This window comes from Pteropus medius, unplaced genomic scaffold (assembly GCF_902729225.1).
Source record: "Pteropus medius unplaced genomic scaffold, Ma_sr-lr_union100, whole genome shotgun sequence".
Classification (NCBI taxonomy): domain Eukaryota; kingdom Metazoa; phylum Chordata; class Mammalia; order Chiroptera; family Pteropodidae; genus Pteropus; species Pteropus medius.
Window position 1 is genome coordinate 8,702,054 of NW_024340692.1, and position 72,089 is coordinate 8,774,142.

General features: G+C 33.1%; 2 pseudogenes; both read right to left on the reverse strand.

The window, feature by feature from the left end:
- Nucleotides 1-24,878: 24,878 nt before the first annotated feature.
- LOC120595500 (uncharacterized) lies at nt 24,879-24,997 on the reverse strand (annotated as a pseudogene).
- Nucleotides 24,998-32,176: 7,179 nt separating this feature from the next.
- On the reverse strand, nt 32,177-32,295 carry LOC120597192 (uncharacterized; annotated as a pseudogene).
- Nucleotides 32,296-72,089: the final 39,794 nt, after the last annotated feature.

A 72,089-nucleotide genomic window follows, 5' to 3' on the forward strand; every position in this document is an offset into this window, starting at 1 on the left:
TTTACAGGTCCTAACTAACACTTCAGTCTTGGCTTGTTTACTTCCTCTCAAATTCTTGCCCAATTCCCCTAACTCATGCTTAGGACTTGGGAAAGTCATGCCTTGTCAACTCGGCCCCTCTGCTTATTTGGTCTCTCCCTGTGATATCTGCTTCATTTGTGAACCTGTTTTTTGCTGCTAGTGTTCACAGTTGTTACTTAAACTTTGCTTCTTGGTAGCTATCTTAGGCAATTCCTCCTTGAGAGATTTCATTTTGCTATTTCCTACCTACAACTTACTTGAGAGTTTGGGCTGCTTGTTTAGTTAGTTTGAATTTTTCTTTAAAAAAGTTTAGAAATAAAGTAGAAAATGCAATATAGCAAACATACCTTTAGATTTGAGGTTTCATTTATACATAAAGAAACATAAAATGAATCTCATTAATAAATTCAAGCATTATCGGATTCAAGTCCCAACTGGTACTTTAGGGAAGTCTCTGAACTGCCCAAAGGTGTTTAGGTCTGAGTGCTCTCCTCTCTAAACTTTTGTTCTGCCTCTAAATATCTTTAATGTTTTACCCCAAAATTAGCCTCTATAAAAGATTTGCAGATAGACTCAAATATGTCAAAAGGAAATTATTTCTGAACATAAATATATGTAGATATATTAAATATGTATCTTAAAATATATTTAAATATATAATTGAAAATTCTTTCGTAAGAAACATAAATGGTAATTAGGAAAAAAAAATCCAACTCTCATAAGTAGGAGGACAAAGAAGGAACAAAAACCTTAAAGACATTAAAAGATCACCAGATGTAATGTGTGTTTTTTTTTTTAATTATTGCAAAATAGATTTTGTGCTAAAACAAAGAAAGTGATATGCAGAGGACACAAAATGAATGTAAGAAGTGTTGAGAACTGAAGTGGGTGTCAGAGAAACCTTTCAACTTAGGGTTTCAGGAGCCCTTAATTTGAGCTTCCAGTTTAAATTTCCCTTGGGGAGCATGAGGTAGGATTTAAAATCTATAGCATGCTCATGTTATGGAGACTAATAGGAAATGTCCTATATAAAGCTAAGGTTGCCCTCAAAATGTAGGTAAACAATAAATGAACCCATTACTCAGAGATATCCTGCCAGGAAACTAACATTTCTTGACCTTGGCATAGGATGAAGGGGAAGACAAGTCTCCACTGAGAATTTATAACCACAAGCCAAATATTATTTTTAGCCCACATTTATATTATACCTATATGGAAAAATAATTTAAGTAGTATTTTATAGGTGGTATGCATATAAGACTGGCAAAAGTAAGAATAAATAACCTTAGGAGAATTGCATATTTAACCCAGGCTTCAAAATAAGAAAGCATAGTTGATCTCAATACACAGAAAAATAGCCCCCATATCTAGACACATAAGTAAATTGAAGAAAAATGAAAAGAGATCATTATAGTAACCAAAAAGGAAACAAGCAGTTTTCTTCCAAATGACCAATATTCTATTAAATGATTTTTCAACACTTTCCAACAATAGAAATTGGAAGACAAAGGAATAGTATTTTAAATGTGCTGAGTGAAACACACACATACACACACACACCTACCTGTCAACTCAGAATACTGTGCCCTAATAAGATTCAGTAAAAATTCATTTCAAGAGCAGAGACAAGATAAAGACAAATAAAATTTAAGGTTACCAACAATAGACCCTCTATAAATGCAATTAAAAATATGTAATTTAAGTAGAATTAATATTGTGCCAGATGGAAGATCTAAGATGAAAATCATCTTGGTAGGTAAAGATAATTGTAAATATTGCGTCTAAATATAAATTAAACATGAACTGTATTCTAAACTAATGCCAAACAACGGCAACACCAGCAGTGATTACAATACCTCATTTATGAAGAGAAAAACATATTAGTAAAAATGCTATACAAAATTTGCATGTAATTTTGATGGAAAGTAGTTGGCATTAAAATACACTATATTCTATTTTCTTTATATTATTCAGGAAAAGGGTAAAGATATGAGTGTTGAAATAGTCAAAGTTTAGCATTAAAAGATTAGATATAGAGAATATAATTTCCAAAAAATATAGAGGGGAAAATGGAATAATAAAAGGAAAGAAAATACCATTGAGTGAAGGCAAGAAAGGGGGACCATCTAGGTGGATCTGATTCTAAAACTTATGCTCTTTGTAGGTCATTTTGAAGATACCCAAAACTCTGGGACATATTATGGCTTAGATTCTCAAACTAAAAAGCTAAAATGCTAATTAAAATGTTTTGATTATTTAACATTTTATTCAGGAAAATAAAAACATGTATGTAGAGAAACCTGATAATTTCTATAATGCAATCAATCAATCAATCAATAAAATCAATGCCTACATTACCCTTCCCAAATTAAAAAGGGAGTTTAACATGAATCAGGCATTCTCAAATTTTGGAATGCAGTTAGCATTAATACATCGGCTAGGCGGAGTGTCAGGGGAGGGAGTGTGCAATTCGGGGGATCATTTTATGCACTATATAGATGTCTAACCAATGTACTGTATACTTGAAACTAATTAAAATAAATAATTTTTTTTAAAAATTGTATTTGTTAAAAACTTCTTAGATATAGAAATTATTATTCCCATTTTATACGTGAGGAAACTGAAGTTCAATGGACGTTAAGTAACTTGCCCAAGGTCCCATAGTGGAAGAGTCAAGATTCAGACCCAGCTTTACAGAAAACTATACTCATTATTTTCATGACTCTACAGCTGAAATACAAGAGAAGGATGCTTTACTGGTTTGTAAATCTTTATTCACACCAAGTAATTTGAAAATGATAATTCTGAGAGAACAACCTAAGCACAGGGGCAAAGATTGTACTATTATCATGCATGAGCATATGGGATATTTGATTTCTGCTATATTAAATCAACTAATACAGAAGCCCAGACAAACCAAAAGCTTTGCTGTTTCCAGATTCCCTTCTTTTTTTCCTCCCACCTCCAACTATCTCCTACCACTTGAAATTGTCCTTTTTCTTATGCAAGGTAAATTCAAAGTGCTGAGAGGGTTAAGTAAGGCTACAAAAATACACACTTTCTGCTATTCCAAAGAAATCTATATAATCATTTTATGAATAAAAGTAATTATCAATAACACTTTTGTATTCCTTGAATAAAGTGGAATATTTATATATATTTAGGAAAAAAAATCCTTAAAAGACTAGCATTTTGAAAAACCATACCCTTGCAATACACAAACTTTGTATTAAATGAATGGTTTTGGCAGAATTGCTAAGTAGACAGAATTTATGCAATGGCAATAGTTGTAGAATATTGAAATGCATATGAGTTTCACTGATACAATATTTTAGCAGACAATGCTTAAAATTAAAGCAACATTGGATCCAGAATAAAACATCTATTTTAGAAAAGTAGGATTTATTGTGTTTGGAAACTCACGATATGAGTTTTGGGGAAAAGCAGCTTTATATTTTACTAAAAGGGACTATTATCTAAGAACAGTCATTCATATAGCTACTGATTTGGCAGTGATCCAATTATATCATTATGATAGACAAAGGAAGTGAGGCTTTTCAGGCTTTTTAATTTAGAAAAATAGATTTTGTTAGTTTTATTCTCCTTTCTATTTTCTATAATATGTTTAAATGAGAGGATAGGATTGATTTTATAAGGCGAGGGTGCAAAGGAAAGATCTGCTATCGCATCCATCAACCATAGTTGCCTAGAGCACTTTTTGCTTCCTTTATGAAGAAAAATATTTTCTTATGTTCAACCTGCTCATTCTAGAATCATCTCCACTATAACAGGTACAGATGAAAAAGCTATTTTCCTAGCAGTCCTGGAGTTACAAATCCAATTTGACTTTAGTAATTGTTCTTGTTTTAATGTAACTCCACAAAGCCTAGAACATTCTATGTGGCTGGTTCTGATTAAGTATAAATCCATGATTTTACATGTTTCACTCTGTCATCAAGATACCATTAGAACCCTCATTGTATGATTTCCCTGTATAAAAATCTCCAGAACTCTGTCACACAGGGTTCTGCAAAAGACATTCTAGACTACATGGTCTCAGGAACGCATGCCTCAAAATTCTCTGAGTAATTAAAATTGTGAATTTCTTAGCTGCTTTCAAAACCTACCAATTCAAATCTCACATGGGAACCTACATTTTAGCAAGCTTCTCTATATATTTTTATATATACAGAAATGTGAAAACCAGTATTCTAAAGGTTTGAGAAGAGTTGAAGGCAGCTTAAACTTACAAGATAATGGATTTTGAAGTCTTGCAGGCTCAGAGTTGTCCTAGGGCAAATTACAGAGTGCTTCTACAGCATACTAGCTATGTGACCTTAGATGCATTGCTTGAGCCCGGTTATCTAATATGTAAAATGGAGATAATAATACTTGTCTTACAAGGTTGTGTCTAGGATTCAAGAAGCAAATGCTGTGTGTGTGTGTGTGTGTGTGTGTGTGTACACACACACATACTCAAGACACTATGTCTTGCATTGTTTAAAACGCAGTGCTTATTATTTACCTCTGTGTGCGATTTTTTTAGAACCCATACTTATCTTAGTAGTAATATAACCTACTCTCTTTACTTTTATATAGAATCTTATCATTTCTAGTTGTGAGGCTGCTAAGTTCATGGGGTTAAAAATGAATCCCTTTTCCATCTTTGCCTGTGCATCATCTCATTTGGAGAAAGGTTTATGGAAACTTAATGGTTTTTTTTTTCTTTTTTTGCAAACCCTTGGAAAGATTTTAGCCTATTCTGTCACTTAGACAACTAATTACACCATTACATGCTGCAATTACAATTAAAGATTTTCAGCTGATGAAAGGCATGTTCACTGCATTCTCATTACCTGACGTTTCCTTGCCAACACTCAGGAGTATCATGATTTTGATGAAATGAAAACAACTCAAGGAGCTATATTTGTTCAGTAACATCAACAGAATAGTTCAGGGAGCCCATTGCAATCCCCTTCTGCCCCATTGCATTTTTGCACCAAGCTATTTAAAGCTATAGTGTTTGTTATTACCTCACAGAACATGTTAGCTTCCAAAAGCACTAGTAAATTCTGCTGATCCAGCATTGTCTATGGGAAGCATCACATCCTGTTGGGCACATAGAGCCTTTTTTTTGGCAGGAAGCCAGTTGGATTTGGTCTTAAGTTAACTCAGACCAGATAAGTCAATTCAAATCACTTAGTGCCAGCAGTGCCTGGCATATAAGGTGCTTGCCTTAAATATCCATTATTTACAACAGCCTCTTAGCAATAGCAGAATTGCCTAAGGCCAAAGGACACCTCCTTAAGATTTTCTTCTTGTTCCTTTTTGACTTATTGCTGCCTTGGATCACCCTTCAGCTCCCAGTCCCATAAATGTGATAAAGATCAATCACCATTCTGATTCTTGGTCTGTTTTAAACCCTCCCTTTCAAGTAATTTGTTAATGCTAGAATAAGAACTTTTCAATGAAACTTAATACCTCCTGAGGACTTACCTTCTGTGTGAATATGTTTAATAATTTTAAAAGACCTTCTTCATTGTATCAATTACAAGTTATGACTCTTCTCCAAGTAACAGAAAACCTGATCCAAACTATCTTAAGTGAAATGGTGATTTATTGCCCCAACTAAATGAAAAGTGCAAAGGCTTCAGGGATGGTAGAATATAGAGATTAAAAACGATGTCATTGGGCCCTTGTTCCCCTCTCATAGTTTCGGTTCTGCCTCATTGCTTACAGACAGGCTTTCTCCTGAATCCAGAAAATAGTTGCATATGCCCTAGGATCTCACCTAAGCTCAGCTTCAAAAACTGCAGGAAACAGGGCAAACTACTGTTTGAGAATTCCTAGCAAAGTTGATATAACACTTCATTGGCTGTATTTAGATCACACAGACTTCACTAATCCCATTATTCTGGAGAAAGGAATAGAGTGCTCTGATTTATTTTGACAAACCACATAAATGTCTTTGGACTGAGATTTGGTTATTTGTACTCATACCACGTGGACTGAGAGCATTGGGACAGGTCTCTAAGAAAAAATCGAGGTTTAGTTACCAAGAGAAGAGGAAACACATGACAAAAATAAATGTCCTTAATAGTCAAACAAAAGTTACCTTCTTAGAGGCTCCTGTCATTAATGCACAATTGATTCCTCATACTCTGCAGAACAAAGCCTATTTCTCTTTCCTCTGCAACCTGTAGATTCTTGAAGAAACAATGATGCTCTTTCTCCAAACTGTAATAAATTTAGAGTGATTAGTTAATGCTATCAGATCCCTTAAGTATTTTTTTTTTGCAAATTTCAGTAGTTTAGTATGTAGGACAATGGATAGAATGAACAGTAGTTTAGTATGTAGGACAATGGTTAGAATCCATTCATTGAATGAACAGTAGTTTAGTATGTAGGACAATGGATAGAATCCTTGGAAGTGTCTCAGAATTACATTATAGAGCAGAGAAAAAGTTGAATGAACAGTAGTTTAGTATGTAGGACAATGGATAGAATCCTTGGAAGTGTCTCAGAATTACATTATAGAGCAGAGAAAAAGTAAGCATGCCTGTATATAAAATACACCAAATCTACCACCCCAGAGTTTCGGAGGATGCTGCATAGGTATATACATTTTCAAAAGCATCACAATGATTCTTATATGCAATTTTATTTATAAAGCACTGATCTCTATAGAATGAAATAAATGATATATCTATTATTATTCTCTATCTGGCTGGAGACTAGCTAAAGGATGTCCATAGTAATAAAGGTCATATTTCAGAAGGACAAAGATAAACATAGCTTACTCATAGGGAAATGACCAGGGCAAAATTATGCCTTTTGAGAAACAGAAGTAACTGACCATATGGATAAGAATAGAAGATAGAAGGGAAAAAAATTCAGCGTGTCAGGAGTTATTTCAGAAATTTTTTGGTATTCATCCATCTATCCCTTCATTCAAAAAATATTGAAATGGCAAAAACTATATTCTAAGCATTGAACTAGATGCTAGTGTTAAAATGATGAGTAAAAACAATTATTGGATCTGATCTCATGGACCTCATAGTCTAAGACTGAAATGGATATTACATAGTTAGGATGCTTTTGCCTGAAACCCCTAAACAGACTGGTTAATTCATAAAACTGTTAGTATAGGTGTGGGAAAGGTTTTGAGGTTAAATGATTGAATTGTTCAGTGACATCACTAAATATTTAGAATCTTTCTGTCTCTCTGCTCTTCTACCTTTGGTGTTGGTTTTATTCTTAAGCTGGTGGTCTGTCTACTGTGCTTTCAGAGATTATATCAAAATATCCAGAGGAAAAAATAAGACTGTTTTTCTTTCTACCTATCACAGAAGTGGACGAGTTTTCCAGAAGCTCCGATCAGATTTCTTACATCTCACTGGCTAGGTTGAAGATACATAGATACCCTTGCATATCCATCATTGGTAAAGAGTGGATTAGTATGATTGGCCAAAAAATATTTTTAGATTATGTGGATATTGAGAATCAATCAAAATGTCTGCTACAGAAATTAATAAATTGAAGAAACAAATAAAAAGTTATAAATATGGAAGAGTCCCATACCATGTTAGAAAGTTTTTACTAGAGAAATGTGATGTCTGGAAAGATTTTCCTGAGGAAGCTTAAGCAAAGACCAAGAAAATGAACAACATTAGAATGAGTAAGGAGCAGACAGAGAAGTGTTTTAGGCAGAGAGAAGAGTAGTTGAAAAATGTACTGTGGCTAGACAATGAAGAGTCATAGAACAATGGAGAGTCAAAGAAATATCACCCCTTTATAAATAGGACCAAAAATGAATAAGGGCAGAAAAATAAGATTTTTTTTCCAAGTGAAAGATGATACTTTGACTTGATGGAAAAAAATGTAGAAAAGTGGACTGATATTTATTTAGAGGGAAAACTTGACATGAGATGGACTGGATATGATTTGGAGGAGTTTTTCAGGGAGCAAGGAAATTGATGCTGTGACAATTACTTCTGGGTTTTGGGCTTTCTGATGTAACTTGTAGTCAAGGAAATGGTTCATGTTATGATTGTATAGTAAGAAGTAATAGAATATCAGCAAAGAAGCAAAGGCAGAGCAGGTTGCAGAGATAGTACATCAATGTTCCTTAAATCTGCCAATGGCTCCAAAGCCTAGAGAATATCTTTTCTCCTGTGAAAGCATAATCAGGAAGCCCATCACTTTTCCCAGAATTCAATGAATTTAGATGAATAGTCTCTTTTGGCCCAAATGAAATCATTAAGTGCCCAGACATGAGCTGTTTTCATGCAAAGCACAGGACTTTATAATTAAGCTCAGGAGCACTCAATAGAGGAAAATTTGACTAACTTGAGGTATGCATAGCCAAAAAAAGCTTCCTAGTAGAATGCATTTCATTTGATGAAAAGTTTCCTAGTAGAATGCATTTCATTTGATTGGACAGAATCTTTTTCCATTAACAAATTGCTAGAAGACACTTAGTGAAACTTAGTAGACCTTCAATATTATTCGAAAGCATAAATTCCTGAATAATAGCATAAAAATTTTTTTCAAATTTTCTGTTGATGATCTTATATCTTGAAGAAAAAAACTATTTCAATTTCCATGGCTATGGTTGTCACTCTTAGCTAGGTAGAAGAACACTTTAATTGGTCTAATCCATCCTTTAAAAAAATAATGAAAACATTTTCTCTTGTTCAAACACTAAATATCATTTACTCAATATATTGTTAAACATCAGATAATCTCTAATCCATCCATTCATCTGTGTCTCACATTTCCCGTTAATTTTAAATCTCTTTTTATCCTACAGCTTTATACCATCTTACCTCTTAACTGGTTATACCACAACGTAGATAACATTTAAAATCACGCAACTACTCAACATAAAAGTAACTTGTAATCCCCACTCTGTGGGAACTGGTACTTAAGAGTTCTCATTAACGCAGTAGAAAGTAATACACTTCACTCTACACCCATTCAAATGAGGGTATGTATTAGGTATGCACAAAAATCCACTCTAAAATCAAATATAATGATTTTTGAGCTTTTAGAATTGACTGCTTTTTAGGTTATATCTTAGATTATATCTTTTGATTATATAGAAACTGCTGCTGTGAAAGATATTTTATTATGTGTTCATATTTTGGTGGTTATATTATGAAATATGAATTTTATCTGGGAAATATATGATGAAACATTTATTTCCTTCCTCTCATGGTAAAGCAATTGGGTGAATTTAAATAGCTAGCAAATCGATTGTTCAAATAGTCTGCAGAAACACACACACACACACTCTCTCTCTCACACACACACAATTGTATTTTTAGTAAAAGATCACAATTTGTATTTTTATTACCTTTATTCTCATCTATTGCTTAAGTCTTGTAGTTGCTCATATATTCCTAGCATAGTAAAAGATCACAATTTATCTGATATAGTAAAAGATCACAATTTGTATTTTTATTACCTTTATTCTCATCTATTGCTTAAGTCTTGTAGTTGCTCATATATTCCTAGCATTAAAATTAATATTAACAATGACTTCTTCATCTACATCTCATTTCTTACCAAAAAATAAAAGTTATATAAAGGCATCAAAACAAGGTTAACTAATTAATAAGCTTGGGAATTTTTCAAAATTAAATTGTACTGTCTTCTCTCTATGCTGGAGCTATATTGAATTCTAGACATTTTTTTTTCCTCTTTTTATTTTCTTTCTTATCCCTTCAAGATTGAATATCTGGTATTCTAAGAGTTCCCATTTGTAAGCAGTTTGAGATCCCTTTCATATCTGGTCCTATTCGTTCATTTGCTTAACACGTATTTATTAAGCAACTTCATACCAATTATGGTTCTGGGTGCTGAGGATATAGCAATAAACAAAACAGAAAAGAAGATTTTGGGAAACTAGTCTCACATTGCAGGAAAAAAAAGGCGGGGAAGGACAATGTCAAGAATATGGAGCTCTGATTCGTAAAAGTAGCGGACATTCATTTTATTTAAATACATTATATTAACAATATCAAGAAAATGAAGAAAAGAAACTAACATTTATAGATTAGCTATGATTTATCAGAAATTATATTAGATGTGTTCACATCAATACCCACAGCAATTTCAGTAGTCAACCTAGGTTTCTGATATGCAGAGTTTTGACACATATCAATTTGATAAGGAACATCATTCTATTATGATCTAGACTTTTTAGCCACACAATTGAAATTGCTTTTGTCAGAATGAACATATTACTGGCTGGTAATATCTAGCATTCTTTAAATAAATAAAATTAAAATAAATTAAAAATATTAAGATCTGATTACACTCTGTCTCTTAGAGGTTCATATTCACATGATGTGTTTCCTTCTTCAGGGATAGTCAGATAAAGGGGAAAAAGTAACAATCATGTAAACTTCCAGTTTTGACTTAGTAATGTGTTTATGACTAGTTATTTGGGTGGGGAATGTTGTGTGTACATGAAGTGTATTTATGCTAATGATTTGCTCTGGAGAAGATAATACAAATTATCCTGATAATATTCTTAAGGGAAATGAACTTTTGAATTTCAAACATATGGTCATACAAAAAAAAAACATGTCTGTTTCATGTAAGAGAGTTTATTGAACCTTATCCTTTAACTATACAAAGGGTAACCTCCAACCTTCAGGAAGCATTAAGAATAACATTTTTTTTTTTTCCAGCATAGATAACAAAATCACCTAAACCAGATTGGGCTCAGGAAGTGGGGCAGAAATCTTTTATCTGGAAAGGATCAGGCACTTCTCCCTTTTGATAGCTGTAAATAATTTATATCTACCTTAATCTCTTTTTTTTACCTTAATCTCTTAGAAGTTTACTTTTACATTCTATATGCAGTGCCAATGAAAGAACTTAATATATATGTTATTTTGAAATAATGCATATTTTGGAATAGTTTGGAGAGATTCAGAACACGTTATCCCAGAATATACTGTTTTAGCTTATTAATTATTTCAAGGTAAGGTCACCTGAGAAATTTCAGATGCAGGGAAGTCTTTATGACCAACCCTTTCTAATTAAAAGCAGTTCATAAAATTTCCCATGAGAAAGATGCTCTCCTAGTACCAGAAAGAGAACATTCTTATCACCAGAGACTGGAAGTGGACACCAAAGTGGACCTCTACAAATAAATCTACTAAAACAATCCCTAATCTTCTATTAATTTCCACCATTTGTTTTCTCGTCACTGTCCCACAATTTACTGTTCCCAGTCGAAGCTCTTTTGTCTTATCAATCCCCATAATTTATTGTTCTTTGTTTTAAAAGGTATATAACCTTTGGGGCCTCACAACTTCTTTGGGTCATCATTTTCCTTCAAAGACTCCCATGTGCACATAAAAACATGAAATGCAATGTGTACAGTTTTCTCCTATTAATATATTTTATGTCAATTTAATTCTTAGGGCCAGTCTCATAACCTAGGAGAGTAAAAGGAAATTTTCTTCCCTTGCAACTACATTTTTGATGAGATTTTGGTAACTCCTTATCATTTACTGAATTCCTCAGCAAATGTGATATTGGATTTCCTTACATACTGACCATAACCTTTCTTTCTAATTTCATTTTTTCTTCTATACCTTCCCAGTTGATCGTGCTTCCCATGGACTTCTTCTGTTCCTTGGCTCTTCTTCCCTCTCCATGAAATATTTTCTTTACTTTAGACCTAACAATTCTTTCTCATTCATTCATTAAGACTTTGTTCAAAATCACATCTGGTAAATTTTTACAAGCTTCTTGTCTCCCATAGTGCCACATTTATATCTTCATCTATATCTATACCTATACATTGTCTCATTTATGCTTTATCAGGCATCCTTTTGAGCCTTCTGGTGTGAAATCCTTGAGTTCCGGGTCTATGTCCAATGTACTGAGAGAGGTCCAATAACAAGAGGTATATCAAAGCAAAAATTGAGACAAGCCAACATTTTAAATCCTTTTTGTCAAAATGTTAGTTTGTTCCTAAGATCTTTTTAATTTTGGAATGATTTATTTACCATGATCTGAGATATTCACTTTATTGTTAAACTCTATTTACATTATAACCTTAGTTTCTATATCATTTTGATGAACTTCTTGAAGAAGATTAGTGTCAATATTATACTGTTATTGAGGTGAAATGATTTATTTTTTTCCAATTACTTGTATTTTCCAATAATTAAAAGCATGTTTTAACTGACCAGCAGTTGGCTGAATCTGGCTGTTTGTTTTTGTGGTGTAAATGAGGATCTGATTACAAGTGCTCTGTTCTTGATCTTTGTAACAGGCTTTTATTACTTTGAAATGATGGCAAAGTTATATCTGCTTCTTTATAGTCTGTTGCCACTTTCACTAAAAACATAGAAAATAAAAAGGATTACATACTCTGCATCTATTTCTATTCCAGTATTTTACTCTTTAATAATTTATTTTCTAATTGTTATGTTTTAGTTTATTTTTAATCAATAAATATTTATCAAATAGTTTTTATATATAAGTATATTTTAGGTTCTATAGGGACAAAATTATGCAAAATCTAATTTCTGACCTCAAAAAGTTTGCAATCTTACTGAAGATATTAGACATATATTCAAATAAACAATGCAATGCAGTGTGTGAATATTGTAAAATCAATTTTTTGAAGTCTCTACTGTTTGGAGTATGACAGTGAAGTGCCTTTGTTCTCCAATCCCTATCTTCCTCCCAGGTTTAATATATAGCCTCCTTGTTTTTCAACAGTTCTTTTAATGGCATTTTGCTCAGATTTCATATATTATTAGCCACTTTGGGTTAACAAAAGTTTGTTATTCAATTGGTTGAGCCTAATCCTAGTGCATTTTAAAATTTCGAGGTCTATTCATGTCTCTTCTCCTCCCCTTCCTCACCATGCTCTCGTGCTATGGCTTCAGTGACTTGAAGTGGAAGGTATGGAGAAGGTGGGGTGTGGGCTGCATTGTAGACACCATTTGCCTCTTGCTTTCTCTTCTATGTTAAATGACAGGGGAAAAATCAGGAAAAGAGCAAGCATCTTGTTAGGTAGCTGGTAAAAATGAATTCTTCTCTTTCACTATCCAAAACTGAGGACCAGAAAGTTGTCTATGACCTAAATTAAAATGAGCATTAGTTCCCAATCTGTCCCCATGAAAATGAGCTCACTTCCACTCAGTTCTCCTCAGAATTTGTGAGTCCTGTAAGATACGGATCCCCATGCCCTGGTCTGTGGACCAGTACAGGTCTGTGGCCTGTTAGGAATAGGGCCTCGTAGCAGGTGAGTGGCAGGCAAGCACGCGAACTTCATCTGTATTTGCAGCTACTCCCCAGCACTAGCATCATCGCTTCAGCTCCACCTCAGACCATCAGGCATTAGCTTCTCATAGGAGCACCAGTCCCTAGTGCCAAAAAGGTTGGGGACCACTGCTGTAAGAGACCAGGCCACCAGTTCTGGCTGACTTTATGCTGGCGCATCTCTTCTGATGTTCATGTCTCCTGAGAAGACTGTAGCCCCTGTTTTCAGCCTCCTCTTGCAATAACTCTGAGATCCAAGAGCACAAACAGGAGCAGTCTTCCTTAACTTCCCAGGAACTAGAAACTAAAGTCAAGAAGCAGCCTTAGCCACCGTCTTCTTTAGCCACCCTCTTCCTGCAAGACACTCACTTTGTCAGATCTTAGTCATTCTCATTTCCTTGCTCTTATGCTACTTGAGGAGACAAGAACACTGCCTAATCAGACATCTACTAAGATAACATAACGCTATCTTCTTGTAAGCCTGTGGAATTGTTTTGAATAATTCTCTCAAAGTACCCTTTCTCCAATCCTATGAATTTGGGAGTGGAAGCAACCCATTTTCCCCACCAAAAGGCATTTTCCTCTTTCCTTTACCCTCTCTGTTAATTGGCATAGAGAGAGAGACAGGGATAGGGAGTTTGTAGATAGTATGAGCTAAAGCCAGTTCCATCACCTCACAGTAAGCCCTTTGCAAAGTAGACTGTCCCCCAGAATTAGTGGGTCTTGGAACATAAAAGCAAAAGTATTCTGTCCTCTTAATTTCTCAGCTATAGACGTTAGCTGAAAGCATAAAAATCTCCCAAAATTCTAATCAATATCCTAGTACAAATGCAATAATAAAGATGCAAAAGAAGTTCTTTAGAATTTTTTAAAAAAGAAATTTCTTATTAGAGAAACTAAGAAAACCATCCTGAAATAAAGGAGTGGCATGTATGGTAGTTCATCATCACTCATATATAGTTTATAAAAGTTTAAATAAGTAAATTTAGTTAAATGAATATATAGATATAGGCACATACAGATATGTAAAAGTAAATAAAATTATATCTATAATGTATCCATAGAAATCTCAATCTCTCTATACACACATACATATCTTAGTTCGTTTTCTTATATTTTTTGAATAAATTAATGCATTCTTTTTGTAACACATTTTTAAATGTAATTAGTGGTTGTTTCCCTCTCTCCAATGTATCTTTTCCCCTCTAACTTTTTTGAAATCCTCCCCATTTCCTGCAGTCTCTATTGGAAGAAATAGGTGCAGTTTGTTTATTCAGCAAGTACACACAACAATTTAAGTGTTAAATGTCAAAATAAATTTTGTCTTTCATTTTACTAGCAGATACCTCACTTTCCAACCACATCTTACTGAGAAGAACTAAATAAGCTATGAATTTCTACTGTTGCAAAATAGTGCTTACTTTTTAGAGGAAAACCCTATCAATTTGATTCAAATTGATTTTATTTATCTCTAGTTCTTTCATCACAGCACCAAATAGTAAATTATCAATATAAATAGTAAATAATTGAATACAAACAAATCAGGCAGAGGAATGGACTAAAAGTCTACAACAATCCTTGGCATTACTTCTGTAAAGGGGAATTTAATTTTCTTGAACTTGAGAAAGCTCTAAATCATTGCATTCCCTAATTATCCTGAAATTAACATTAAATTAATTCTTAATGATGACAACTTTGTCATCCAACTTGTTTCTTCCTTTGATTCCTCCATCTCCTTCGACCCAACATCAATATAGTTATGATTTTATAGAGAGAATAATGAACTTGTAGTAAGACTGTTTCAACTTGTATCCATATGGATACTTATTAGATAATTAATTTGGAGCAAGTCATTTTATTTTACTTCTTGAAATTGATTCTCATCGCTGCAATAAAAATTGTAGTCCCTAACTCATAGAACTTGATTTAGTTTCAAATTAAATATTATGTTCAAAGCACTTAAGAATTAAAAAAATTTGGTTCTCATCAGTGAATTTAACATACACATAATTTCATGTGAAAATTTTAAGAAAAATCACGCCTTTATTCTTTCCTTCCTCCCTCATTTCGTTTTTCCATCTCGTTTTCTCTCTCTCACTATGTCTCTTTCTTTTTCGTTTTATTTTTAAATCAAATAGTTCAGTTGTAAGTACAAATACCAATTTCATATTTGAAGTTATTTGAGATAAATTCTTCCTCAGTTGTTCTGAAGTATGCATTTGCATGTATGTGAATGGCTTTCCTATATAAAAATTTATAAAGCCCTATGACTTATGAGGCACTGTGCTAGGTATTGAGAAACAGCAGGGTATAAAAACAGCAGAGCTTTACCTTTTAGTCTGCTTTGCAAGTTTCATTATAAAAATAGCTGTAATTTTCAGCACCCTACCAACACTGATGCACTGCACTTACACATGCAAGTATTCTCTGAGTTACATGGCAAGGGTTTTATTTCATGAAAAATGCATGTATCCCCATGATCTTGGAGGAAGGGCACTAGAAACATAATTAATATTTTCTTATTTCGCACTTTTTTATATTAGAGCAGGGGTGGATAAACTACAACTGGTTGTCCTAATCCAGCCTTCTGCCTGTCTGTCAAATAAAAGCCCTATAGCAATGCAGACATACTCACTCATTTGCCTGTTGTCTATGGTTGCTATTGCACTACAAAGGCAAAACTAAGTAATTGCAACAAAACCTTATGGTCCACAAAGCTGAAGATACCTATTGTCTAGCCCTTTACAGAAAATGTCTGTTGATCCCTGTGCTAGAGAAAAATCTCCATCAAAATTCATCAGAGTGCTGGCTCTCTAAACATGTTATAATTGGCTCCATTCTCTCTACAATTCTCTCCTTTGCTCTGCTGTTCCTTTAAATAGAACCTATCCTTCCACATTGCATGTGAAGAAGCTTCCCAAAATGACTTTGTTAGTCCTATGTCTCTCTTGTTTAGCATGACCCATGCTATTTGTACAAAATGAAGAGATCTCTTATAGTCACGAAAAATGGTAATTATCCTGAGACTCATATGTATTTAAATTTCTCTTATTTTTCCCTATTGGTTCTTTCTTCATCCCCCAATACTTATTTATTTACTTATCTGTTTTGTTTTGTTTTGTTTTTCTTTTTGTCTTTATTTATGTTACAAAGAAGCAGTATTTGGTCAGAAAACAACCTCATTGATTCAGAGGAGATTGTGCGGTAGTGGAGGCTAACTAGGAAGACAGAGCTGCCTACAGTTAAAAAATAGCAGTAGCTCTCTTGCAGCCACAGGTACTGCAATGCCATGGCCTCCTCCTGGCCACTCTGACAGCATGCTCCAGGCTTCAGGCTCCGGGTATTCACATTTCTGCAGAGCCTTGGACACTGAAGCCAGTAGGCTTCTCTTGTTCAACCTGAGGCCAACTAACTACAGCATGTGCTGCTGCTTCCCCGTCCAGTTCCACATTACCCACAGCCTTGTGTGTCCTGCCTATAACCCCAAATTCCTTCCAAGGAATTTGGAAGGAGGTTTTGTGGAGCCAAAACCATACTGTGCAGGGTCCAACTACCATGCTTTATCCAGCTGGGTAACTTAAAATAATTTCATTTACGTTTCTAAATGTCATCGCTATGTATTTAAGAGTCTTTTAACAATAGTGTTTTTTTTTTTTTACCTTATTAATCAGTAGGCAATAGGCCAGTATTTGTCTTTTCTCCCTTGTAACAATTCTGTAATATCATATTGACCAAATTTTAGAGAAAAGGAAACTTAATAAGCAACCCAAGCCCACATGGCTGGTTATCAACAAAACTGAAATAAATCCCAGCTCCTCTTGAATCTAAAATCCCTACTTTTTCTCACTAATCTATCATGCTTATCTGTAACAACTGACCTTAAAGCAACATGATCAGAGTCCTGAGGACTGAAACTGCTGGAAGATCTCCAAGTCTGATTCTCTTAGCTCGTACTGACTCAATCCCACCAAAACATGTTTGAGATTGGAGGTAAACTGGGCTTTGTAACTCTGGAATAGGTCTCTGAACTGAATTCTGACAGTTATAAAAGTACCAGTTACTTATATATGGTGTAATGAAAAATTGTCAACCAGCAGAGAAGAAGAGAGTAGCAGAGTTAATGATACATTTTTAAAATGTATTGTAAACCAATGATAATCTATAATTTAATTGAGATTTGCTTTTTCCATTACTGAGAATAAGTATTTTCATTTTCTACATAACCATAGTTAGATAAGGACACAAATTACTGCTTGTTTTATGACTCCATATCATTGGTGGATCCCTGTCTGATTTGCTGTGATGATCAATACTTTTCACGAAGATGTATTTCCAGAAATGCAGTTCTTTATGAAGTTTCAAACCCATTAAACTAGTTCACTATTTACCTTTGTTTTGAACTTTCTCTTACATGTTAATTTGCCATTTCCCCCAAATTTTAGTTTTATCCAATCTATAACTAAGAGAAATTACACAGAGGAAAAAAATGTAGAATAGCTGTAAGAAGCACTGGTTCTTGATATGATTTTTTAAAAACCCATTGGCTTGTTTTTACAAGAAAATTTTCAACTTATTATGCAGTGCTTCTCAAACTTCAGTATGCGTGAGATTTTAATTCAGTAAAGCTGGGATGGGGCCCAGGAGTTTGAATTTTTCACAAGCTTCCAGATGGCAGCAGGTGGATCGTTGGACCATACTGGAGAAACCTTTAATTGATTTTTCTATCATTTATATCCTAGAATGTGGCACAAAGTAGGATATTTAGTAAGAAATTATTTGAATGGATAATCAAAAGTGCTAATAGAAATAGGGCAGTTTGAGGTATCCAGTATTTTATTGTTTCAGCACTCAATGAGTAGTTGTCATGTACTGGATATTAACTATCTATCTATCATGCATATATGTATGTTTGTATGTATGTATGTATATATGTATGTATGTATCTATCATTTATCAATCGATCTATCATCTATTTATCTATCTATAATCTATCTATCTATCTATCTAAGATAGATAAATTGGTATACAATTGACCCGTGAACAAGCTAGGGGGAAGATGTGCCGAACCCAGAATAGTGAGTAACCTATGAATAACTTTTGACTCCCCAAAACTTTAACTAAAACCTTAACTACTAATAGCCTACTGTTGACTGGAAGCCTTACAGATAACATAAACAATTGATTAACACATATTTTATGTGTTATATGTATTATATACTGTATTCTTACAACAAAGTAAGCCAGAGAAGAGAAAATATTAAGAAACTCATAGTAAAGAGAAAATACATTTGCAACACTGTACTATATTTACCAGTAATGTAAATTTATGTTCTTTTCACATGATGAAAAAACTTCACATTTAAGTGAACCTGTGTAGTTCTAATCTGTGTTGTTATCTCTATCTCTATCTATACTTCTATCTATCTGTCTTTCTATCCCTCTATAAGTAGGAGGAAAAGTAGGAGAGGGAGGGATAGACAACAATCAGACATGTATGGAATTATAACTGGAATAAAGGCACTTCGTATATGCTCCATGCTTCCAAAGAGCTCTGTGAAGTCTAACAAAGGTGTGGGAAAGTAAAATATAATTCAAAGATAATATTTAATTGTTATTAAATTGATAAGTACACAGAAAAGTAACAATAAAAAATAAAAAATAACGTCTTGCCTCATATACTTGTTACATAGATGAGTTTTGTAAAAGTAAGTTGGTAAATAGTGAAAGGCAATATATATGCAAATAATTATAAATCTCTTCCCCCTTTATAGAGATAGGTAGGTCTGCCCAGTCCCATTCAGTATGTTAACCCCTGAGGGTAGCAAATTGCATATCTCTGTCTGATTTTTCATAGAAGGAGGCAAACGTTGCCTATTTTTGTGGCATAAAATCTGCAGGGCCTGGGGCTATATGTTAATGATTGTCTATCTGGGCTTTTAGAATATTTTCCCTTCTAGCTGTTGTAGCTATTAAATAATTGGTAGAGCTGCCAGAAGTAATAAAGACCCCTGTTCTGAGAAACCTGAGCATAGTTGATCTCTTTGCCAAGCATGTAAAATGTATGCTGTGGTAAAGCTACCCTTAAAAATTGCCTCACCATACCCTTATTATTTAAGCACTATAAATATATGTTATTAATACTCAGAATAGACAGCATGAACTTTTTTCTGGGATCCCAACAATATCCAAACTTTACATGGCAGTGAACTTTAGTAATACAAGTTCATAGAATATATAGGAAATTAGAAATTCAGTGATAAGTTACTAGTTTTCTTTGACAAACATATATATATATATGTTTATATATATACACATACATACACACATATACATATACACATATATATGTGTGTGTGTGTGTGTGTGTGTTTGTACTTCCTTTAAGATATAGTAGTGTGTACTATGTAAATGATAACAATGAGAAGTAAACCTTTAATCTTCTGTGTATTAACTAAAGGCTTACTTAGAATACACTAGTGGAGATATATTCAGCGTGGCATTGTCCACACAATGTGCACAGTTCTAAAATTATTGTTTAACTTGATGATATATGTCTTCTTTTGAGAAAATAAGAAAAGCAGAAAATAAATTCATTTATCTTATAGTCAGTACCCTGAATTTTGAATTTAACGAGTGCTGAACAGAATCAGAGTTGAATATAACAGAACTAATGGTCTATTTTGAAAACCATCAGTCCCTTTTGTCCCATATCCTATAAATAAGTCACATTAAATTAATTCGTTGTTCTTGAATATTTTCCATGTAGATTTCACATTTCTAGACACTTTCTGGTGAGAATATTTTAGAAGCTTTTAATAGGAATATGTTGTAAAAATAAAACCAACCCAACTTAAAATGATAAGGGCCTGTTCAAAACACCACTGGCAGCACAAGCAGTGTTTACATCACACCATGGCAATCTACACAGAGCCACCAGCTGAGTCTGCTGCATGAAAAAGACACCTGGTCTAGGCATGCTCCACTTCAAACTTTAAATAAATGTATTAAAAAAATATAATGCTTCTAAAAGCTGATAGCACCTTATAGTCTTCTTTTTCAAGGAGTTTAAAAATGTCTTAAGAAAGGGTGATGCCTATTTGGGATTTATGATTATTACTCATAAGCTTTATTGCTCATTCTGCTTTCACACTCAGCATCCACATCACATCCAACAGAAGGCATCCAGAGGCCGGCTCATCACTTCAAGTTGTTTTGATAATAATTTATCCCAGAGTCTGACTTCATTGTTCTGCATGCATTACATACAACTTCTCTGGAACATCAAACATATTTATTGATAGAAAATTGTGTCTTTATGAGTGTTTCTATAATGAAATAGGATGAGAGATGTGGAAAGTCACTGGCAGTTTCAGTTTAAGAGGTTCTCTTTAAGAAGAGAAAAATGGGAATGTTTTTATGAACATGAAATAAAACTCTAAAAATAGATGAAATGTTCTTCTAATATCTACTGTTCAATAATGTACAATCATATTGTCCTTTGTGAATGAAGAGGGCACTGTGGATTCTTTCTTGTTGCCAAAAGTGTCCATGTTTAGAAGGAATAAGCATTATACACCTCCTCCTTCATATAATCACAGCCTGGATAGTGGCTACTCTTATAGATATCGAGACTCCCTCTGTGGTTCTTAGTAGGGTACTGATTACTGGTTAAGTGAGAGGTTCTTTATCTTCCCCTGCACCCCAATCCCTGCCCTCCACAGCCACCAACACAAGGGAAACTGGGTCTTAAGTTTAATACTGTTGACAAGATAACCCTGCATCTCTGGAGTACTGGCTTGCAATAAAGGCTATTACCTTGTTGGCCATCTACCATATCATTTTGCTGCCTACTAATGCATCGATCCTTTTTCCTTTTCTCTTTTAATTTGCATTTACAAGAGCTAGGAACCTTACTTGGCAGAGCTAACTGATGACGTAGCTAATGATAAAGCAACATGTCATTACTTGAATCTCAAAAATTAGAAGGAAAGGAAGAGATAATAGTTTTGTTTTTCTATTTTTTTCCTAAAGCCAGAATCTTTTATTTTTCCTTAAAATTGTAAAAAAGGATTATCCCAATGTGGGCTAGGTTATAGTCTTCAAATTTATGTCAAAAGGTCAAATTTGAAAACTATAGGGGGTACAAAAGAGTTAATTGGAAATAAAGACTGAAAAAGACAATAAGAGATATAATGACACTTGGAACACTGCAATGGAAGAGGGCTTAGTATTTTATTTTGCTTAGTTTAAAATTGGAAAAAATCAGATAGATACAACTCTTATGTAAAGAGTGATAGGAAGTCAAACCTCCCAGTACCCTACCTAAGGATGAATATGGTTATCAAACTATCTTAGTGTGAAATAATAGGTTAATTAATAGATAAAAGTGTGATCTGACAGTTCTTGCTTTCAAGAAGCTCATAGTCTAATTGAATATAAGTATCCATATTATGTTCCGAAATATGTACACTCTTCTTTCTCTGCAGTTTTGTCATTAGGGCTGTGCTAGTATCAACATGTATATGTATTCAGCAGCTTCTGCTACTTAGAGCAGTGGTCCCCAAACTTTTGGACAAAAGGGACTAGGGTTCCTATGAGAATCTAATAGCCTGATAATCTGAGGTGGAGCTGACGTAGTTATGCTAGCGCTGGGGAGCGGCTGCAAATACAGATGAGGCTTCCTTAGCTTGCCCGCCACTCATCTCCTGCTGTGCTGCCTGATTCCTAACAGGTTACAGACTGGTACTAGTCCACAGCCTGGGGGTTGGGGACCCCTAATCTGGAGGACCTGGAGAATACCACACTAAGTAGGAAATCAGAAATTCCAAAATATTAGTTTATAGCTCTCAGACAATTGGAATTTTCTTTTAGAAAGACTATAAGCCAAGGAAAACCAAAGAAGTTTAATGATAATAACTCTACATTTCGAAAGCAAATTATCTCTCCATTTTTTCACCCCCCTTTCCACCTTTCCAGGTATATATGTAATGATTCAGGTTGGATAAATCAAAATCACTAAATGTCAAAGCTGATAAAATCATCAAGACTAAGAATTCTTTTAGTTCAACCATCTTATATTCTGTTTGAAACATCCTCTCTAAATTTCCAGTTTCCTTGGGAATTTGGTTTTATTTACTTTTTTATTCCTTCCTTCCTTCCTTCCTTCCTTCCTTCCTTCCTTCCTTCATTCATTATCAGTTACTCACTTTCTCCTGTACTTTAAACACCTAGTTCTTAAAATGCCTCAAACATCTTTAAGATTTTCTCATCTTACGGTAAACAATGTAAAATATATCCTTTGCTCTACATATATTTATAGTGGTTGCTTTATATTTCGTAATCAAGTATCTTGAAAGAATTGTTTTGCTCAGAGTTTATACCTCCTCAATTTTTGCATGTTAACCTTACTATAATCTGAAACTTACCTCCATCAGTTCACTTCTATCCATTAACCTCTGTGTTGCTGAAGCCAAAACACACATTTCTCATTCTCTTTCTAGGTTTCTCTGAGGCATTTCAATTCTGAAATCTTCTCTCTTTGCTTCCAGGATACTATTCTCTCACTTTTTTCTCTTTGGTAGAAAAAAGTATTTATGTATTCTTAGTTCCTTTTTAGAATTTTCTTTTCCTCTGTTTGTTCCCCAAATAGCAGTGTTTCCAGGATCTTCCCCAACTCCCTTCACTTTTCTTTCTATGCGTTCTCCTTGGGTAATTTCATTTACAGTCATGGTCTCAAGTATAACATGGAAAGTTATGACTTCCAAATCTATATCTCCCACCTAAAACTCTCTCATGAATTTCAGAAGTGTATAGTCAGTACCTACTTGATACTCACATTTGACTACCCAATGGGAATCCCACATAAATCATATCCCAAAGAGAACTTATGTCTTTATCTCTTTTTACTTCTTTCTGTGTCCTCTCTTATACAGCACAGTTGGCAAAGATTAGGATGATTTTCTTTTTCTTCCCACGCTCTCCACATCAAGATGGTTGATTCTACCTTTCTAATTAACATTTCTTCCACATCTCTTCTGCAGTCACTACTTTAGTCATGTTCTCACCTGGATTACTTGGTAAAGCAAATTCCTGATGTAGCTAATAATAAAACACCATGCCATCACTTGAATACTTTTTACTCTATAGCTATAGAGTAAAAATAAATCTGGATTAGAGTCTAATTCCTAATAGCTGGAGGAATGCTCTAATTTTTCTAAATCTCAATTAGGTGTTAGTGTGATGATGAAGAGAAAGGATATATATTAAAAGCTTAGGACAGTGCCTATCATAAAAAAGGTATGTGAAAGTAGCTTTTCTTTATATTAAGAAAAAGTTGTTCTGCTTCTGGTATTGCCTGTTTCCAATCTATTCTTCAACCTTAATAAAGAATCATATTTCTAAAATAGTTAAGATTGTGAAACTCTTTTCTAACATTTTGGAAAATATCTAAATATCCTACCAAAGTGTAGAAGTTTCTCTTTCCATCCAAATCACTTAGCACCAGCTGTGCCCCACTCACCTCTTAAATGCAATCCTGAGCTCTAGTTTTACCAAAATATTTACTGTATCTCTGAAGTATTATGTTTCCTTGCCTTCACTTACCTTTGCATGGGTTTCTCCAATTCCCAGAACTCTCTTTCCTTCATTCAATTAAATATCTACTTAGTCTTCAGTATTCAACTCACACATCTGTACTAAGCTTTCCTTACCCTTCTGTTATTATATCTGTGGCTAGGACTCTCCTGTTTATTTTCATAACACCCTGTGTATACCTCAATCCTTATACTTTACATACTTCATTTCAATTATCTGTATTTTAATATGCCTTTCCCAGTACACTATCTTCTTATAGCTGAACCTCTAAAAGTACATTTTAATTAATAAAGCCATTTTGAATTAATTTTAAGATTAAACTGGCTATGAGAAGCCTGATTCACCTTTCCATTGAGTGGTTTATCCATTCTGGTTTTTCTTTCTCTGCAGATAAAGTCAGGAGCTTTGTATTTTAGCTAAACTTTCTCCACTAAGTAAGTTTGAGAAGTAAAAATGATAAAATTGCCAGATAAAGTGTGGTATTCTTTAAGATTAAGCTCAGTTTCACATAACAAGTACACCAAGATAAACAATGGCTCAAGTAAAACAACTTTTTTTTTTAATCTCTTACATAAAAGATATCTGATAAAATCAGTCCAGGGCTAGTACTTTGGCTCCATATTCCTTAGGATCTCAGGTTTCTTCTTATTTTGTCACCATCCTTCACATGCTGCTTCACAATCCAAGAGAATTGCTTCAGCTCCAATCATTACATCCTTATACTACCCAGCAGAAAAAAAGGGAGAGAGAAGTGTCCTATCCCTCCATTTAAGGACACTTTTATTTGTGTCTGATGACTAAAACTTTTTCTGCAATCATACACAATTGTAAGGAAGGCTTGAGAATGTGGTTTGCTAGCTAAATGGCAACATGCTCTGAAGAAATGGTGTTCTTATTACTAAAGATTAGGAAGATTCTAGATATTTTTTTTTAAATTTATTTTATTATTATTTTTTTTATTTTTTACACTACTGCACCTGGTCTTCCTAGGTGGTCTCCCATCCAAGTACTAATCAGGCCCAACCCTGCTTAGCTTCCGAGATCAGACAGAATAGGGTTTCTTCAGTGTAGCATGGCTGTAGATGATAGTAAATATTTTTAACTAACCATTAATCTCTTCTGTCGGTATGTTTGAACCAGGAGTTTATAGAGTGATAGGAATCCATGGAAATGAAGTAACTGCTGAGCAGGAACAGTTGGTGTAGTGGTGTTGCGTGCAATTAAGCATCTTTCTCAACACCTCTGCATCTTGTCAGGAAGGATGTTTATATTAGTAACAAGGTAGATTAATAGGTGCCAAGATAATAATAGTCATCTTAAATTTCCTGTCTGGCTTCTTAACTAATTGGGAATTTTTAATATAGCCATGTATCATCATGTATCCACAACAACTTCTGGGATTTCTTAAAAGATCTCTTGACTAACCTTAGTGGATGAGATCAGAAGACATGGCATAATGAATAAATGTAATTCTTATTAGAGATCTACTTGGATCTTAGAATCTACCTAGGATCTATGAGGAATCTTAGAAGGAAAGTAGACTTCTTGAAGTGAGCAACATTATATGTTTAGAAAATGGGAAACGATTCTAGGTAAACTGTCTAGTTTGTAGCTTATTTTGAACTAAATAGGATCAGAGAAATTTCTAGATACAATAACAGGGAAAGGGTGCCTTCTCTTCTAGGATTATCAGATTTAACAAGTAAGAACACAGGTGTGTGTGTGTGTGTGTGTGTATTTATTGTGTGTGTGTCCCATGCAATTTGGGGCATACCTGTAGTAAAAAATATTATTTTTCTGAAATTCAAATTTAATTAGGCATCCTGTACATTATCTGACAACCCTATTCTACTCTAAGACCCTCAATTTTTTATTTAGATGTAGAATATCAATCTATCAGTATGGGGAAACCATGAAAGCTCAGATTGTGTTCTGTAATAACTATAGTATAATACCTTCTAGAAACAATTTAATTTTTGTCTAGATAACAAACCTATAATCATTCAAAAACAATGAAATATTCTTAGACATTTAGCTAAGTTTGGGCATGTTTATAAAACAAGATAGTTGTTACAAATACAGTGATAGTATTGAGATGACTGGTTTTGAAGCTCAAGCCATTCACTCAACCCTGAGTAAACTACTTTAAGTATAAGCTTTAGTTCTTTAAAATGTAAAATGAAGTACTACTTTGTAAATTTTTATGAAGATTAAATGAGATAATATTTGTGAAGAGCCTGGCACATAGATAGTTCGTGATAAGTAGTAGTTACATTTCTTGTAAGAAAATGATCTCTAGAACAATTTTCACTTTTAATTATAGAAAGCCAAGGTAGCAGTCTAGGTCCAATCAAGTTAAAGAGAGGCAGTATGATACAAATAATTATTAACTATAATAAACATAGCTATAAGCTATCAAGAAATTCTCTATGGTACCCTAAGACTGAGGGAGAGTGCTCAAGAAGGACAAACTTGGAAGGGATTTTGTGCTCTTTGGAGAAGATGTGGTTTGGCCTCTGGATAGCAGAGATGATCACTGGTTTGGCCAGGCTAGAACTGGTCTAGCACTGCTTTGCAGACAGCAGGCCACCCTCCATAGTGCATATGATGTGCAGGTAATGAGCAAATGGTGTCTGGGCGTGCAGTGGGAATCCAGGTGCCAGTGGGAGCAAAAGGCTTTCAGTGCTTGCTCTTTTGAAGAAGGGCTGACTACTTGGTGGATGACTCTCCAGGATGCACGTACTTGCATACAGTCTACCTACGTAGGGCTTGTCAGAGTTGTCCAGACTATCTACTGAAAGGTACTGCCCAAACAAGGCTGCAAGCTCAAAGGATCACATTCTGGGCGGGTGGCTACCGGGTAGTTCCTTACTAGATGTCTTCAAAAGACTCTCCTGGATCATGCTAGAAATTATAGAAAGCTCTACTTCCTGCAGTATCCCCACCCCGCTTCCTTCTAATGAGGAAACATAATTTCTATTCGCTTTAAAGGAGAAATGCGTAAACAAATTTGGTTATTTATCTCATTGAAGGGTGTTTTCAGAGCTGAGAGGCAATAAATTGATAACTGACACAGCAGATAATCCCTAACAAATACAGAGATAATGTAGAAATCACGGCGCTATAAATATGTGTGCAAATACTTGGTTCTGCTCTATAGCTTTTTCAGTTACAAAATTTTTATATGAAAAATTGGCTTATATAGGTGTAGAGTAACTTTAGCCTAATTTAAATATGAATACCCGTTAGCATCATGATAGCTATGCATATGCTGGAAAATAATTTAACGAATTACAAAATAGAACATCAAAGATATGCTATGGTCTATTGAATCAAAAATCTAGTTTTTGAAAACTGCCTAAATATAATTTACCTATCCAATGTCAGCTTAAAATTTGCACAATAGGCCATAATGACTTTTTAAAATCTCATGTAAATAATGACCCATTTAATATGTTTTGCTAAGAAATATATTTTAAATAGTCTATTATATTGCTTTGATATATTGTAAGAGAAGGCTCATTTTCCCCCATTTTCTAAAAATGTTTCTCAGAAAAAATGATAAAAGAAAAATTACTATGCTGAGCATGGTGCCAGAGGAAAACTGAGAATCCTTTAAAATATAAAATTAGTCAAACTGCTGACAATTGCTATATTATGGCAAAGTTACATGGTATTAGAATGAATCACAGTGGTTATCGGGCCAGCTTTACAACTAACCTCCTTGAATCTCAGGCAACCACATCCTCTCATTCCTCTAATTTAATTTCCCATGATAATAGTAATTTTTATAAACAATTGATTCTTACATCATGCCACATTGTGCTGAGTACTTTATATTTTCATCACATATTTTTTATTACAGCAACAAGGCATTATTATTTTCATTTTACAAATGAGGGAAATGAGGAGAATTATTGAATTACTTGTTTAAGAGAATCATCTAAGAAGCAGAAGGGCTGAGATTTGAATAGTTGTCTGTCTGTCTCCAGCGCTCCTACTGTTTTTAGGCATGTTTCTAACTCCAGGCCCAAAGCAGTGATTTATACTTCATAATCAGAGATGTTAGACTTGACAGCACTACTTCTCAAACTTGCATGTACATACATATCACCTGAGGATTTTCATAAAATACAAGCTTTAATTTAGTAGGTCTGAATGAGACCCAAGATTCTAACAAGCTCTCATTTGATGCCCTTATTACTAGTCTATGAACTGTACTTAGCATAGAAAAATGTAAGAGAACAATGCAGTTGGAACAGATCAAAATAACTGGAATCCAAACAATGTGGGATCCAAATAACTAAGATTTCAGCTCTGCAGCTAACTTAATAGAAAAACAAAAGGTAAGTGGAAGGGATGAATTATAATTCCTGGGCTTGAAAATAAGAGAATTTGGAAGATCATACTGTAAACATTATGAAATAATTCACAAGGGCAAGGAAGGATCAATAATAGATGACATTCCTAACTCATCTTATGAGTCCAGCATTACCCTAATATCAAAACCAGACCAAGGAAATACAGGAAAACAAAAGTAAAGATCAATATTGCTCATGAACATAAATCAGTAATCCTCAAGAAAATATTGGCAAATCGAATCCAAAAAGTATTAAAAGAATTGTGCACCATAAGCAAGTAGGATTTACCCCAAGTATGCAAGGCTGGTTCAACATTTGAAAATCAATTAACGTAATCCATCACATTATACTGATATATGATTACATCAGTAGATGCAGATAAAGCATTTGACAAAATCTAATACCCATTCATGATAAAACACTCATGGAAACTCAGAAAAGAGAAATTTTCTCAAATTAATTAAGACTATCTACAAAAACCTACAGCTAACATTAAAAGTAAGACACTTGAAGCTTTTCCACAAAGATCAGGTTAAAAGCAAGAATGACTCTTCTCACCACTGTTTTCCATATCATACTGAAAGTCCTTACTAGTGCATTATGGTAAGAAAGGAAAGTGAAAGGTATAACAGATTGGGAAGGAAGATGTAAAACTAACTGTCTTTGTTCCAAGATAACATGAAAATCAGAAAGAGTCAACAAAAACAAAACCCAAACCAAAACATCTTAGTAAAGTGATTATAGTTAAGTGATTATAGCAAGGTTGTAGGATACAAGGTTAATATGCAAAAGTCAATCACTTTCCTATATAACAACAATAAACAATTGTAATTTAAAAAAATACAATACTATTTATATTACCACTCCCCAAATAGAATATTTAGGTATAAATCTAACAAAATAAGTACGAGATCTATGTGAGGGAAACTACAAATGAAATACAAGCATATGGCATTTTATTGTGATTCACTCTACTGTGCTTTACAAATGACATTGAATTGTTTACCAATTGAAGATTTGTGGCAACCTTCTATCAAGCAAGTCTATCTGTACCATTTTTCCAACAGCATTTGCTCACTTCCTGTCTCTGTGTCACATTTTGATAATTTTTGCAATATTTCAAACTTTTTCATTTTATATTTGTTATGGTGACCTCCTGTAATTAATGATCTTTGATGTTACTCGGGCAAGTTCTTCCACCGACAAAAAAGATTACGACTTAACTAAAGGCTCAGGTGATCATTAGTATTTTTTAAGCAATAAAGTATTTCTAATTAAAGTTTATACATTTTTTTAGACATAATGCTATTGTGAACTTAATAGACTACAGAATAGTGTAAATATTCATTTTATATACATTAGAAAACCAAAAACAATGTTTGACTCACTTTATTGTGATATTTGCTTTATTGTAGTGGTCTGGAACTGAACCCTTAATATCTCTGAGGTATGCCTGTAATTTAAGAGATATTCTAGGTTTACAGCGAGGAAGGCTCAATATTGTCAAGATGTCAGTTTTTCCCAGCTTGATTTATAGATTCAATGCAATTCCAACCGAAATCCCTGCAAATTATTTTATGAATGTAAACAAAACTTTTCTAAAGTTTGTTTGGAGAGACAAAAGAATAACTAACACAATATCGAAGGAAAAGAACAAGTTTGGAGAACTGATGTTACCCAACTTCAAGACTTACTATAAATTACAGTAATTGAGACACTGTAGCATTGATGAAAGAATAGACAAATCAATGGAACAAAATAGAGAAACCAGAAATAGAGCCACATAAACATATTCAGTTGATCTTTGACAAAGAGTAAAGGCAATTCAAGGAAACAAAGATAGTCTTCTCAACAAAAGGTGCTTGAACAACTAGACATCCATATGCAAAACACATGAATCTAGACACAGACCTTACATCTTTCACAAAAATTAGCTCAAAATGAATCACAAATCTAAATGTAAAATGCAGAACTATGAAACTCCTAGATGATAGCATGAAGGAAAACTTAGATGACCTTGGGTATGATGATGACTTTTTAGATATAACACCACAAGAACAATCCATGACATAAATAAAGCTGGACTTGATTAAAATTATAAATGTCTTCTCTGTGAAACAAAATGTCAATTGAATAAAAAGACAAGCTGCAGACTGAAGGAAAATATTTGTAAAAGATACATCTGATAAAGGATAGTTATCCAAAACATATAAAGAACTTCAAAAACACAAAAATAAGAAAACAACTTTATTAAAAAATGGGCCTACGACCTTAACAGATACCTCATCAAAGATGACATACAAATGGCGAATAAACCTGAAAAAAAATGCCCCATATAGTATGTCATCAAATAAATTAAATTAAAACTAGACATCACTACGCAACTGTTACAATGCCAAAAACTGGAACACTGAGAATAGCAAATATTGGCTTAATGTGGAGTAACAGGGACTCTCATACATTGTTGGCAGGAATACAAAATGGTATAGCTACTTAGGTAATTTGATAGTTTTTTACAAAACAAAGAATACTATTACCATATGATCTAGTGATCACACTCCTTGGTATCTACCCAAAGGAGATGAAAACTTATGTCCATACAAAAACCTGAACGCCACTGTCTATAGCAGCTTTATTTATAATTGCCCAAACTTGGAAGTAACCAAGATATATTTAGGTGGGTGAAGGAATAAACTGTGGAGCATTCAGACAAAAGATTATTTGATGCTAAAAATAAATGAGCTATCAAGTCATGCAGAGACATGAAGGAACCTTAAATGTGCATTACTAAGTGAAAGAAGCCAATTTAGAAGGCTAGGTACTGCATAATTCTAACTATATGACATTTTGGAAAACACAAAACTATTGAGACAATAAAAAGTTGCCAGGGCTGTAGAGGGAAGCTGAATGGGGATGTTTTGTTGGGTGGGAGGCAGTGAAAATACCCTATGATAATATAATTATGGAAACACTGTATGTCATACATTTGTCCAAAGCAATAGAATGTAAACAAGAGTGAAACATAATGTCATCTACGGATGCAGAATTATTATGTAGGTTCATCCTTGGTAAAAAATATACCATTCTTGTGAGTGATGTTGATGATGGGGTAGAGGGCACATGCACAGAGCAGGGGCTGTATGAGAAATCTTTGTACATTCCTCTTAATTTCGCTCCGAATTTAAAACTGCTCTCTAAGAACAAAGTCTTTAAACTTCAAGTAGGAAAATAAATGACAAAAGAAATGATGCTTATCCATCTACCATACCCAGGAATAATGATCATGAAGACAATTATCATTAGATCTCAAGCCAATTTTTTCTCAAGGTAGGAAAATGCTTAAAATACTAACATGATGATTTAATAACTAAAAAATAGCTTGTTAGATTTTAGTTATCACTAAGGTAATTAGTTACATTTATTGTCTGTGTAAATCTACTTATAAACATGTTAACCCTTAAATTGTTTACATTTTACTTATTTACAGTTTTCAAATTTATTTAACATTATAAAATCAAATATTTATAATCTGAAGCCTAGCTAATCAAAGTGTAGGGCATGGACCAGAAGCATGAGCACCATCTGAGAGCTTGTTAGAAAGGCAAACCTCAGGCCCCAACCTAAATGCCAAAAAATAATGTAATTCTTATAGTAAAGTTTGAGAAGTATGGCCCTGCAGAAGTTCTGATTTTTAAACTATATTCAGTCATTGAAAGACCAAAGAAAAATATCTCTCAGTATTGTCGTTTTTTTCAATCCTCACTTTATTTATTTATTTATTCATTCATTCATTCATTCATTCATTCATTCATTCATTTATTTTTTTAGTTGAGGCACTCCTTGGTTACCCTCACAGATTGCAAGGACCTTGTCAGCTTACAATCTTTATTTTTTATTTTTTATGCCTACAGCATCTGGTCTTCCTAGGTGGTCTCCCATCTAAGTACTAACCAGGCCTGACCCTGCTTAGCTTCTGAGATCAGACAGAATTGGGCTTGTTCAGGGTGGTATGACCATACACAGTATTGTATTTTAAAAGTATATTTAAACCAAATATGTTTCATGAAAAAAAGTAAAATGTCAAATATGTAATCACATAGTAGCAGTGTTTGTTTTCAGCAGCGTTTCTTATATCAACAGGAATTGAAGTAATCCAAGCAGAGGCTCCCCTTGAAATATAATTTATTTTTTTCCCCTTTGGCTTTCAAATTTGTTTTTCTCATCTTTCCATTTTTTTCTAAGTACTCTAGTGAAAAATTATGATAATTACTGTCTTGAGATAATTGGCTGAAGCAGATCATGGGTTATTTCATTAGCATCTTGACCGTTGAAGTAGAAAGAAAGCAAGTAAAACAGAAATACAATCATGAGAGAGGAAAAATCACTTCTTTAGTTTGTTTTGCTGTTGACTTGCCCTTTGAATTTTTACATCACACCTGCACTCTGGCCTCAGCAAAACAGCAGATGCAAACTGCAGATGGAGCCAATCTCAGTTGCAGACAGACACATCTGCCACTGATCACATGAGTCTCAATTTGAAAGATGGCCAGCAACAACCAGATTTGTGTCTTGGGATGGCAGAACACAGGGCATCTTTGATCAGTGAGGATACTTACAGGCTGTGCTCTTTTCGTTTGAGCACTTAACCAAGACTACCTTTACAACTTCATTTCAGAAAATTAAATACTATTGATTCCTCACACCACCCCCACACCCCACTCCATAACTGGGTACAATTAAATACCCTTCTCCAAGTGCTAAAAAGGGAAAAATAATATTAGCTATATATGTATATTCAATTTTATTATATATTGCTATATATATTTGCATATGTATCTATATTATATTTATAAAATTTACCATAAATTATGCCTCTAAAAATTGTTGAAAAAAATCAACAGACGGGTATTTTTTCAATTTTGCTGTCAAAAATATGTGATACATTTAAGTTTTTGTGAAGATATGTAGCATTTGGCAAGTCTTACGTATATGGAATTTTCTAAGGCAGATATTATTTTGCTAATTCAAAGTATATGTGTGTGTGAAAGGACATAATTCTAACATCTGAATGAGGCATAAATATATTTTGAAGTATAAGATCGACTAGGAATTAATATTCTGTAATCAAATGACTATACTAACATTAATAATTTTATTCTTAAATAATTCTACTTCAGTCAATGAATATGCATGTATCAGACATTGAATGTATGTGTCAATGAATATATAATTAATACGTGCATGTGCGCGTGCATATTCTGAAACAATGATTACTTAATGTACTATTGTTATTGTTTGAGTGAGATTTGAACTCCAGCATCGCCTCAGTGGCATGGGTGGGGTAATGACGCAGAAGTGCAATGAGCATTTTTCCTCGGATCTTCCCCGCTGATGCAGCAAAAAATTACTGGTCAGCAAGATTTAGAAGAAGTAAGATTTATTAAAGGCACATTTTAGAAGGAGATGAGCCACACTAAGGAAATCTGCAGCCCTGTGAAATTTGAGAGGTGAAAAGATAAAAGAGTATACTCCAAGGGAGAAGCAAGTTCTCAGCAAAAAGGTCTGTAACCACGCAGAAGTAGGAAGGTCTGTATTATATTTGGGCCGCAGTGGGTGATTACAAAGACATTCCTAGGTAATTGGCATGTGAAGTCATTTTGATTGACACTTGGCTGCCATATAACTTTGTCTAATGCATATGTACTTACCTAGAATTCAGTCTGTTATAATTAGATTCATGAACTTCCAGGCATAAACGTGGTATTTTAATAATGATATAACGAGGCCGAAGTTATGAGCAAGTTAGGGTAGTACTTTCTGTGCATGCATCTGTGGGCCAGATTAAACCAAATATAGGTTATGGCCCTCCCAGCCTTTGTCTCCCAGGATGCAAGAGGGATTCTTTAACTACCAATGGGGTATTCTTTAGGTGTTCTCTGGGCTGAGCCTCCAGTCCTTTGTTCTCTTGTCACTCAGGTCTGACTAGCTACTTAACGCTATGAGTAATATAATTACATAGCAAAATACTGTATACGCTGATGTTTCTATAGATATACACAGATAAATGAGACTAAGTATTTTGTACATTAGATTTTCTTTTAAATTTCTAAAGCAACAATATTTCCAATTAAAAATAATGTTATTGAAATAGATATATTCAGCATTATCAGTAATCAAGTAACTGGAAATCAGAACAATTATATGCATTTACTTTCCTATGAAATTTATAAAAATTACAATGGTCAACCTAAATACTCAGTTTGCTGCTGGTGGAACTATATGGATGGCATATAGGACAAAAGACTTGAATAGTTTGTGTTTTGATCTACATTTTCTCCTTTGCCATTAATAGGTCATAATTAAACAGTCAAATACTAACCATCTTTATGTACACAGATGTTTACTGAGGCATTTTGATGTTAGTGATAATCTGGAGACAACTTAAATATTCAGCAATAGAAATTATGGCACATCATGCAGTCGTTTTAAAAGGTACTTTGTAAAAACATTTAAAGACAGTGGAAAATGCTAACAATATTATATTAAATGAACCAAAAAATGACAAAATTTAAAATAGAATCTCAATTTTGAAATCACATGTTCAATTAATATCTTCTGAGTTGTTTTTTGGTTTGCTTTGGCAAATACTCGTCTAGGTATTTGAATATATTAATTAACAAAATAGAAGCCTCTAGTCTTCACATAGCTTATGTGTTAGCAGGAAAAGGACTAATACCAAAATGTTCAAATCTTTTAATGGTAAATTCTTGATTGTAAGTAATTTTTATATTTTATTTGTACCTTTTAAAAATGTTTTCCAGTCACCTACACTGACAATTAATTATTTTAATAATAACAAAAGTACAAATATTTAAAAATGCAAAAAATGTCAGAAAAATAATTATGCTATGTAAAATATTGCATAACTGATACTCTACTTAAAAATCTTAGAAATAACCGTGGACTTTGGTTCTTTTCAGGTATCGAATCATTCCTCTACACCTTAAACTTCAGACAACACTTATACAATAATCTTTTACATTTCCCCCTCTTCCAAAAAAGCATACTTATTTCACTAATTTGTTCTAAAAAAATAACTAAATAATTAAATTTCAGTGAAAATATACTTAGTTGCAATTAATATGCAAATATGAATTTTTGGTCCTGGAATTGGTTTCTCTGGCTCAATTTAGCACTACAATTCTAGGTGGTTATTTATCCATTGCAGGCAGTGCCTTGATAGTGCATATCCAGTTCGAAATTTTTTGTGCTATAACTCAGTACTCGTTTACCTGCAACTGTAGGATCTATTTATGATTTTGTCATTTAACCAAATTATTTTTATACTTACATGTGATTTTTTTAAATATGTTTAGTGACTGCATAATATTGTAGTTGTTCAGTTGCTAAATGGATAATTATTCTCATTTGCATCATGCCTATTATTATGATATTGAAGTAACCTACATTGTAAAACTTCTTGAAAGATTCCTAACCCATCTCTGCTAGGTTATACAATATAATTGTCAGGATTTGGCACATCTTTCCTAGGCATCTCCATGTCAGTGGTACCAAACACAAGTGCATACAGAGACTAGACTAACATGAATGAGTGGAGAAGGCTAGGAAGAAAGGAGCCAAGAGGCATTTGGATAATATATGCCCTGAGTACAGGAGACAGCAGATATTCAGCTTCAGCTAATTTTGCCAATCAGGAGTAATAGCCTAATTTTTATGACCTTTAAATAAATTAGAAATCTACTTCTTTTTTTTTATTTCTGTTCTTTAATTTCTCCCACCCCTACTTCCACCACTGACCTATGGATGTTGCTGTTTTCCCCTTAAGAACTGAATCTCTGAAGGCAGAGCATCTCCTGCCACATGCTCACAGTGCACACCTGGCACCCCCGGTGCACTGGCACACCTGAGGAGCCGGGGCCCGGTGCACCTTGGGTATGGTCCTTGGCTCCACCTGGGGTGCGAACCCAGGACTGTCTGCATGTAAAGCAGATGTGCTAAACACTACACTATGGAGCCACCCCAGAAATCTACTTCTCAAATATAAAATCTGTCACTCAAAAACAAACAAACAAACAAACAAACAAATAATAAATGCTGAGCTGTCCAAATGCAACACTCCAGTCAACTAGATTCAGTTTACCACAGGGAGAGTTCAAACTTATGAAACTTGCACATTTTCACCTATTATACCCTTCTTGACATTGGATTTTGTTTTTGTTTTTGTTTCTGTTATTGTTTTTTTAGGAAGCATAGGGAAAATTTTTAAAGAAGATTTAGAATTTCTATGTGGGTATGTAGAAATACCTTTGGCTTGAATTGTCAGGTTTATTGATGTTCAATCAGATAATTCTGTTTTAAGTTTATAATTTTAAAAAGTGTGCTTGCTTTTAAAATTATCAGTCTTTTTATAACTTTGATTGTAAATCAGTGTAGGTACATAAATGTCATGGATACTTGCTAAAAGAATATAGGGAAATTAAGTATATATGCATAAATCACATGCTGAATTTCTTTGCTTCTTAAGCAGTGCATACTCTTAGATTTACAATGTGATTTTAAAAGAAAATGCAGTGTATAATAAACCTTGAATTTGGAATGCTAGGTATAATCACAATGTCTTAGCATCTCAAAAGTAGATAGGGAAAATAAAGAACCAGAACAAAATTAAGCCATTTTTCCTTTTCAAAACCAAATATAAACAACAACAACAAAAAGTTCTAGTGACCATAAACCTGAGGCAGCAAGTCATGGAAGAAGGTAATTCTTGGAGAATAATGTTTAAAATCAGCGACCAAGGCATCAAACAAACTCTATTGAATTTAATAGATCTAAAACTCTTAATAAAGCATTGGGCAAGAAATCGTAGGGCTAGTTACTGTCAGCTCATTTGCCACAGCCATCACCAGAGGACGGGGATGAAATTCTCAGTAGGCACAAAAGCAAAAACACAGAAATTGAAAGAATTTCATATCATTAACAATGTGAAGCAGCATTTGCTCATCTCAGCAGCCTCAAAGATAATGATTTGTTTTTGTACATGTCTATATTCTATCCACTGAATACTTATGTGGGTTAAAGTGGTGTTCCAATAGTCTTCTTCCAGGGATACCTCTGGAAAAGGTTACTTTATGGAAAAAAAGAGGTGTTGATAGATGTAATCCTTGATTTTAGAACTCACCCAGCTTTAAGAATGGAAAAGTGTCCCCTACTGGACAGCCTTGATTCAAAGACTTCAGTACAATATTTAAATAAAAGTTTAATGAAGAAGTAGGGCTGAAGTTAAATACTATGCTCCAGATGCTTTAAAATTGTATGTAATACCTAATTTATCAAAATTTATATTAAAGATTATTTATTTTAATGTAATATCAACAATAATAGTAATTAACCCTTTGTAAGGACCACCCAGGAAATATATAGTGTGCTTCACATGAATTAACTGACTTAATCATTATGTCAATCTAGGAGGTAGCTACTGTTATGACTTCTATTCTTTAGATATGAAAAGATAGATTAAGCTGGAATTTGAACTTGATCAGTCTGATTCTGAGTCTCATAATGGATAGATGTTTTGCCTGGTAAGCAATGGAATCTGATTCTAACCTCTATTTAATACAGGTCTAATGATCTTCAAAATAGAAACTGTTTTCATTCTGCCAGGCTGACTTTTATATAAATGAGGGATCTGCAGGGTGCAAACGATGAATAGAAATCCTGAAAATTCATTCTCTTGAAGACTAGGAATGTATATTTGCACTGGGAATATATATTTACCCTATTTTGATAACAATCAATAAAGCATACTGCAAGAAACTTTCCCATTGCAGGAAAAGGCTCTTGACAAAGTATTTTGATGTATCTTAGAGCAACGTTAACTAGGAGACCTCTTTGGTGGTTTTTTTGTTTGTTTGTTTGTTTGTTTGTTTTGTTTTCTCAATAGCTACCCACCTGCCACTATAAGAATGGAAAAACAATTTTCCCTCTACCATTCTCGATTCTTGGCTGAGATCTCCCTGTAATAAAAAACAGATTAGCTGTAGAAAAAAATAAGTTTAATAATATGTATATCTCTTGATACATGAGTGACACCTAGGAAAACTGAGTAACTCCTTGAAATGGCCCAAGACATCACCTTACGTACCATTTATCAACTAAAGACCAAAAAAGATATAGTGTGGGGAGTCAATTATGTTATGGATGTTATCAAAGTGTAGAGGAGGTGGAAATCCTCCCCTTCCCCTCTTGGTTCTTATGGCTGGTCAAATAATTAACATAAGGCAGATTAGTGGAAGACAATCAAATTTAATGCGCATGTTACTGGTCCAAAGTCCATGTGACTGATGCTTCAAAATGCCAAAATTCAGAACAACATAGTCTGGAGTAAGAATAAGTGTATAGATCAAGAAAGTGTCAACTGAGAAGGTGGGAGTCCTACTGATACCTCAAATTCATCTTCTAAAAGTATAGCATTCAGGCTTCTGTTGTGTCAGTAGATGGGGAAGTAGGAGGAGCAAGAGGTGATTGAACACTGCAGACATCTGGGCAGTTCTAGGAAGACCGTGAAACTTTGGTCTCAGTCCATTAACTCCAGTTGATTTGATTTCGGTCATGAAATCCCATCTCTTTGGGAGAGACACCTTCCCACAAGGGGCTGTTTTTGTAATGGTTAGTATGTGTAATGGTTAGTATGTGTATGTGCAAGAACACAGCAGGCGTAAACAGGATGGAGTCAGAAAGTGAGCATTTCACTCTGTTACACAGAAGCACAGGTAATTCACATAAACATAAAGAATCCCAAAGATAGGCAAAAGGAGGAATATATATCAACTGGATTAAGAAGGAGGTGGGTATCTGGGACTTCAGAAGGATGTAAGGCAATTCTCAAGATGAAGAGAGTTAATGTTTAGTAAACAAGTATTTGCTGGACCATCTAGAGACAATGGGACATAGATCTGAAAAGGGGCTTGCTAGGTTCTTCCCTGTCTACTGTGGCTAGTTTAGATTAAAATATAGTTATCTACAGCGGGACTCCCCAGCCTCCAGGCCACAGACCTGTACAGGTTCCTGGCCTGTTAGGAACTGCGCCTGTTAGGAAGCGGGCCGCACAGCAGGAGGTGAGTGCAGGCCAGAGTGAAGCCTCATCTGTATTTGCAGCAGCTCCCAGGCTCTAGCATCACTGCCTCAGCTCCACCTCAGACCTTTAGAATCTGCACCCTTCCCTGATGCCAATAAGGTTAGAGACTGCTAACCTGTGGTAATAGCTCCTTCCTAGAATATGCCTTCTCTCTTAAATGTTTTTCTAGTTTGAGTGAAGGTGAAAAAAATTTCTTCTTGAACCTTCTGGTCCTTAAAAATAACTAATTTAAAATAATATTCCAAAGAGGCCTATTTGAGTATAGCAAACTCTGCTTCCCTTCAACAGTAAATTGCTGGTTATGCAGATTTAAGTCTTTGCTTTCTTTGTAGGACAGTTTCTAGAGATTTACAGCCATCCTCTTCTTCCTGATACTGAGAGGGAGACATCCTTACAAATAGAGATTTGCCTTATAAAAGTAAATCTTTACAAAAGAGATGGTTGGGTTTTAGAGTGCTCCCGTATCTGCTGTTTATTAAAAATAATCGGCCAGGATAATTTTTATGCCAAAGAGGTATGTTTAGAGGCAACAAATTCTGCTCCCATTTACCACCTTTCCTTGGTCAACTTTGCAGCTTTTTTGGGTCAAGCCTTTGGAATCTATCAAGAAAGATACCAAAACACAGTCACCAATGCAATTTTTCTAATTAGCAATCTATTCTATGTATGTAGACACAAATTTGCAGAAACCTCTGGGGTTTTAAATCTTCTCTTCTCAGGCATTTCAAGTTTACATCTTTTTCAGTCTCTTTAGATAGACTAGGGCTAGGGGGTAAAAAAGACATATGAACTTTGATTCTTTTGTTTCTTAAGGGAAGCCTGACACTGTGGTCAGAATTCAAACTATTAAATCCCAGCTCACCATAGCAGTCTGGCCTTGACCTAGTTTTTTTTATTTGTAGAATAGAGGTTGTTAAAAAACAAAATTCAACCGAGTAAATTTCAAGAGCTAATTAGCTTTATTAAGCATCACATAAATAGGGCAGCGTCTTTTCCAGCCACTGGAAGGGTGCTCCTAGGACTTTTACAAATGGAAGGTTTTTATAGAAAGATGGGTAGGGCAAGAGAGCTATGAACAACAGTAAAGAAAGGTTTGATTTTGGGGTAGGACACCTTTCCTTTGGAGGAAGGAAAATGGGAAGGATTTTTTATTATACGGATTGCCTCTTCTTTCTATGGAGTTTAGAAACTGGCCCAAATGAGATATTATGTTACAAGTGCTTGACCAGAAAATTCTAGATTGGTTGATTAAAATTAAGTTTTGGAAAGAGGTTAAAACTGCTCTTAGATCAGCCATTAAATCTAGGTGTAGTATCATGGGATTTTAATGGGAGTGATGTCATTTTGGGCTTGTGGTTTTCTAGCAAGGTATTAATGATTTCTGTTTCTTAAATTTATTTTGAGAATAAACAGCAAAATTCATGTAGCATAGTGTCCAGTGCATAATATGAACTAAAAATTCTGAATATGATTTTCTCTACAGTTTATTATTTAAAGAGCCATAAGTAAAAATAGAAATGCCCAACAATAATTATAGATTCCAGTGTGATTGAATTACTTGTGATTTGTTCAATTTCTCTTCTAAATCACTAAAATTATATTGCTACTCTTCTAATCTTCACCTTCACAGGGCTTTAATGTGCATACATAAATAACCCGTTACACTCAATCTGTATAAAGGGTGTTATCGGCCATGTGTTTTGCATTGAGGAGTTTTCATTTGAGGGTAAATTCCTCTGAATTATGGTGCTGTATATGGCAGAAACACATCATTTTTATAGCAGTGCTGGGAAGTTGGATTTCTCTACCAAAATGAGCTTTTCAGATAGCTTCATCTGCCTTAACCATTGAAGAAGAACACTTTTCTCAAAAGTATAGCCTGCGGGCCTGTGCTTGGAGAATACTCAGACATCATCTGTGTGTGCTTGATGATCAGTTATTGTCTTGGGCCTTAAGAAATTTTTTTGTCTGTCTCAATCTACTGTTTTAGTAAGGTCTTCAGTTGTTTTTCTGATGTCAGACAGCCTTTTTTAGGGTCTTGTGTTACCCCCAGGTGGTAGATAAACTTGTAATAGAAGGCCCTTTTGCTGTGTAAAACTTCAGAGTATTAGAGGTTTTTTTTTCCCCCCAGATTTTTATGGTCAGAGACTCTTTTGCTTAACATAGATTTATAGCTATTTTTTTCTAAAATTGACAGACATTGTCAGAAGCATAACTTCTCAAATACCAGAAGATCTGCCTACTGGCCATGTGATACAACATTGTAGTAATGGAGGATACAGGGCTAGACAGGGATAAAGGGAGCAAATACCTGAAAGTTATTTGTAGTTTAAAAAAAATCATTCTATCATGCAATAAGCTTTAAAGAAATTGCTGTCGCAGTGAGACCAAACTAATTATAATGAGATAGAACCAGATAATGTGCTTTGATTTTAGAATCAAATTCAAGAAATAGGTTTAGGTTCTTTTTTAAATGACATCTCCATTGATAAAGGATGTAAAATTTTTCAAAACTATTAGCTAATCGTTTAATAGTAAATTTGACCAAGTGTAATGGCATCTACATTTTCTTATTAGAGTGCTTATGGTTATCTACATAGCAAATGTCAAATTGGGGATTTATATGCCATTTATACTATGTTATATCTAGGAAAATTCATTCTGGTTGACATGGAAAACCTTTTTAAAAGAGACTCATGGAACAGTTTTAGATGGCTTTCTATAGTACCAAAAAGTGTTAAGTATAATAACAGATTCCTTTTTAGCATAAGTTATTTAAATAGACAGCTGAGCCATTGTAGTGAGAAACAGTCAGGCAGCAGCTTAGTTTTGCACTTTGGCCTTTACTTACAACATAAAGGAGTCTCATTATGACAAGCCCCATTATGGTAGGGAATCTGTCTAATGCAGCTCATTCTTGCATCTAATCCAAGGAGCTTTAATTACTAGAATCATTAATCTCACTAATAATAATAACTAACATTTGAAGGACTTTGAAATTTATGAAGGGTTTTCACATATAGTTCCTACCCTTATATTCTTGCCCTAACTTTTCAGTTATTCTCCCTATCTCCGATCTCAGCTCCTTCAAGTTTATTCTCTATATTAATGTTCAAAAACACAAATTTCATCATAAATTTGAATAATTATACATCTGCAGTGGTTACTTATTTCCTGTGGGCAGTCTAAATCATTAGCAAAACACACAGGATAGAAAACATTGATCGTGGGGAACCAGGTATTTTATAATGCACGCGCGCGCGCGCGCGCACACACACACACACACACACACACACGAATAACCTAAAATTTTATCTTAAAAGTGACAATATAAGGGAAACAGATGTTGCAAATCTTTGCTAGACTTTTTTCTAGCTTATTTTTTCATGTGAAGAATTCAGAGTCCAATGATATAGATGAAGCAGGTTAGGAACCAGAAAGTTCTAAGAAAAATTTTTATATTTTCCATATATAGTAAACATTTTCTTCAATTGTAGCATAGTGGATTTATACATAATAGACACTCAAAAAACATTTTCTAAATTTTACTTTATTTCAGTGTAGAAAGTATTGTATTATAACACTTTGTTTAATGCAGAATTGCCACAAAGGCGCAGGATGATGATATAGTAAGGGTCTGGTGTATAAATTATGCATAAATACTGGGCAAAAGGGAAGGAAATGTTTTGTTAGATGAAAATAGAATGCTGTGCAGGTTCCATTCAAATACATTTAAAAGAAAAACACAATCTGAATTTATGAGCATACGTTTCAGAATTGAAAATAACTTTGGACCATTAGATTTTCCCTAATTACTATCAGGGGCAACCTCTTATTGAAATAAGATTGTTAAGTTTATAAGAAAGTAGTCACAATCTACCTCTCTTTATAAACGTTTATTTATTTTTTTTAGTTTCTTTTGAAATCTACATTTTTCTGTGAATTATGAGTATTTATTGATCACCAAGTGTTCTCTTAGGCTATGTTTTTTGCCATCGTTGTTTTTGTTTTCATTTTGTTTTGTTTCATTTTGTTTTAGTATACTGAAGAACTACAGAACATGGGATTAAAGACCAGAAATGTAAATATATATTTCCATGAAAATGACTCATTTTTGACTTGTCAAACATATTGAAAATTTATCACTCTTACATATAAACATGATTTAAAGTTCTAAATATAATAAGCACTGAAAAAAGGAGACATGTTTTGAGAAAATAAAGGATTCTAGTAGTGGTGATTATAAGCAGGACCAGTACAAAATATATAGTTCAGAGAATGCTTTGTAGAACATAATGAATTTCCGTATTTCTTTTTAGCATTGAGAAGACTTCTTATACTAAATGTTGGAACAGCTTTCTTTAACAGAAAACATTAATTCCAAAACATATAAATACATAAATTTGTTATAGTCAGAAGTAAAATTATACTAATTTCTCTTATTTTATACACAAATCATTTAGATTACAAAGGCCAAAGACTCCTTTTACAAAATCTAAATATAGCCTTGCTTAAATTGAATCTTAACTGATTTTGATACATGGGATTTGATTTTTAAGGTTGTTCCTATTATATTTTAATAAATTAAAAGAAATGCACTTAAATTTATTCAATGGATTAATTCTGATTAAATAATACTGAATGGACTGGGTGTATTTAGATTGCTTAATCAAGGCTTATACCTACAACTAAGGATTTGTTACTGAGATGATGGTGTCACCGCTGGGGTGATGTGAAATCCGGGGTTGCCCCAGCAAGCGTCAGGGAGGAGGAAAAGATTGGTGGTGTTGTGTGTTGTCCCTCAGTTCTTCCCCACCAATGCAGCAAAGAATTACAAGTCAGCAAGATTTAGAAAATGTAAGATTTATTGAAAGTACATTTTAGGATATGGGCCATGCTGGGGAAGGCTGCAGCCCTGCGAATTTTAGGAAGTAAAGAGATGAGATGGTATGCCCCAAAGGGAGCAATGGGTTTGGAGCCAATAAGAGCTGTAATAACGCAGAATTTGGAAGATCTGTTTATATTTGGGCCATAATGGGAGGTCCCAGATGATCCAAACGTGAGGTCACCTTGACTGACAGTTGGCTGCTGTATAGTGCTTCACACACCGTGCATGTGCTTGTCTAGAATTCTATCTGTTATAATTAGATTCATGAACTTCCAGGTATAGTCATGATATTATAATGATGGTATAATGAACATTAGATTATGGGCAAATTAAGGTAGTACTTTCTGCGCATATGTTTGTAAGTGGTTTAACCAGTAGCTTTTTTGGCCTTTGTGCTCTAGGATTTGGGGTAATTTATAACGCTAAAAGGGAGGTGTTCCTGGGACGTCCTTAAGGAAGGTCTTCAAGGGAGGTTTTTATGGTTACAGAGCTGGGCCTTTGCTCCAGTAGCTCATACCTGATTAACTACCTATCAGTGGTGCGTATTTATGTGTTCATCAACTAGTATAGTTCTTTTACTTCAGTGCTAATGAATGAAAACCTGGGGACTAACTCTTAAGTACACTTTTATGTTTCCCTGTAAAAAAATGAAATTTAGAGATTAGGCAAAATTATATAAACCAAACTAATGCTATCAAATTTTCAATTAAAAGAGTTTGCAGCAATAAATCAATAAAATAACTAAAATTTATCTCATTCATTCATTGCCTCTTCTAATTTTCCTTTAACCAGACATTTGCAACATTTTAACCTTAATCATTGTGATCATTAAGTTCAGTCATTAATTATTTCTTTAAGGGAGTTAATCTATTTTTTCCCTACTCTTATTCTCATATATTTTGTAACACTAGCTAATCTTCCAAAATATAGTAACCAGTTTGAGAACCTTTAGAAAAATCATTTTCTCCAACACAAGTTATTATTCAATCTATTTAGAACTTTATAATGAGTGCATCCTTATTGATTCACATAAGGATAGATTAGGTAAAGAGATATAAACTAGGAATGGTAGATTGGCATTATAGGTCTTCATTATGAAAAGGGAGGGGGAAAACAGGGGGAAAGGAGTTTTTCCTCAATTAAGTAATACTTCAAAGATTATCCAGAGAACATTAAGATACATGTCAGGGAAGACTCCATCATAGCAAAGAATTATTGTATGTAGATCTTTTGTAATAATGAGAAAATCGCAGGTACACATTATCAATAAAGAAAAAATAGGAACAGGATGTAGGATGAGTTTGCATATATATTATCTAATTTTATTTCTAAAACAATCTTTTGAGGCAGGAGTTACAGTTCTCGTTTTAGATATAAATAAGTGGAGCAATGTAATATTACAAAAAATAAAATTATAATTGTTTAGAATGACTAATGGCTATATTTTACCATGTACTTAACATTTTCTAGATTTGTTTTTAATGGTCATTGTTTTAAATATAGAAATTTAATATATTGGCAAGGTCAGTAATTGTGGTCACATTCAGTATTTCTAAGTCTGTTTTCTCTTTAAGTTGAAAATGGCTGAAATTTAAGAAGAGAAAAACAGCATTATTTATATTATTAATTTTTTCACTTATATTTCTCGAATTTAAAGTAAATATTAACACATGTAGTAGTGCAGTCTTTTCTAAAAAGTCTAACTCCCACAATTATTGATAATAACAAAGAATAAAAGAAGGAAGTGGACAATGTTATCTAGTAGTTTTATTGAAAAATGAAGCATTGAAAATATCCATCTGTTTTATTTTAGAACATGATCTGTTAAGAGTCTGATGAAAGCAATAGATTATCTCCCCAGAAAAAAAGTTATATGCATATATTTATTAATCCCCCAATCTTTAATCAATTAAAACTACTTTTATGTATGTGGTGGTATGCAATATAGAATCCACAGATTTATGACAACAAGAGATTCTATAATTATTTATGATGTACAACGTTCATACTCACTCCCAGGACTCCACTATTTGTTTTTCCTAACACTTTTTACTGTCTAATATACTACATAATTTACTCGTGTTATAATTAGTGTTTATTGTCTGTTCCACCTGCTGTAGTGCAGCTTCCACCAGGGCGATGATCTTTGTTCTATTTAACAGTGCATCCAAAACAGTTCCTGACACAAAGCAGTCCCTCATTATTTCCTGAGCCAATAAATAGATGTATGATGACCGGATAGCTTGTATTAAGAATAGGGTCTGACTTTTGAACTAGGATTTTGGCAATGAATTGCTGATCTAAATATCCCTAACTCCATCCTTTCAAAAGTAATAGATAATGTATGCTTAATTATTCATAATGAAATAGTGAATCTGTGATTTTACAATAACCATATGCTATTATTTATATGACTCCTCATAATAAAAGGAAAATTTTAATCAAAAGCAATTGTAACTCAGATATTATAGCAAGTAAATTATTAAATTCTGAATCACATATACATGCAAAATTGCATTTTTTTTTTCTCAATGTATTTACTTTGGGTGATAATCATGTTTTATCTTTGTTAGCCCTGTTGATAGGTTTTTATTCTTTTTTTTTGTTTTTTGTTTTCCAGCACTGTGTTCCTTCTCTCATATTTTGGGGCCATTCCTCAATTAAAAAATCCAGGTTTTATTATGAATAGATAGTTTTAGCTATACTATGAAATATACAAGTGGGAAAAAAATAGTCTGTAACATTATTAGCTGATATATCTTCATCACAGCTACTATTTGAAAGACAACTGATAAAATGTGAGTAGATTGTTCAGATTTTGTGAGGAAAAGAAAAAATGTTCTTACACTTAGGAACTATTCATTAAATTTTAGTACAAAGGGGATATAGGTAGATGATAGATGGGTGGGTGGGTGGTGGATGGATGGATGGATGGATGGATGGATGGATGGATGGCGTATGTAGATAGATGATATGGCGTATGGATAGATGAATGATAGATAGATAGATAGATATGGATGATAGATAGATAGATAAACAGACAGACAGACAGACAGACAGATAGCCAGATAGCTGGGTGGCTGGATGATAGATAAAGTTTTCAGCCAATGAAAAACAGAAGAATGAACAGTTCTGCTATAATTGATATAGACTACTAGCCATGTCTGTGAGACTCGCCCCGAAGATAAGCAGGAAAGAAAGAATAGTTAAAGGGAGCCTGTCATACAGTTGGTATTTTTTGTAGGTGAGAGCCTCTTAGTTGTCAGATAGGAGGAAGCAAGCCAATGTCAAAGCTATGTTCATCACTCCTTCCTCTACAATGACACAGATCCTTTTAGACACTTCTCACATTGAAACAAATAACTCTCTTTACATGGCAGTGTGCCAGAATAGAACATTTATTCTCCATAGTATGCCTAATTCTTAAAATAGGAGCTGACTGGCAGAGAATGAAAGGAAAAAAATGAATGAATGGATGAATGAATGAATAATAATCTATGAGTGGTATCTGCAGAAGAAGACAGTTTATTATGACTATCTTTTCATTGTTCAGAAAAGGAACATACTGGGGTATAAGTTTCCTACCTTAACTTGTCAGATATACTCTCCTACCATTATTCAGCTGCAAGTTAAATTGCTACAGAAAATATTATTACCTTCTCTAATTCGTGTTGTAAAGACTTAGCTAGAGAGTCCCCTTGTTTCCATGCTTTCTCATACCTCTTTAATACCATTTTTTTTTACTTGATTAGTCTGTGTATCTTGCATACATGTGAACACAGCATAAGAACTGTCCCCAACTGACAAACTTCAATTTTCCAAAAACTCATCTTGAGCTCATCTACTTGGACTCAGAATGCATTTTACATATTATCAAAGAAGCAAGCCTAGAGCGCAAAGGGAATAATTTGGAGGCAATTGAAATATTAACAATGTTAAATGATTCTGTTCATTAATAGAACATATATCTCCATTTCTTCCAGTCTTCCTTAATATCTTTTAACAGAGTTTTACAATTTTCTTCATAAGGTCTAAAATATTCTATGTCCAATTAACAACTAGATATCTTACAGTAATTTTTTTTCTTTTGTAAATGATAGCATATATTCTGTCATATTTTCCAGCTTATTGTATCTAGTGTAGAGAAAGGTGCTCATGTTTTCAAGTTTACAGAAGGTCTAGAAATGCTGATTATAACAATTGAAATTATAGAAATATGGGTAAAAGCATAGCCAATGAAATCCAAAAAGAAAAAAATAGCAAATTAGAAGACAGATTTAGGGAAATCACTCAGAATGAAATGCAGGAAGAACAAGATAATATGAGAAGAAATTGAGATACCACTAGGCTAGAATAAGAAGAATCAGTCTATTGTAAAAATTTCCAGAAGAGAAGACTTCTGGATAGATATTGGAGAAAAGGCTGCTCTAAAGCCAGCCCAAGATAGCCAGAACTGTCATGGTGGGCCTCAAGGAAGCCCAAGAGAGCATTGAGGTGTCATGGTTAAGGGTATAGACTTCAGATTCAAAATGGTATCATTTAAAGTGCTGGGTCAGACATTTACTAAATGTGTGAGTGTTTTGACTAAGATTCATTCTCCCTGTCCTCTAAATGAGCATCATATGAGTTCCTAATTTATAAACATTATCATGAGACACAGTGAGATAATGTAGGGGTCCTGTTCAGCATTGTGCTTGGCACATAAACACTCAGAGAATGTCACCTATTATAGGATTCTAGAAGTTTAGTGTAATTATATATTTATTTATAGTATATATAAATAATAATTATATATGTGTGTGTGTATATATAGTATAGAAATGTAGGTACTAAATAATACTCTAAAACTTTATTGCCATTTGGTTAGATACAATGTTCTCTGGTGGGGCGGGGGGGACATTTATCAAGCATTTCTGCAGTGCTGTAATTCTAGTAGTAGAAGAATATTGCTTGTATTTATCAGTTTAAAAGGCTCCAGCGTGGGGGATTTAGGGACCAAGGATCATGAGGAGCTAAATGTCAGTCAGGAGGGCACTTTGGATCAAAAAATACCAAAGCTCAAAAAGATCATTTGCCAAGATGATATAGCTTAGTAGTAACAAAGCCAAGAGTAAAACCCCAATGCAATTTTGTACAAATCTCTTTCTTATAAGTCACTGTGAAAGGGATTGAGTCATTGGAACATAGAATAAGTGTTGGGGAGCCATTAAAGAGTATGTTTACCAATAATGTTTAAAAAAAAGAAAAAAATGTACTATGAAAAAATTTTAAATAGGATATAAATTTGTATATATCTTGTAACAAAAAAGTTGGCTTTTTTAAAATAAAAGATTTTAAAATGACTGTGAAGGAGTTGAAAAGGTCTATATTAGTTGCCTCTAAAAATTCTTCTTTATAACCTTCCATATTTTTATACTACAGTTTTATTAGTATTTAATAATTTCATTAAAAATGACTTAAAAAAATACTCAAGATTCAGGAGGGCAGGAAACTACATTTGGAATTAGAATTTGGAAGGGAGACAATGGTTTCTAAATAAAGTGAATTTAGGATAGAAAGAATAGTGAAAGAATAGGATTTCCCCTCCCTTCTTTCCTCTCATATTCCTCATCCCATTTTCATTTTATTTTTTTTTTCTTATCACATACAGCAGTACAAGTTGTGTACTGTACAAGGAATTTTGTCCAAGTGGATAAAGGAGAGCTTTCATCCAGCAAAGGTGGGGCTATGTCCATCAGGAGGAAAGAATCATTTTTTTAAAATTGGTAACCCCTCCAGTAGTATTCTTGCATGTCTGTGCCATGGTGGAAGCAGGGGCTCTTGGTATTGAAGAAGTGTTGGGAACAAAGGGAGTACAGGTACCCACAGTGTGCTTTTCACCTAAGCCAAGTGCCAGCTCAAGTCCTGCCCATGTGGCAGAATTCCATTTTATCTAGCCCCCCTTCCCTATTGCTTATCATACTACAAGATTAGTCAAGTGCTGAGTTAGCAATCAGAAATGACTGCTTCAAAACATGCTCAAATCCTTATGAGATCTATGACTCTAGGTACATTATTTAACCTCTTGAGGTCTCAATGATTTCATTTTTACTTGGATAAAGGTTAGATTAAAAGATGACTAGGTTCATTTTAATTTTAATTTCATCTCAGCATTCTAGCTTGACTTTCCACTTTTGCTTCTAATCCTCAATATCAGAAGGGGTTCTAGGTGTGATTGAGTAAGAAGCAGTGCTTGGGAAAGACCCAAAGCAGAATAGAGGTTGAAGGATAATCGTGGGATAAGACTGATTATGTGGCCTAGGAATATGAGGAAAGTGGAGAAATAAGATAATCTCCATTGGTTAATATATGTATATGTATATATCTATATGTGTGTGTGTGTGTGTGTGTGTGTATGTATGTTTATATATATGTGTGTGTGTGAGAGAGAGAGAGAGAAAGGAAGTTCTATTTGTTGGTGAAAGAGTTTTGTCACTTGTACTACTTTCATAATAAATAATGAGATTTTGCAGAGCCAGGATATATCCTTAGTAGGGATGCTTTTCCTTGTATAGTGATGTTTGTAGTGGTTAAGGCTAAGGCTATTTTTAGTGAATAAAAGATTCAATTATTTGATCCTCAATTAACAATTCTCAAAGAATGGTCAGTGAGATGTTAAAAGCAATTAGAAGCATAATCACCCCCAAATAAGTTTTAAAACAATTGAAAATAACTCAATAGATTAAAATATGTATTAATGTTGAGATTTTTTTTTTTTTTTAACAATTTAATAGACTTTGTTTTGTAGAAATTTTCAGAGCTTTAAAGGTGTCAACATCTGCTGTGCCTCTCCAAGAAAATGCTATGGTGTGTCTTGGTTTTCCAAAGTTATTTGACCATTTCTCACCAGTTATGTCATAGGACTAATATTTTGTGAAACACATTTTGGGAAACTATAAAAATGTTAATTTTAAGATAAAAAAGTTGAGAGCTCATGGAGAAATTCACCTGTGATATTGATGTAGACAATTGTGAGTTCTTTTCTGAAATCTCAGTGTAACTTAGAAACAGCAAAATATAGTGGTAAAAAGCAAAATCATGAAGACAAATTGCCTGGGTAGGAATCCAAGTCCTGCCATTCACTATCTAGGTAATCTTGGCCAAAAATCAGTTAACCTATCTATACCTCAGTTTCCCATTTGTAAACTGAAGAAGATACTCCTAATAGTACCTAGCCCATGTGCTTATATGAATATTGGATTAATATGTTCCAAGCACTTAGAAACGCTAGTACATAGTATGTATTGCATAATTGATAGATTAAATAATATATATTCTAGGAATATTAGAGAATGAGAAGTTTCAAACTGTGAAAAAGGAATATAGCTATCTTTAAATTCAGAAGACTTATCTATGATAGAATTTTATAGAAAGCAGAGTCTTTAGAAATGTGTTCTTAGATGTGTGATGTAGAAAATATGTATGGTTGAGAGGAGGCATATTTTCTGTAATCAAGTAATCAATTTGATTATTTTAACTCTTGTACATGCTTGCTCATTTATAGAAATGCATGATCTGTGTGACACTTTCTCAAACTTTCCTGCTAGGCACCACATGCATTTACACAACCTGTACACCAAACTGCCTGCCATTTTCTAAACATGCTACTTCTTCAGATTGCCACAACTTTTTTTACATATGATTCTTCTACCCTGAAAAGCTTCTCTCATTTCTGTACCTGGAGTAATTCCTATTTCTTTTCAAATCCTATCTAATCGAAATGCCACCTCCCTGATCCTTCTTGACAGAGTTGATTTCTCATTTCTCTTTTCCTATTGCATCATTAAAGAACTTTTAACATCATATTATAATTTTTTGTTTGCCTATCTCTATTGTTTCTTTGCAAGAAATTAAACAAATTTTGTGGCATGAAACAGTAAACTTCTATAATTTCACACATTTTCTGATGGTCCAGCAGCAGTTTAGCTAAGTGACTATGGCTCAGGGTGTCTCATAAAGTTTTAGACAAGATGTTGACCATGTTGCAGTTATCTGAAGGCTTGACTGAGACTGGAGTATCCACTTCTGAAGTGATCCTCATGCTGGGTGATTTGGTGTTGGTTTTCAGTGAGAGCCCTCAGTTCTTGTCATGTAGACCCATTTTAGTGTCCTTATGATACGGCAGCTAGCTTCTCTCAGAAAAAAGGATCTAAGAAAGAACAAAGCAGATACACAATGTCACCTGTGACCTGTTTTGAAGTAACACACCATCACTTTAATCATGTTCTACTGGTTAGAACAGCATCATTAAGTCTAGCCCATACTCAAGGAGGGAGGTAAGTTCCACCTTTGAAGCGGGGAGTATTGGATTCGAGGACATATTTTAAAACCCCCATTGTCTTTATAATGTTTGCTCATAAATGCAGAGAGAAATGAAAGCATTATGTATAAAGAGATAATTTAAAGAATAATCACACTCCTTAGTGTTTGAATGCAGAAGAGCAAGGTCATTAATTTTCATTGATTAATACAGAAAAATACACATAAAGAAATTTTAAAACAACTTTTCAAACTTAGGATATCTTAATCAAACTCTTCCAATTTATAATGTGGTTTAAATATTGCTATGATACATTGAATATTTAATTCATAATGTTTCTGTACTAAGAACCCTGCAGAGTACCAGATTACTAAAAGTTGTGCTCTTACCTATTTACATGAATAAGTACATTCTAGAATGATTTCAGGTATAATTACTGGTTTCGAAAACCATATTGGATATTTAAATTGTTTCTACTCTGGTAAGCAAACATATAAAATTTGAGATGTATTTAATTTATGAGGGCAAAAATGGATACCATTATCGATCAACGAGATAAGCTTCTAGAAAATCTGATTTATAAGAAACGAGATATCTCTAGAAATTTCTATAGTTCTAACATCAAGCTTTAGTTTTTCAGAGACCATGGGGAGTTTCTCATCTATAGCTTCAAAACAATGGATCCCAATTTCATTAATGATTAAGTTTGTATACTGACTTATGTGAGTTGTAAGTAATATCATCTATAGTAATTTAAAATTCTGAAATACATTTTAAATTGAGGGTAGAATGTGTTATATATTTTTATACCTAAATATTTAGAATTAATTTAAACTAATAATATTTCAATTCACTATCTAATTCATACACATAATTTTATTAGGCAATTTAGATACCAGTTTGAAGAATATGAACTGGCGTACCCCATAAAGTCTTTAATCCTTAACCACATCCTATGCTACATTATTTCAGCATTTTATTTGTCACCTATCATCTGAAAGAAAACCAGCCCTCAATCATTTCTCATACATTTTGCTAATCTTAGAATATTTGAGGCTAACATCACAAATGATGTATTAGGTAATGGTGATTGTTTGAAAATATTTCTATGTATTAACAATAATTGACTTTCCTAAACAAAAACAGGTAAGGTTTTCTATAAAGTAAAGTGTGGAAAAAGTATAGTATGATATTCTCTTTAACAACTATTAAGGAAGTACAAAGGGTACCTCTGAATATTTTATTGAATGTATTAAGGTGTGTAACATGTAGAACACTCAGACAAGAAGTATTCTTCAGGAATTATTATATTGGCATTCTGTTTATTTTATCTGGCCTCTCTGCTCAAAAAAAAATAATAATTCACTAAAGATACTTTTAATATGACCTATTTTTTTTAATGGCATTATGACTCAAATGTTATAATAAACACTACATATCAATAGCAATTTAACTTTATAATGATAAAGTACACATGTATATTCCTTTGCAGATGCATAAATGTATGCTCCATGGTTACTCTTAAGTAAATGTATTTTTTCCTAGTTAAACACAAATTCTTCCAAAGGACATGTGTGCTCATGGGATCACACACACTCCAAAGAGAAAAATTATTGCAACGAATGATAATAAGAATGGTGCTTTGTATGAACTCCATTATTTAGCCCATCTTGAAAACTGACAAAGCACTCTAACATTTGTTTCTAAGGAAATTTTTCTAATTCATTTATATTTGAATGCTTATCTTTTATTTTCTTGTTCTATATTATCAAGTGTTCTTCCTTTGTGTTCTAAAATGATTCAGACTGAACTGACAATTTTAATACAACAGGGTTACTATGGAATTGTAATAACCACATTATTAACTACTGTTCTTTATTTCTATACAGATGCAATGGTACCATCCTATACTATACTATGTCTATAGATAGCCAGGGCTCCAACCACCTTAACTCAAGCTTTAGGTATCATAGGTCTTTGGGAAGCAGATTTCTTCCTTGGGCAATGAAAAGGTACTGAACTAAGTCATGAAGGGTGTCATTCCTCCTGGATAGTCAGTGGGTGGGCATTGCGCTGTGTTGATAAAGGGACAATTTCTCTAGGTGGCAATTGGATGACTAGAGATTCTCACTTCAAAGGCTAATGATCAGATGAAAAATGACTAAACTTATTTCATGACCTTCACTTTGATTCTATTCTAGGTCCCCTCCCTTCTTAGAAAAATTCTCTTAGCTCTTGGGATGCTCTCTGGGAATGCTCTTGTGATCAGTCACTTGGCATTTGTCTTCTAACCTTCTTATAAAGCGTAATAACTTCCTCCCACATTCTCAACATTTTCCTCAGTGGCACTTCCTCTTTCCTCAAAACCATTCTCATTATATTGTTCCATAAGAGTCCTTAATGGGCTGTTAAAATCCAAGCAACAATAACAAAACCATGTGTTTTTTCTTCAAGGAGAAAGATTGTTCAGTATGTAAATCTTTGCAGAAGTGAATATAGATATAATATTAGATATACGTATTTGTGTATATATACATATTTGCATACCTTGTCCCTTTTCCAGCAGAGAAAAGGAAGCTAATATGTTTTTTACATCCATGTTTATGACAATGGAATACCACTACTACTATACATTCTCTAACTGTTAATTATAGAAGTAAAAGGTAAAACAGAAATAAAACCTAGAGTAGCTGCATAGATTTATTTTCTGAGTAGTTTAATTATCATCATCATCATCATCATCATCATAGTCGATATTTAATAGTTACTATGAGGCAGGACTTCTACACACTTTGCATACATTATATTGATTAATCCTCGTAATCAGGTATGAACTCTTTGTATCTCCCTTTGAAGAATCTGGGTGTTGGAAGAATTTTATTTTAAATTTAAATAAGATATGTTCAGTTTTGTGCCAGAATTTTTATCCAATTTTAATTTTTAAATATATACTACTAATAAAGTAGGACAAGTAATACTGATTTGTAGAGAGTAAGACACGTCATCTATATTCTGATTCCTCAGTAAGCCCATGGAAATAGTATACATTTTAGGAAGTTAATCAGTAATATATGACAACATTCAACACATAACGTTCCAGTGATATTTCAAAATATTAATAGCATTAGATAGCTTTTGAAGTAATTATGACTAGCATTCACAAACACAGTCCTAAGATTTATGTTTCACTGGATTGTTCTTTTTGAATTTAAACTACCATAATTATAAGAAAAATTATTATTTTATGGAGTTCTACAAAAAGAAAGAAAAGAACTTAATTATTCCATTAGGTATGCATCTTGATTTTAGAGATGTTAAAAGTTGAAAAACAACATATGGTAAATACATCTAGCAGTAATTGTTACTATTGGCGGAAATATTAAGTAGTTTTTGTGAGCAAGGGAAATAGCCACAAGCACACAGAGTTGGTGGGAGTAGAAGCTGGTACATTCTTTCTGGAGGTCATTTTGATAATACAAGTCCAAAACTGTAAAACCATTCATATCTTTTGATTCTGTAATTCCTCTTAACCAAAAAAAAAAAAAAAAAAAAAATAGAGACATGCAAACATTTAGGAGCACCTTCTATGTTTTAGGCTCTGTTCTAAGCACTTGGGATATATGAACAAAGGCAACAAAAATCCCTGCCCTTGTGAAACTCATATACTAATAGAATATAGAAAATGACTTTGATATATTGCATTGTGAAAAAAAAAAACCAGTATCTGAAGTATTATTCTCATTTATAAATGTTGTAGAAACATTGTCAGTTTCTACAACCCATAGGAAATGGCTTGGTGTAATGCATTTAGCCAACTAAGTCTTATTTTCGTTTGGGTTTTATTGTATAAATTTTTACCATATTTGATTATTAAAAATGTAAATAACTTACATGGACATGTTTCTAATTTACTAACCAATCTATATATCCTATTTTTATTCTGTTTGTGTAAATCTTTACTTGCTCTTAAAACAGGGTCTTTACTAGATTCTGAGCTTTGAGAGGCCAAGACTGGATAAATGTGACTCTGTTGAGTGAGCACCGACTCAATGGTTCTCAAAGTGGGGTGCCTAGATCATCAGCATCCCCTAGGAACGTGTCAGAAATGCAAATCTGAGAACTTTACTCTTCACCTACTGAATGAGAAACATTGGGGAAAGAGCATAACTAAGTGCTTCAGCCATTCTGATGTACTCTGAAGTTTGAGTATCACTGTAATAACTCATACTCAGTTGGAAGAAAGCAAATTAATTTTTGTTGGGAAACTACCAAGAATCAATCACCATAGTGGGCACTTCAACTACATTACTGCATTTAAATTCTAATAGTGTATAAGACTGTATCATTAGTGGATTCCTTTCCTGACTGGATCTGTGCCCTTGGGCAATTTAACTACTCTGTTCCTCAGTTAATTTATCTATAAAATAGATATGATTGAAGTGCCTACCACTTAAGGTTGTTAGGAAGATTAAATTAAATTGACAAGTGTTTGAAAAATCTTTTAGCACTTGTAAGCCTTATATGTCTTTGTGCTCATCATCATTATTATTGTCAATAACCATTATTTTTGAGGACTCAATAAGTTAAAAAATTGGCCAGATATAATACAGCTAAAATTTAATCATAGATTTGATATAGCCTGAATTTGTTCCTAGGTTTGAATGAAGATACATATGCATTTTTAAATAGAAAAATTAAAGTTAACATGAATAACTTTAATCCACTAAAATATATGAGCAAGTTATGTCATAGCAGGAGAGAGAGGCAGGTGCAGAATGGGAGGACACTGGGAATATTTTACTTTAGTGACTATTAGAAATATAAAAGGTGGGTAACTGGAGAAATAATAATAGTGAGGAAACATGAGCAACACATAGGGCTAGTTTTGTGGTAGAATAGAAAAAGAAAATAGAAACAAAAATTTTAGTGTACCAGCTTTCTTTTCCAAAGCTTAGAACTTGATAGGATTCTATGTAACATCATCTAATTGAGATAGGGGGCAGAGTAGAATGGAGATGAGATAAATGGGAGACAGAAGGTCATGTGGTACTTCACATACATAATCTATGAGAACCTCATCCTAGAGATAAAGAAACCGTGCCTTAGAAAATTTAAAAAAAAACAAACAAAAAACTTTCTATATTGCTAAAATGATGATTCTGATCCATGTTTCTGAGACAAAAACTGGGATTTTGCATTGATAACAGGTCCAGAACTATCAGTGATCATCTATTGTTTAACAAGAATCCCAGGTGATTTGTATCTGAATTTAGTTTGAGAGGTACTGCTATATATATCTTACTTTTGCCTCTGGATTGGTAATTGCCAAGAAAGTGATAAAAGGAAAAGAATAAGTATAGAGGGTACTTTTCAGGGATTTATTAAGATAGCTAACCATGCAGAATAAGCTATAAAGATGTGAAACCTAAATACTCCTATATATTTTCAGAATAGAGATAAGGATCTGATAAGCGTGATGGCAGTCACAGAACTGAAGCTCCAAAGCTTATCTGAGCTCCTGTATCAGTTGAAGTGAGATGAAAATGAATGTCGCCATAGTTACTAATTAATTTACATAAAGCTCCAACCAAAACTGTGAACTTTCACACATATTTGTAGATTTTCCAGTATAACCATCTCCAGTAACTAAAGAATCATTTTATCATGCTGGGAATTGCAATTTACAACTGTAATTTCTTCACAAATATATAGGTATCTATTAACATGGCAGCTTTTACAATGAGCATTTTTTTAAGCTTTATCAAGTAGTGTGACTTAATTCAGTTTAGGAAAAATTATGAAAATGTCATAAATGAAAAAAGTTTGGAAGATTTCTTTGTTACAAACCCATTTACAATTTGAGGTTATTATTGTCAATCATCAATATAATAGGAAACATTTTTATAAAATTTTAATGTTTTGAGTAATTCGGAGAGGCATTTTTCAGGAGAGTAATGTGTAAGAGTCAAAATATCAAACATAAGATCCATACATTTTAAATTAAGTTGTAAATCCCCACCCCAAAATGGATTGTTTAATGTTGTCTCCATATCTATTGGACACCAGAAATATTTGTAATCATTATTTTCATTTGATATCTTTTTAATGAAAAAAAAAAACTTTATTTAGGGATTTTAACATTTGGTGTTTTATAAGCACAATTTCAAAACAAATATCCGTTCAGTTACAAAGATGTTAAAGGTATCACTGCCGATAGAATAAAATACAAATTCCAGTCTACAATGTTTATGGCCACCTTTTTTTCTAACCATGAATTTTCTTGTATAATAATAATTTTCAATTTTATAATGAAATCCTCACAAAAGTTCTGGGAGTAATGCTAATGGTTTTTCTTGGAGTTAATTTATAAATAAACTCTTTTCTTGGTAAATTTTATAGAAGACAGAAGTTGTCATTTTTTGTTATTTTTAGTTCCAACATATAAAGCATGTAAATACTTAGCAAAAAAATTAATAAATTCAGAAGAATTTGAATCCCCAAAGAATATGCTACATAATTAATTTTTTTTCAATTACAGTTGACATTCCTTATTATATTAATTTCAGGTATAGACAAAAGCAGTTAAACATCCATACAACTTATAAAGTGATCCCCCGATAAGTCTTACATCCACCAGACAGCATACATAGTTATTACAATATTATTGACTATATTTCCTAAGCTGTGCATCCCCATGACTATATCGTAACTGGTCAATTTGTAATTCTTAATTCCTTAATGTTTTTTATCCAACCTCTCCTTAAAACCCTCCCCCAAAATCTTGCAACCATGAATTTTGTTCTCTGTATCTTTGTTTGTTTCTGCTTTGTTTTTTTTGTTTTTTTAGATTCCACATATAAGTGAAATCATATGGTATTTGTCTTTCTCTGTCTGACTCATTTCATTTCATATATATATATATACCACTTCTTTATCCATTCATCTTTTGATTCGAACATTTAATTTTTTTTTTTGTAGTTTTCTATGTTCCTTTCTTATGCTTTTGTTTTCTTATATTGTATGTTGATGATTTTCTGTAGTATCATGTTTGGATTTATTTCTCTTTATTTCTTGTGTGTGTGTGTGTATGTGTATATATATATATATATATCTTTTATAGATTTTTGGTTCATGGTTACCATGTGTTCCATATACTAACTTATGTTTATAACAGTCTATTTTAAACTGACATTGCTTATCTTCAAATGTATTCTAAAATCACTACCATTTTTACTCACCCTCTCCATGTTTATGTTTTTGTCATTTTTTACTTCTTTTCTATTAGTGTGTATTTGTGTATATCCCTTAATTTACTATTGTGATAACATACAATCTTCCTACCTTTTAACCTTTTAACCTTTTAACCTTTGTACTAGATTTAGTATTGATCGATCTACTGCTTTTACTCTTTGCCTTTGTCAGTGATAATTTTTATTCTTTGTGATATGTTCTTATTCATATATTTTCTTTCTTTCTTTCTTTCTTTCTTTATTTATTTATTTATTTATTTATTTATTTTTATTTTTATTCTTAAAGAAGTTCCTTTAACATTTCTTATAATACTGGTTTGGTAGTGATGAATTCCTTCAGCTTGTAAAATAATCTTGGTTGTAAGTCCTTGCTTTTCATCACTTTGAATATTTTATGGAGTTTCTTTCCAGCCTGTAAAATTTTTGTTGAGAAATCAACTTACAGTCTTATGGGAGCTCCCTGGTATATAATTGTATTTCTGTTGTGGCTTTTAAGATTTTCTCTTTGTCTCTAACTTTTGGCATTTTCATTACGATGTATTTTGGTGTGGGCCTCTTTGGGTTCCTCTTGTTTAGGACTCCCTGCACTTCCTGGTCTTGAATGTCTATTTCCTTTGCCAGGTTAGAGAAGTTTCCAGTCATTAAATTTTCATATAGGTTTTCAATCCCTTGCTCTCTTTCTTCTTTTGGTATCCCTATGCTGAAAATGTTCTTACTCATGATGTGGTTCCAGAAGTTTCTTAAACTATCTTCATTTTTTAAAATTATTTTTGCTGTTCTGATTGGGTGTTTTCCACTACCTTGTCTTCCAAACTGCTGTTTTGATACTCTGCTTCATCTAATTGTCTGTTGATTAGATGTATTAAATGTATTCTTCATTTCAGTTATTGTATCTTCATTTCTGACTGGTTCTTTTCATGGTTTCTATCTCCTTTTTTAATGACCAGTGTTTTGAACTCTGCATGTGGTAGATTGTTTGCCTTCATTTTGTTTAGTTCTTTTTCTAGAGTTTTGTCCTATTTTTTCACTTAGGACATGTTTCTTTGTCTCCTCATTTTGGCTGCTTCCCTGTGTTTGTTTCTATGTATTAGGTAGGGCTCCTAAGTCTCCCAGTCTTAGTAGAGTGGCTTTACTTAGTAGGTGTCCTCTGGGGCCCAGTAGCAGAGTCTTACCTGGTCCTCTGAGTGAGGTACTTAAGCTGTGTCCCTTGTGTGAGTTGTGTGTGCCCTCCTGTTATAATTGAGTCTTCACTGCTGTTCACACATCAATGGGTGGAATTGAACCTCAGGCTGACTGCTGTGAGGACTGGCTGTGGCTACAGTAGATGAGTTGTTGTGCAGAGGCTGATTCAATGCAACAAGAGTCACTTTAGTGGGGCTCTGGTGCCTGCCAAGTCTATCCTTTGGGAATATCATTTTTGACACTAATTGGGTAGTGTTCTGGTGTGGGCTGAAGCCAGCCACCAGGTGTATTTGTTCTGGGGCCTCCTGGTGCAGGTCAAGATCAGACACTGTCGTGCCCAGCCTGGGGCCACCTGGTAGGAGCTACAAAATGATCTCTGGTTGATATCTGCCTGTGCTGGGCTTGGAGGTGCCTAGGAGAGGTTATGCTGTGAACAGAGGCTGGCTGACACTCGTGCCAGGCTTAGGGCCACTTAGCAAGAGGAACACTGAGGCCAGCAACTGATTGTTTTGGGTTTGTGGATCTTTGAGAGATTTCAGGAAATTCTACAACATGGGCCCAGGCCAGCCACTTATGTGGATAAGCCTGTGTAAGAGGTTCTGGCTGGTACATGAGTTGGGTGAGGCTGGATCTCAGGTAATCACCAGGATGGGTCAAGCAGTGTTAGCCAGTTTAATGGAGACTCAGACTTGGCACCTGCCTGCATTTACAGGTTTGGTTGGAGGAGTACTCAACGAAGGAACAATGGCAATTAAGTTCAGGAGAATGTTGCCTCTCTAGCCCTCTCCCTGAAGCCGGATTATTCAGTTTCTCTCCATATGTTTCTGGTAGTTTTTGAGCTGTAGGCCCTTTGCTAGAGCTTAGGGCGAGTGTTTCTGAGCAAGTGAGTGTGTGCTTGAGTCCTTTAAGAAGGTGCCTGGGCATGTAGCTACCCTCTGTCTCACCAGGACTTGGATCCATGATGATTTTCACAAACAGCTGTTGTAGAGACTCCTCTTTCTAGCACTGGTTCTATAATTTAATGGTTATTTTGATCCAGTCATGGGAGGAGGCGAGCACAGGGTTTACCTATTACACCATCTTGACTGAAGTCCTGTGGCATAATTTTCTACCACAGTAAAACGTATCCAAATTATTTAAGAGATCAAATTGAACTAATAGGTTGTTGTAAGACACACTTTTTAAAATAACAGCTTTAATGAGATATGATTTACATACCATAGAATTCATCTTTTTCTTTGTACAACCTTTTAAAGTGTACAAATCAGTGGATTCAGTATATTTAGCATTCTATAACCGGAAACACGATCTGATATTAGAATATTGTTATGATCCAAAAAGAAATCCTGTGCTCATCAGCATCATTCCAATTCCTCGCACCCCTCAGTCCCTAAAGAGCACTAATCTGCTTTCTATCTCTATAGTTTATTTCTCACTTATATTCAAGAGATAATTTATTCAAACCTCAGATGACAGTACCTGTTGTCTAGTATCTAGTCTCTTCCTATCTTATTACTCTATTTGGGAGTTTAAGAGAATAGGGAAAGGGGGGTAGCCCCTGATGACACAAAATTACCACTGGAGCTCCAGGCATTAATTCCATATTCTAGCCAGAAATTTATGAGAAAATGGGACAAAGATGGATATACTCTCCACATAGAGTTACACTTTCTAGAAGTTGCTCACTCCACTTCCACAAACACACTTTTGCCAGAATTTAGTTTCATGGTACTGAGACTAAGGATTATAATTGTATGCCAAGTGACCATGAATCTAGAGAACAATCAGAGGTTCTCTTTCTAAAAACAAGGTTAAGATGAATATTGGGGAATAACTAGAAGTTTCTGCCATAGTGTTAAACCCACTTGAACTTGTTTAAAGTTTGTTAAGCTAGAGTTTGGAACACCTACAAGAAGAATCCTTAGAATATTATGGACTGTTAGAGCAGAACATCTAGTGGCTTTCAATAGTGGCAATGAAATATAAATTATTAAATATAATATCAATAACCAGAATATAAAATCTTTGTGAGCAGTCTTTATTTGGCTTGTTCATCACTTTAGCCTTACATTCTAATATAGTAGTGGCTCAATAAATATCTGTTGATTAAATAATTTAATTACTGAACTAACATTATATAGCATATTATAGGTATACAACAGATTTACATAGATGACCTAATCATGGCATGAGTTGATAGTTCCAAAACCCATCACTGTATTTTACTTCAACTTTCCCAAGGTTTAAAGTTTGTTTTGAAAGAGGTAATCTAGGCATTGAATAAGACATTGAGAAAGTTTGTATATTACTGAGTTTAAGTAAAATGTAACACCTACTAGGATGCTTTTCTTCTTAAGGGCCTATCTATCCAGCAATTATTTCTTATTGAAACATTCAGGTATCATCAATTATATATTGAGAATTTACAATATTCCATGTTTTACTGAAAGAGTCTACATTTTTTATTTCCAAACACATTGCCTACAATTATGAGTTCTGTTTCTGAGAGGATAAGCTTGACAGCCTTGAAAGAAGAGTTCAAAGTTTCTGTTTTTGTTACACTATTATTTCTAAGTAGATAGAAAGCTATCTGGTTTTCCAAAAAAAAATTATTTCTGATAACCTATACCAAAATTACACATATAATGTAAAATTTACATATCTTGCAAAAATCATGAATTCTAAAATTTATTGGCAGAAAATTCTAGTAATTGGCATGTCTGATAAATAATGCATAGTTTCAATTTAGTATTTCATAAACTAGGTATTGTAGAGCTGTGGCTATCTAAAATTAATTATAATATATTAGAGTCGTAAGGCCAGAAGGGTTTTAATTTATTTACTATTCATGAAGATTTATAAAAGAAAGTGAGGGTGTAGTCAGAGAAATCACTATCTGAAATGCCACTTCAATGAATTTCTCCATATGCTGAGTCATATATCCAATAATTCTATTCATTAGAGCATTAATTACAGAAAGATTAATTTAAATACAACTTTTAAAGATTTCTGAAGTAATTTAGTTAACATAAACATTAATGTGAAGCCTAATCTTTGACATGATAGGTTTAGGATTTTAGAATTCCAAATTACCAATCATTTCCTCTGAGGTTTGCTTACTTGGCTTAGCGTAAGTTCTTTCTGAATGGTTATTCAACCAAAGACAAGTAGAACAAATGAGAGAAGTATATCTGATAAAATTTATTTAGCTAGACTTTTATTGTATGAAATAAAATTTCTTGAAATACCTTAAGGATAAAACTCTATCCCAGTAACAATGTCAATGACAGTTTAATAACATCACAAATCTATCCCCTAAAAATAATTTTCTTATAAATATTACATGAAAATTAACTCTTTTCTCTTTAAATATATCCCAGTACTCAGTGTCCTTACCTGAGTCAGGCTACATAAATCACTGAAAAAGTTAGATTAAAGCTGGGGTGAACCACATTTCTGCTTTGGCCTTTTTTATAAGCCTACAATTACCTCTCTTGCTTGGCTTTGACTTTGAAGACCAACCAGCTAAATGCCTTAATATCATTTCTGAAATTTCCGAATTTAAACATGAGCAGTAACTTATAGTCGGGTGCCCAACACATCTAATGAGTATAACAATTTCAGTAATACAAATTAGGATGTTTTGGATTACTGTTCATATCTGAATATCATGTTCAGATATAGATAAACATTCTAGATATAACTGGAGGACATAAATCTCCTTATGTGTATTATATACTAAAATCCTGTTCAGTTAAAAGTGTCAATTTAATATTGTAAATGTGCAGCACTGTGCCTGCAGGGACAATCTAGCATCTGATAGTGCTAAAATAAATTATTGTTTTTCATTATAATGTCAAATCTTAAAGCTTGACTTTAAATCTTTGCTAAAAAATAGTAATAACGTTATTAAATTTGTGTGCCCATGAAGTTCATTCCACAATGGTAATATTTAGCTTCAACCTAATGTTGATTCTAACATTCAGCCTTTTAACATTTGCTCCAAATTTAACTTCATGTACCACTTGATAAAAAAAAATGAGAGCAGGGGGACAGGTCACTATAATTCCTTGATTGACTTTTTGAAGTATAAGCATGCAAATCGTACTAGATTCTCAGGAAAGGTTTTGTCTTTAAAAAATATTAGTAGGAAGTAGATCTTCTGAAGTCATCTTCTCAATCCTTGCTTGTTTAGGGAACATGAAAACAGAAAACAATGGTGTCTAGGGAAGGGAAGTCTACAAGGTTAATCCATGTGCATTGGGATTTGTAAAAGCAATGGAAAGTAGAGACCTCTATGAGAGGCTAATAAATAGTGTTTACCAACTTGGGAACAAGGACACTTGGAGCAATGGACAATAAGTGGAGTAAAACACAGTGGATTGAGAATTAGAGACTCAGAATACAGTCAGGTTTCTGCCACAAATTAACTAAGTACTTTGACCAAAAAAGCTGCATTCACTATTGAAGATTTCACTCCCCACATGTACTTCAATTTGCAAAATAGGAACAAAAAATATTAATGTGAACATTTAAATCTCGGTAATAGTCATATTTGTTTTCCTCTAACATTGCATCAGAAGAATATTAGAAAAAAAATTTATTTCACTTCTCAAGCAGTTTTTTTTAGTGTCAGAATAATTTTCACATATAATAATTCCTCCTAAGAGTTAAATATGATTCCCTTGTCAGATAAACTGTTATATAATGGTTTCTTCATTTACAGTAGAAAACAGTTGCAACAATTTAATACATAAACATCTGAAAAAAACATATGCTTCAAATAATATCATTCATTAAGGCATTAACATAATTGACTCAATCTATTAGTTTCTCTCTTCTATTAACTTATATTGCAATACATCTATCACACAGTAAAACGTCTATATACCAGTCATCCATGAGTTTTTTAAAGAGTTCATGAATACTACTAATTTCTTCGTTAAGGATAGATTAAATCTTCAGTTTGCTTCTTTTATTAATATAGAAGAGTATCTACCTAGAAGTAAATGAATTTAACAGCTTAATAAATGTGCTTTGATTAGTAAGTTACTACTGCAGAAAAATGATAAACCTCTTGCAAAGTACATTAATTATTAAATATGAACATATGTGATGGTAAGCAAATGGCCTGATTTAAACACTATAGTGTTAAATCAGTGTCATATAATGTTAGGTTTAAATTAAATATATTAATTTAAGATATACTATGGAGTACAATGCATTCTCTAAAATTCTGATAGAGAATATTTATATTCATAGGAGTTATGTATTATCCAATGATCGAAACAGATTAGGCAAAGATAAAAATAGGATTATAGTCTGATAATCACATTTGGCATGTTTGTGTGTGTGCACACAATTGTGTGTATATATGGATGTGTGTATATTTGATACTGTCAGATTAACGGAACCAAGAAGCTTCTCTAAAATAATATATTCAAAATACATTTTGTTTGCAAATGTGTCATTCACTGTAGTCCCACAAGAAGCAAAGGAGACAATAAAAATTTTCTGCTTGTCATCCCTGCACTTAAGATCCCAAATTAGAGTAATTAATCTTAAATCACAATAGTTTGATATGAGTTGAGTGACCATAATGCTATTTATGACAAATATTGTAGTCAAATTTTTTTCTTAAATTGTATGTACCTTAATTACTCATATGTTATTTCTCATAATATAGAATCACTATTTAACATTTTGTGATGCTTGAATTAAAATGCAATACCAGTACTAATAGAGAATGTTTTTGGTTGTACTTTTCTAGGTCTCAGGGTGGCGAACTTCTTTTTGAATTCCTAACCTGTGAGCTTTTGGTAAGATTATTACTAATGTACTAAATTTTAGAGTTTTTTTCTTTATTACCCCTGCTTGATAGCATTTAGTAAATGTAATAGTAAAGGAAATTTGCATGATTTACTTGTTACCTTACCATACGTTTCCATAAATGTTGAAGAAACTGATATTTTCTATCCACATATTTATGTTCTTGGATAGATTATAGTAATATAGTCATTTGATACAGTCTTTGATATGATATTAAGTAAATTTGAAGGCATCGTTCAGAAAGGTAAAGATTTATACTACTGGAAAATAGTTCTTTAGGCATGAATGACAATTTTATATATTAAAATTTTTATAGTGAGTTCTATTTGATGCCAATGAATAAAGGCAGTGAGTTATTGAAAGTAAAACTTATTTTATCGCCTGTCAAGATTTATCAAAAACGGGTTCCTCTATGAAAGCTTGATAGTAGAGCTTTAGAGAGTCAAAAGTAAAGTATGTAACTATGGAAATAAATGATAAGAAATAACCAGTGACTTCTAAGGTGACTTTTTTGGCATCATGTATTTGTTAATTTCTGTGGCTAAATGCATTCAGTAACATTTGTAAAAATGTAAATCTGGATTATGCTTATAATTAATTACTCCAGATAGTAAGTAAATCTAAATTTATTTGTGTTGGGACACTAATGAGGTAATTTTTAGTAAGACAATTTTCACAATTCATCTCTTCTTTAATAGTAAACATGATGAAGATTTAGTTTGTAGTTGATATATAAAATACAGATAATAGGGACTTTTTTTTATACATTTTATATTTATATCCTTTGTCACAAAGGTGATTGACTGAAACTCCTATTGATTTGGTTATACAGCATTATCGAAATGTATCTTGAAGTATTTTAAGTGATTGTAGGCATCTTTAAGGTGTACTTTTTGGTTGTACTTTAAAAAAAAAAAAAACTGAACAAACGATTATTAAAAACAAGTGTTGTATAAAAACAAGGGGAAATTTCTGTGCCCTACCAAGAGGACTCTGCTGACAATGGAAGAAATTTTTATAAAACATATTATTTGGATATTCGTAAAATAATCATTTTATCCCCTAGAAGTATTTTTTTAAGTTGTAGCTTATATTTCACAAATATACCTAAGTGAATATATCTCATAAATTATTTCAACTTATAAAATGTTACATTTTTTTTTAAATTTATTATCATCTCTGGTCTTTTTAACTTTCTTATATAAACATAATATACATAGAGAAAATTGCTTGTTTCTTAAGTGCACAATCTCAGTGATTTGTTGCAAAATGAACATACCAATATGACCAGCACTCACATAAATTGAGCAAACAAAAAAACATAAGAGTATTTTGAAGCCTCACCCCTCGCTCTTTTCTAATAACTATACTCACAGAGCATAAGCGCAATGTTACTTCTAGAAGGAAAGATTACTTTGCCTCCTTTTCTACAGTCTATGATTGAAATCATACAGTAGGTATGATTTGCTTCTTTTGCTCGACATTACATTTGGAAGATTATGTACAGTAGTAAATCACTCATTCTTATTGCTGTGTAGTATTCAACGGTGTGAACATACCAAATTATGAATCTTTCTCCAGTTTATAAGCATTTGGGTAGCTTCTAAACTTTAGCTCTTATGAGTAGTGGTCAAATGGACATCTGAAACATGTCTTTTATGGAACACCTGTGTGCATTTTGTTGGGTATTTAAGACAGGAACATGTTCTGCTTTAATAGATATTGATAGTTTACCTGAGTGGTTATGTAAGTTTTTGACAACAGGATATAGAGTTCAGTTGCTCCATATACTCACTAACAACTGGAATTTTTCCATCTTTATATTTTAGCCATTCTGGTGTGTATGTATGGATATTTTAATTTGAATATCTTGAAGACTCATGGTATTAAACCCTTGTTTTTATGGTTATTTGTCATATTTGTGATGACAAATATGTGGATGTTCTCTTTTTTTAAGTATCTAAGTTTTTTGTACTTTTTCTACTACATTATCTATTATTTTTATTATATTTCTATCTTTTTACTATATAATGGATATTAAATACTCTGTCAGATATGCACAGCGATATGTTGGATCTGGTTCAAACTGATTCACTAAAGCCAACTTTTAAAGTGTCAAAAATTTTGACAGCTGCTTGGTAGTTTGAAAATATGCCATGATAGAAGTATTTATACTATGTACACAGGCAAACACTAAGAAATAGAGCTTTACCCTTTCTTCTAGAGAACTAGTTGTTAAACATTAACTAGCACACCTCGATATTTATTTTGTATGGTCTTAAATCATTCAGTGGATTTTCTTCTTACTCTTCTCAACAGTGTCTTTTGATGACTAGAAGTTCTTAATTTTAATTTATTCTAGCTTATTAGGTGCATTTCTTGTATGATTAGGGTTTTTCATGTCCTACTTAGGAAATGTTTGCCTTTGCCATAGTTGCTAAGATATTTTCTTATGGTTTCCCTAAAAGCTTTATTGTTTAAACTTTTACATGTAATAATCTCTAGGTTTTAAATATATCTTTGGTATTATCCTGTGCATTTAAGATATTTAGGTGCATAGATTTTCATTAGACTAGTAATTACTCTGTATATATTTTATCTTATTGTGAAATTAATATATAAACATGAAGATACAGATATTTATGTTTATTTAATGTTTTAATGTAGCTATTTATAAGCAATTTGCAGTATTTTATAAAGTTAATATGTGTATTCATGCATTGTCCACTATAAATTTCATACACCACAATCAGTTATGTGGCTATTATTTTGAAATAAGTATTCAGCAGCATAAAAAAAAATAATATTTGACTTTAGTCCTAAATGTATTATGAAAATTTATTTTCACTATATATTATTAAATAAACTCAAAGTCTGCAGAATACACTTTTCACAGAATCATTAAAAAACTCAGGATATTAGTCTGACCTTTAGGCATTCAAATAAAAATATTATTAAATTTATATAGTTGCTTCAAAAATATTATGTTTAATAACTTGCATAAACGTGACAGCCATGATAAATGCAGCCTACAGGTTAACTATAGAATAATATTGTATGCACTTCATTAAGATTTTTATTTACCTGTGACAGATGAATGTGTGTGTGTATGTGTGTGTGCATATGCATGTGTGTGTATAGATATATAATTTTAATGAAAATTAGCATACTTGTTTTGTGCCTGGTAGGAATGATAGTATAAAAATCAAATCTTTCTTAAAATTCTGAGCCAATTATGTAAATGTGTATTTACATCTGTTGGCCACAGATCGTAGTATCCTATTATGCACCCTTTTTGAATTACATGTGTGTTTCCTCTTGAAATAATCATCTTGATTTAAATACACTCAGTTTTCTCCATAATGACTGAAATATTTGAAAGATGTAACAAAACATAATGGAATTAAATAATTATTATCAAATGGAAGGTTTGAGTTTCAATATGCACATGTCAGATTTAGCCTGTTTATTTTTAAAATCTCTAGCTTCTTACTGGAAGCCATTTTTAACTTCAGAGTAAGTCATAAACAGTGGAAGTACAAAAACAAACTGAACAATATGTTTTTAATAGTTATTATTTTTCAAAAATTATAATGACAAATTTCATGAGGAAAATTTTAAGTTTATAATTTAAAATCCTTGAAACTAAAAACTGATGGCATTTTATTTATTTTCATATATTTGGAGAGCACAGAATTTGCATCAGTGAAATTTTTTCTTTTAGAGTTTCTTGCCTATTTTTGATAGCCAAAGGTGATGAAATATATACAGAGTATACTAATTAAAAGCTAACTAGTTTTTTTCAATATATTTTTGCTAAAATACTAGTTTCTCTGGCATAATTAAAGCAGGAAGAACAAAAGTGAAACACAGAAAGGTGTCTTGAATATTAGTCCAAACATATTCTGTGGCATTAATAGATATCTCTGATCCTCCACTAGTCATTTCAAATAGCTAAATAATGCATCTATCTGTGAAATACATACAGCACAGGTTACATAGGTAAATATATTTGGATTTAATTCATGAAGGTCTTTCTGAAGATAAATGATAGTTAATGGGGAAAAAATCCACTTAATAGACATAGACTTCAGATACAAGTAATCGATGCCAGTTAAATATACTTTACTTCATTTTCAGAGATGGCAGAGCTTGGGGACAAATAAAGTTCAGACATGTAATTAGCATACTGCATGAAAGAACATTGTAGAAAATGAAGAACTTTAAACATGTAAATTGTTTTATTATGAATGATTTGAACTCAAAATTAATATATTAAATTATGCAATAAAATTTTAACCTGAGAACATGAATGCAATTTAAAAGGGCAAAAAAAGTAAAATACAATCAGATAAAAATATATCTAAAAAGTTTTGGTAATATAAATGAAGAGTGAAATTGAGAATAAAATTACTGGAAATACAAGATACTCTATATTTTTTTAGTTCCTATTTATTTTTAGTACCTATTCAACTATATATTTATTTCATTGAACTGTTAGAGTATTTTGACTTTTTCTCCCTGAAAAATAGAAATATTTTCTGGTACCTGGCATGTTGTCTATCAATCGCAGATGTTCTCTAAATTTTCTTTTTTATCTAGAAAATCAATTGTATGGAAATTAGAAAGTTTGAATTTCTTTTGCTAAATCAAATATTTGTTTTCTCAAATACATCCCCTTTTCACCCTTTCCAAACCCTCCCATCCTCTCTCTCTCTCCCTCTACCCCCTGCTCTCTCCCTACCCTCTCCCTCTCTCTTCCTCTTCTTTCCCTCTTTTTCTCTCTCCTCTAACAAGCCTTTATGAAGTATTTACTGTGTGCTAGAAAGATGACTAACATATGTTATAATGTTGTAGCAGACAAGACATATCTTTATTGATATTACAATCTAATGAGAAAATGTAGATTAAATAAATGCACAAAATAAATTGCAATTTTGATAAATGTTATGAAGGAAAACATTCTCAAATATAGAATGTCTTAACAGGAGTGAATATTTGAGTTAATAGTTTAAAGGAGAGATGTAGCGCACCACATGAGGAAATGGAGAGGAGAGGGAGTTTAAAGAGATTTCTAGGAGTTAAGGAAAAAAGGAACTTGGAATGTTCAAGGAATTAAAAGAATGTTAGAGAAGTCAGAACATAGTAAGAGTAAAGGAGAGATGTTTGAAATGAGATAAGTCTTGTAGGATATTATGTGTACTGGATTTTT